Source organism: Lampetra fluviatilis, chromosome 36 (genome assembly GCF_964198595.1).
Source record: "Lampetra fluviatilis chromosome 36, kcLamFluv1.1, whole genome shotgun sequence".
Lineage (NCBI taxonomy): Eukaryota > Metazoa > Chordata > Hyperoartia > Petromyzontiformes > Petromyzontidae > Lampetra > Lampetra fluviatilis.
Genome location: NC_136310.1, coordinates 8099659 through 8170973, shown reverse-complemented (window position 1 = coordinate 8170973; position 71315 = coordinate 8099659). Strand labels below are relative to the sequence as shown.

The following is a 71315-nucleotide window of genomic DNA, read 5'->3' as shown; positions in this document are numbered from 1 at the left end:
TCCAAGAAGGAGCTATTGCCCGTAAAACGTCGCTAATATTTATTTTTAATCTTTTAAACAATAATGTTATTTTGATTTAAAGCTTTCGTGACTGCAGGGATTCATATTCTTAGTTATTTTGGTAAAGTCACGTAGAAGGGAAATAATAAAATAAAAAAATGCAACAATTAAATTCTCACGACGTTTTCACACCTGATGATGATTGCTTGTGTTGCAATCGAAACGTCGTCAGATTTAAAAATATATATATTTTTTCCTTCTACGTGACTTTACCGAAAGAACCAAGAATATAATAGGGTTATTATTGACAAATACTTTGAGGGGTTTTTTTCCATCTTGTTAATGATTGTGCACCACTGCCAATGAATTATACGTCGCTAGAAATGTCTGTTAATTAATTAGTTGGGGAGGTTCGATAATGAAGTAGTGACGTCACAACAGCCACGCACCCCCCCCTCCCCCAAACCTTTCCTCCCCCCAAACCCGCCCCTCGTAAGACGACAGAACCACGTGATCACGGCTCAGGGGAGGGGTAAGTGGGTTGGGACAACAGAGTGGTTATGTAATCGCCCCACCCAACCTCTCTCCCGACTCGAACAACAGCAAAAAAAACTCAACACGTCCGTCAGCATACAATGTCTTTATTCAACAAATACATAATAAGCGACGTTTCGGACAATGGCCCCATTTTTTTTCTTAGAATAATAATAAGTATTGCTGCCACGCCCATTTCCCCACCCCAATGGTTCACCCTCCACCTCCCCCAAACCCCCCCCCAAACCTCCCCCCTCCCCTCATCTACCCATAACCCCCCTCCCTCCCATCTGAGCACCCCCCCCCCTGAGCCCCCCCCCCCCCCATGAGCCCCCCCACCCGTTCGTATGAATGACCACACCCCCCCCGCACTGCGGCCCTCCACGACCGCATGTCCGAACAGCACACGTGGCCGCTTGCCGGATTGCTTCACTTGAAAACGTGGTCTTTGCCGTAGCCAATGCTACATTGATCCGTATTTGTTAAATATGAGAACAAATCTGAATCAATAACACTGGGTCGCGGCCTTGAAAGGAAAATAATCTAGGAGGCTGGCGACGTTTCCTAAGCACGTAGATGAATGGAACATTGAATGGAAGGCCATGCAAACCAAACTATTTGACCATATACTGTACTACGAAACCCACAGAGTTGCGTAGAGACTCATAGACACACCCGTAGAGATACATGAAGACAACTAAACATTCATTTAGCAAACCATTGCAGTGTGCGCTCTTTCACTCACTCAACGAACGCTCCTGAAGCCCACTCAGACCTCAACATGTATTGGTTTAGCCATGTTTGTTTGTTGTAGTAGAGAGTTAGACTGATGGCCTTAATCTAAGTTGTCTCATGGTTGTTGTTGTTTGACTTGCATCCCACTGGGATTTTTGCACACAGCGTTGGTGTACGGTGTTTTTTTCTGCAATATTTTGCTGTCTTTTCTTGGATTTTATGTTTGCACTTAGTCACATATTCACTTTAAGATGTTTTTTGTTCATGTTTTTGTTTTTTGTTTGTTGCGGTTGCACCCGATTCAAGAGCCGAATGGCTCACAGGGCTATACCTAATAAATGAACTTGAACAACATTTGCATTTAACTACTGAACTAATTGCCATCAGACACGAGGATAGAAGATAAACCAGATAGATTATATATCGACTGCACTTTACGCCATGGGGGCTGATGAGAATTAAATTTCACACCTCCAATTAGCACGGTTGGCTACGTACGGTGCAAAAGAAGTTCAGCATATAATACATGCTTATAATGTGTCCTCATAAGCATGGAGTAGAAAAAAATAACACATTCGTCAATAACAATTTGGCCTTAATAGGTAAAGTAATAGGTGACGTTTCGGAAACAAGTACAGAGAGACTCGATAGGTAGAGTGGATGAGAGTTGGAGAGTGATACTTTAAACCAAATGATGCTTCATGATATTTCATTTAAAATAAATAAATAGTTTTATGTTGAAACTGGCATATTAATTTTAAGCATTTATAAACATGATTTGGTGATGCTGCTGCTACTGCTGCTGCGTTGGCAGTAGTGCGCAAAAAGCAAACAACAACAAAAATTCAACACGCCCGTCAACAACACTGCCTTTATTGAAAACATTGCCGACGTTTTGGGCAATGTCCCTTCTGCGCAGCATAGGCCAGAGGTATATTGGCACGCAGACCATACATAGTGCTAGGGTGGCCAATGTGCTGCGGAGGGCATCACAATCAGAATCTGTATTTATCCTGGATAAATACGATGAGCTACTAAGCTATTTCTCACAATATTATCCGCAATAGAGGGTTTTTTGGGTTAAATCGCATAAATATAAATGTGTCGTTAAACCCACTACCACCCAACAGCCAATCAGTAAAGTTTGTCATGTAAACAAAACGTGCCAATTAAGTTACGAGGACAGCACACCGGTCGTGTGTTGGAGAGTAAACCCATAACATTCTACAATTCGGGTACGACGTTTCGCCAGTAATTACAATAACCAGCATCACCAGGCGACAGCCAGATATATGGAGACCACGCCCCCTTTCTCTCAAGCCACACCCACCCCTAGATTTGAAGCTTTCGTGACTGCAAGGATTCATACACTTAGTTCTTTCGGTAAAGTCACGTAGGTAAAAAATGAAATTAAAATTAATAAAAATAAAAAATCACGACGTTTCGGAGGCAACACAGTTTCACCTGAAACGTCGTGATTTTATTGTTTTTATTTTTTATTAATTTTAATTTCATTTTTTACCTTCGTGACTTTACCGAAAGAACTAAGAGTACACACCCCACCCCCTCAAGACGCGGGGCGTCGAGGCGTGTTTGCGCATGCGCACTGCCTTGGCCTCCCTCCCCTCCCTCCCCTCCCTCCCATCCCTCTGAATTCGACCCCGCAGTACACGTGGGTAGGGGGTGGTGCCCGTATCAAGTACCGGCCTCTCCAACAGTGGAGCCCACCTCCCCCACTGCCTTATATAGTAGCAAGCACACACCCATCCGCTCCTTATATGGCGTGAACCACACCCACTTAAATCGTAACCGCCCCCTCTCTGTTGTTGAGAGCACGCCTACTACACTCGTAGCCACGCCTCCGACCGTTGACGAACGGTCATCGCATGTTGCTTCCGAAACGTCGTGATTTTTATTTTATTTTTATTTTACTTTTATTAATAAAAAAAATTTACCTACGTGACTTCACCAAAAAAAACCTAAGAATATGAATCCTTGCAGTCACGAAAACTTCAAATCTAGATTCTGTATCACTTGATACAGATTTTTTGCTGTGACAGTTTCACCTGAACACGGAAGCTTGTGTTGCCTCCGAAACGTCGTGATTTTATTGTTTTTATTTTTTATTAATTTTAATTACATTTTTTTACCTACGTGACTTTACCGAAAGAACTAAGAGTATTCAAATCTAGAGTTCATCGCATGACCACGCCCACACTAATTTTAAGCCACGCCTACCAAACCCTGAAGCCACTCCCCCCATCCGAAGACGCAGGCCGCAAGGCCCCCCGCGCATGCGCACTGCGGCCTCCTCGTCGTCGCCCGGAGTCGGAGTGGCACATGTGAGTGGCGGTGCGTCCCAGGCCCCGAGCTTTTGGGGTGACTCGAGCGGTCTCCCCTCGCCCGCTCGCGGGGTCCCGGGCCGGGCGAGGGGACCCCGATCGGTGTGCCCGACGAGGCGAGCGAAGCCGCGCGGATGAGAGATACGCGAGAGTTTTAGCGTCGGGATAGGCTTCCACCCCACCCACCGTACACGTCCATTGCGGCCTAGCGCAGGCTCTGTGCTTGGTGTGAATTGCGGCTTAAATGTTTAATTGAATCTAAGTAAAAAAAATTGACGCAGGTAATTTACAAAGAGAGCGTTAGGTTGTCGTGGCGGTTAAAGTTCCTGGAAAGGAGGTCTCGCCGCTATGGGCGATGCCGCTAAACGGCGCTTATTGTGTATAAATTGTGGGTTTTTGTTGAAGTGCTTAACGCGTGCGTTGCGGGCCTGTGTTTGAATTTGTTAAGGTAACGTGCACTTGACGTGATGTTTAATTTGTTATCTGATTAATCGTGCGCAGGTCTTGTTTTAACGAGAGGAGAGACCGTGATGTGGGCGCTTGAGCGCCTGGGCTCGGACTAGGCCTCAAAGTTTAAACAATTAAAAAAATAAAATTAGCGGCCCACGCGGTAATTCTAACTTTACAATTGGCCTCCTGTCGATTCAACTAACCATAAATACACGTGTTCGACTTGATAAAGTACGTACATTAATTAACAGCATTGGTGAAGTAAGACGATTTGTGACCGCATGCCCTGACCATGCTTCGTGGGAGAGGCCTGAGCGAACTTTAATATCCAGTTTTTTTAAAAAAATGTATATGTACAGCTTATAAAGATGTAACCACGGAAATTGTAAAGATATATATGTGTGCATAGGGTTAAAATTTTTGCGAGTTTTGGTGTGTGTGCCACTTAGCTTTATTAAATAATGATTGTCCGAAAAAATGCTGACTTGCCCGCCTATTGGCTCGTCTCGACGATGCGTTTGAAGAGCGTTTGAATCGTAATGGTTATAGTCTATAAACCACAATTGTGATTATAATTGTACACGAGTAATATGTAAGCTAGCTGGAGTTCTGTTGTATGGTGGTACTATGATTCAATGCGTATAATATTAACATTCATTTTTGGCGAATTTGGCCTGCATGCTTAACCGTGCCACTTACAAGGCTTACATTGGATTGAAAACGATAATTGATGATTTCAACATGGCAATTGATACTATTTGTAGATTCCAATCGTTTAACACAGTGCGTGTGTGCATCTTGCTGCTAATTCTATTAGCATCAACATGCACACCAGTGAGTATTCTCTGAACCGGTCCCGGGCCTCACCTCGGTCGACTCGGCCTCAAATGAGCATGGAGTGCGGTGTGTAAACATCGCCACTAGGGGGACAAAGCCGGCCGGGCGTGGGCTGGCAACCCACTCCCTCGTGTGTCGTGCCGGCCTTCATAGGTGCTCGCGAACAGCACTTGCCACAACAGTCTGTTAAGGCTGTACGGGGGGTTTTTGCCTTTGGTAAGTCCATTAAACAATGCGTGTTTATATTTAACATCAAATATGGATTTTCCGGCCACGCCATTTGATGTCGTAACCACCAGATCCTTGATGTACTCTTATAATAGTGGCTTAAAGATTACATCGGGATAATTGCAGCAGTCTGCTTAATAATATCGTTGGTGGCTAGTATTTGTAATTGGCGAATTTCTCGCAGTCTTGAGCAAGTCTTGGTATAGGGGTTAAGTGGGGGTGGTGAACATTCTTGAATGCATCGTCTTAGCTTAACAGCCACCTAAGACTGTTTAAAACTCTCAAAACGCTGGGGTTAAGGGCCATGTACCGGAATTCACGTTGTTCCTACATCTACGCTAGTCCAATGTCTTAGTGAATCTTCATTTACCGGCACGAAGTTCGGTCAGATAACCCCTGCAGTCTGTAAATGCGATGGACTTGTACCCTAATAGTCGCCCATTGCCAGCATATAACCAATGTCCTTTGTATTCGTTTAAATAATTGCAGCATTTGACACGCTCAATAATTATAGTGCTAGCAGATTTCGGCAGTCATTAACAACACTGCCTCTTTCAATTATCATCAGTTTGCCGAGTAATTTTGTAAATTGAGAGAGAGAAAAAAATCTCGCCACCATTTCACGAGAAAAAAATCAATCGCTCGAGGATAATGTTTTACTAATTATCCTGCTTCCTTCTAAAAGTCAATTTGAACACGTGCGTGCAATATCTGAAAAATGTAATGTTTTTATCAGCGCCCTTTTTTAATAGTTAAAAAGTTTCTGGTGGTGGGGCATCGTGGAATATTTGGGTGGTGTCAGGCGAGGCGGGGACATCTGCTGCCTCTCTTGTTTAAAATAACACATTTAAAAAAATATATATTTTATTTTCATGCGGTGAATCACCCCTGCTCAGGTCAGAAGCAGGATTGCAGAGAGGCTGGTGATGCATTTCCCATTTGAATTAAATTGCCCTTCTCCCCCGCCCCCCTCTTCACCCAAATCCAATTCCAGCTCTAAAACCCAGAGTTAACTTGGAGTTTTACGCAAGGGGTGGAGAGAGCGCTGCAGTGGTTAGTGTGCCTCGCTATAAACGTGGCCAGCTCTGCACTTGCGTTTGATTCCCTGCCATGGCTGCTAACATGAGCAATAATAATGACATTTATATCGCGGCTTTTCATATCGGATCTCAAAGCGCTGTGCAGGTCACAGCAGCAGCGTACACTCGGCATGAGCATTGTTATATAATCCATTCACTAAATTTACTGAAAATGTAATAAGTGATAATGTCACCTGCTAGGGGGACGAAGAAAAACAACAACTTAAACTTGGTATGTGCCAAACATCCCAATCTAGATTTGATTCAATTGACATTGTGAATTGCAACATCATCCCCAACTCTTAAAACTTGTCCTGACCTTCCTGAATGAGTCGTGAGACGCGGTGAGATTTTCTTAGGTCGACAAGCATAATAAACCAAAACTAAACATGTTTTGTATTTTACCAGCTAAGGCCCACTAAGCTATGTTCTCTTTCTCATAAGCAACCTGGCCACGAATGAGAGCTCAATGACGTGGCTTATGTGGGAATTTATAGCAACCAAATTTTTCTCAACGCATGTTCATTCGAAATGTGAAAGGAACCAGATGAGACTGAGAAAAATCTACGTGACCATGCAAACCCCAAAGATACAGGCGTCAGGGTCGGAATTGAACCCCCCGGACCTCCTGTATACCCGGCGAGAGAGTTAACATCTTGCCACTGGGGCACCCCTATAATAACAAGATCCAGTCCTGCGTTTACCACTCTCCGCTTTACAAACCTGCAATGGCCATGGTGGTGAGGTGCTGTAAAAAGCCGTAAACGACATAGTGTGGGGATGCCTTCATCCAGCTGTGGGCTTAGAATGGCCCAGTGGTGTGCCACACTGCGTTCTGAATCGACGTACCGATGTGGGGGTCGGCGAAGGGTGGGCAGCATTGACGCGGGGAGCATAGAAGTGCAGTAAAACAACAGACATTTCATTGCCTTCTGCTGACCACAAGGTAGCACAGTCTGCCTATGACAACTTTGGCGTGTGCATGGTGGTAAAATCGGCAAAGTCATAGGCGTGGCCTTTATCGCTTAGCCACTAATCCCTTCCCTGTCATCGAATTTCCAATCAATCACAAGCAGGGGATAAATGACTCCGCGTTTAAGCGAGTAAATAGGATTCATCCTCAACGCATCCTAGCTGCATTGAAACAATAATTCAGTCATTTGTCAATTCACCAGCTCAACTGAGGCTCCCGTCCCCTACGCCCGTATTGGGACATGGCAGTGGTTCGACCACGTTTTTGCCATTTTGGTCAGTATTGGCATGCGTTTATTAAGAATTTTAAAAAAAACATCAGGATTAAGGACTTCTAAATTTGGTGATGGTGAATTATGACTGATTTTGGGTGGTTGTGTGGGGTAATTCGTTCTTTGTTAAATTAGTTTTGTATTTAGAAATTGCCATAGCTGTGCCTCCCCGCACCTACTTTTACCATCCCGCACCTTCCAGCGTGGTGAAGTATGGTCAAATCAACCCCCTACAAGCCGCATGGCTTATGGAAGTCCCTCTTCCGATATGTTATTGATACAACTGACTCGATGGTAACATGTTGGGTCAGCTCTTGACAGAAACAAGTTGACAGATTGTTAACGGCAATCAAACTACACGATCACCGGTTTTTATTTTATGAAATGGTAATGTACTTGATTTGGCCATAACTGACCCAATGCCCATGCGCACGTGTTTAATACATATATGTACACGTGTGTATGTATGGGTAACATATATGTTTTCAAACATACAATACGACAAATTAACACTCTGGGGTTAGGTAAAATTAGCACCACTTTGTGAGGACGCAGTAGTGGAGGGAGTTGGAGGTTGTATGTGTGCTGTATGAACTAGGGATAGGTAGTGTGTGTGCTGTATGAACTAGGGGTAGGTAGTGTGTGTGTGCTGTATGAACTAGGGGTAGGTGGTGTGTGTGTGTGCTGTATGAACTAGCGGTAGGTAGTGTGTGTGTGTGTGCTGTATGAACTAGGGATAGGTAGTGTGTGTGTGCTGCATGAACTAGGGGTAGGTGGTGTGTGTGTGCTGCATGAACTAGGGGTAGGTAGTGTGTGTGTGCTGCATGAACTAGGGGTAGGTAGTGTGTGTGTGTGCTGTATGAACTAGGGATAGGTAGTGTGTGTGTGCTGCATGAACTAGGGGTAGGTGGTGTGTGTGTGCTGTATGAACTAGGGTAGGTAGTGTGTGTGTGTGTGCTGTATGAACTAGGGTAGGTAGTGTGTGTGCTGTGTGAACTAGGGGTAGGTAGTTGTATGTGTGCTGTATGAACTAATGGTAGGTAGTGTGTGTGTGTGCTGTATGAACTAGGGGTAGGTAGTGTGTGTGTGCTGTATGAACTAGGGATAGGTAGTGTGTGTGTGCTGTATGAACTAGGGGTAGGTAGTGTGTGTGTGTGCTGTATGAACTAGGGGTAGGTAGTGTGTGTGTGTGCTGTATGAACTAGGGGTAGGTAGTGTGTGTGTGTGTGCTGTATGAACTAGGGGTAGGTAGTGTGTGTGTGTGCTGTATGAACTAGGGGTAGGTAGTGTGTGTGTGTGCTGTATGAACTAGGGGTAGGTAGTGTGTGTGCTGTGTGAACTAGGGGTAGGTTGTGTGTGTGTGTGCTGTATGAACTAGGGGTAGGTAGTGTGTGTGTGTGCTGTATGAACTAGGGATAGGTAGTGTGTGTGTGTGCTGTATGAACTAGGGGTAGGTAGTGTGGGTGTGTGCTGTATGAACTAGGGGTAGGTAGTGTGTGTGTGTGCTGTATGAACTAGGGGTAGGTAGTGTGTGTGCTGTATGAACTAGGGGTAGGTTGTGTGTGTGTGTGCTGTATGAACTAGGGGTAGGGAATGTGTGTGTGTGCTGTATGAACTAGGGGTAGGTAGTGTGTGTGTGTGCTGTATGAACTAGGGGTAGGTAATGTGTGTGTGTGCTGTATGAACTAGGGGTAGGTAGTGTGTGTGCTGTGTGAACTAGGGATAGGTAGTCTGTGTGTGCTCTTATGAACTAGGGATAGGTAGTGTGCTGTGTGTGCTGTATGAACTAAGGATAGGTAGTGTGTGTTTGCTGTATGAACTAGGGGTAGGTAGTGTGTGTGCTGTATGAACTAGGGGTAGGTTGTGTGTGTGTGTGCTGTATGAACTAGGGGTAGGTAATGTGTGTTTGCTGTATGGATGATGGAGCGGCTGTACATATACATGTAGGTTCTAGCAACAAGAAAGCCTCATTGGAAGCACATCGCGTGTCTCTCCTGACACGAACCCCAGCCAGAATAGAAGAGGGCAACGCCTTTGCCCAACCACACCCATCCCGGCATCTCCGCCTACCCTGCCGCCACCACCACCACGGAGGGTTTTAGATGAATCCCAAAGTCAATGCGTAGCTCAGTCTCTCGTCGAACGCGACGGTGCACTCGGGTTTCTGAGCGGGCGAGAGTGGTCGTGGAAGATTCCTGCACGCTTCCGTGGCGGTGGGGGACCCACGCTCCATCCGGACATTGTGCATGCTGCATTGTACAATTGGCCAAATTTGAAAACGTGGATGAAATTTGCTAAACTTGAATAATATACTTTAAATTGCGATCATCGCCTCCCGCTGCGGAAAAACCTAGGCCGCAGTGCCCTCCGTGGAAAGAGAGTCCTTAGACTCGGTGAGGCTTTCCCGGGCAAACGAGAGTAATATAAAAATAAGTATAACCCGTAAAAACAAAGTTTTTCACTCTAAATCCTTTATATGCGTGGCGGCTAGAGTCCTCTCGTCCTCTGGCTTGAGATGGCTGCCACCTATGGGTCAGATGATTGTCTGCAGTATTAAACAATTGGTAATTAAATATTTAATTTGTTTTCCCTAAACAGTGTAAAATTTAGGAAAAAAATTTTCACGAACATTAATTGTCTCGCACAACGAGTCTGTGTGCAAAATGTCAGCTCGATTGGATCACGGGAAGTGGGTTAAAAAACGACCGAAAGGTTTGCACGGTCGTAAGCAAGCAAGCACGCAAGCAAGCGAACTTAATATAAAGGATTTAAGAATAACAGCATGTGCAGCGCTTTGTCATCCACTGCCGGGTTGAGAGCCTTCCCGTACGCCGCGCGGGTGGCCGGGGGGCGCAGGTCGAGAGAGTTTACCTTCACGCCGGTCCGTCCCTTGGGTAACAGCAAATTGTGTCAATTAGCCCTGGGCCCCACGCCTTGTGGGGGCGGGGGAGGAGATGGCCCCAGCCCAGCGCTTCGAAAGTCACTTGCCGGTCAGTGCGGCTTGATGGTGGGGAGCATAGACGCGGCAGCGTATAAATACAGTACGACGCTGGCCGTTGCCGCACTTACCCCTCTGGTGACTTGCAGCAGCCTCTGCAGGGTGGTCACCCCCCCCACCACCCAAGCATTGTCCAGGCTCAAATACCTGCTTGGCTTGCGAGCTTAGGCGAGATCAGGGTGCATTGCGGGCGATTTGCTCATGAGCTTCCAGGTAACAAAAAACAAATATTGGAATTTGTTTGCCAGGCAAGGGGATGCTCATGCAGACACGCCAGCATGCCCACGTCACTCTTGCAAATGAGACTCATCACCTGGTCTCTTGAGCTCTTGCTTGGTTTAAACAAAACAAGCTTGAAACGATGACGGTGCCCATCCGATGCACGTTGGGTGGTAATTGTAACTGGCGGTAATAACTAACTTGTTTGCATGGAAAAACCTCGTCGGTAGGGTTTTTTGTGTTTTGGCTGTCGGACCAAGTTAGTTCGTTTGAGTCGTTTTTATTTTTGCCGGGAGGAGCTTCGTCTCTCTCGGACATTTTCTGCGCTGCCTTGCCGGCGTGTGTGGGGGGGGGGTGTCAAGAGAGACCTGGAGATGTATGGGAGGTGAGACCCCGCTTGATAAAGAGCAGAGAAGCTTTGGAAGGAGCGATGATCGTGGCCGGACGTGAGACGTGATGAGGAAACGGAGAAACGGGAGTTGTCGGAAGCTTGACCGCGCAGGCTTTTTGCGGTCAATAATACGATTCTAAATTTATGCACAGCGTTGGGTTGGGTCACGCAATCATGCGGAGTTGTTAAGGGGTTGAAAGGCACGCTGGAGCGAGGTTTGAACGAGTTACGATTAAAGAACATGTGGGCAGTGAATGAAGATGAGAGTGGGCGCTACGGGAGGAACCACTGAAAGTGAATGTAGAGCGGTGATATAGAAACGTTAATGCCGGAACTGCGGTTAGCTCAAGAGGGAGGGGGGCTGACGTTGTAGAATTGACAAACTGAGGGAGACTGCATGGGGTTTGGGAATTAATAAAATTGTCAGAATTCATGAAATTGTCAGATTGATCGGAGACGCATTTGGAAAGCCGCCGCGATCATGGAAGCTGGGAAGAAGGGCACCATGGTGGTGAGACGTTAACTACCTCGCCTGGTATCCAGAAGGTCGTGGGTTCTATCCCGACTTTGACGCCTGCTGTATATTTGGAGTTTGCGTGTCTCTCTCTCATCCTCATCATCACGGTGGCTAGGAGATGTTAACTACCTCGCCTGGTATCCAGGAAGTTGTGGGTTCTATCCCGACCCTGACGCCTGCTGCTGTATATTTGGAGTTTGCGTGTCTCCCCCATGGTCGCGTGGATTTTTCTCCGGGTCCTCCGGTTTTCCCCTCCACATTTCGAATCAACGTGCTTTTAGAGTATTTTGATGCTACAAATTTCCACGCGATAAGCCACTTTGTTGAGCTATCGTTTGTGGCCAAGTCAGTGAGGCCCTTACCTGGTAAAATAAAAAACACAGCTCTGTAGTTAAAGAGCGAGTCGGGCGGAGCTTTGGCAGTAAGAGAGGCGACGTGAAGGTCAGACGGTGACGTAGAAAAAAGTCAGCTCTGGCGTTTAGACCCTTGGATTAGAAGGGAGAGGGGGGAGACAGGAAAGTGACCGTAGTACACCTGGGTTCAAGACGTTTTTTGTTGTTGGTCCGATCCAGGAGTAAGATAGACGTTGGGCATCGGAGAACGAAGACCTGGAGAAGATAGAGGGTGTGCGTTAGGCCAACAACAAAAGACATACACAAGGTACTTGGCAATAAAGGTACAAGACAAGGCTTTGTTAAAGACGAGGTGGCTAGGTGGGGCGTGGTGGCAGAGGCAGAGGTCGCAAACGGGTTTCGATTCCTTACCCGTACCCGGCCGAAATGAGTGACAAACAGTTACTCACCAGTGACTCACGGGTATCGGGTAGGGTACGGGTATCGGGTACCCGGTTGCGACCTCTGGGTGGAGGTGCTGGGAGATGTGGTGGGTGGTGCGGGGGGGGGTGCGAGACGAGGGGGGATGATAAAACCTCTGATAATTAATGAGAGCGCCAGACAAACACGGCAACCTGAGGACGGACGACGACGCAGCGTTAAATTGTGGTGCAGTCCCAGTGCCCAGCCCGCGTGCCTCGCCCCGCAGACCACGACGATGATGATGATGCAGTAAAAATCCTGGCGAGGGTCTCTCGCTCTCGACTGCCGCTCGCTGCCGGTCACCACCAAGCACCGCCGCCGCTGCTATTAATATTATCGTGACTTTCACCCCCCCCCCCCTTCTTGAAAACCATGGGTGATGGGTCGCACTGGTGTGGTGGTTGTGGGGGGGGGGGCTAGTGTCGTGTTTTGGGGAGCGGTGGTGTAACAGCGCGCTGCGATACGAACCCGGCGACCCCAGTTCGATTCCAGCTCGCGGCGGCCAACTTCGGTGACCATTATCTGAACCGGTCCTGGGCCTTCCCTAGGTCGACTCGGCTTCAAATGAGTTGCTGGCACTGGGGGAGAGGCGGCTGGGCGTGGCGCTGGCCACCCACCCCGGCGTGTCTCGTTTGCGGCCTTCATAGGTGCTCGCAAACAGCACTTGCCCCAACAGACTGCTAAGGCTACACGGGGGGACCTTTGTCTTTGGTGGGGGTAGGGAGGGAGTAAGGGGGGGGGCTGACGGAGATGCAGGGCACACCACGTGGCTTGGCCGCTGGGCGTGGTAGCGGTGTGTTCGTGGAGGTGGTGTTTGCTGTCTGCGCTTGGTGCTGCTGCTGCTGCTGGTAGTGGTTGCTGTTTGTGCTGATGATGGTAATGCTGCTACTGCTGCTTATTACGGGAGTGAGGCTTATTGTGCCGCTGGTGGTGGTGATGCTCGTGCTGCTGACGGGCGCTGTTAATCGTGATGGTGCTTTTGCTTGATGATGGAACTGCTGCCGCTACTGCTGATGATTCTACTGCTGATGATAGTTGTGCTGCCGCTTATGGAACTGCTATTTATCGTACTGCTGGTGGTTGATAGTCTTGCTGATGATGATGTTAACTCTGCTGCTTATTCTATTGCTACTTATTGTGCTGCTGCAGATGGCAATACTGGCTGTTTATAATGAAAGTGCAGCTCGTTGGACCGCTGGTGATGTTAGTGTTGTTGATGTAAGCGATGCTAACGCTGCTGCTTTGACTATCTTGGTGATGCTACTGATAGGCTTGGCGGTGATGAAAGTGTGCGGCTGTTGGCACTACTGCTTGTGGTGGCGGAGGTGGCTGTGAATGTTGCTGCTGCTGGCGGTGTGTTGCTGATGCAGGCGCTAATACTTGTCGCTTGTGCTGCGAGCGTTGTTGCTGCTGGCGGTGAAGCTGTTGCTGGCGCCGCTAGTTAACTCTGCTGCTTATTGTCGCCGCTGCTACTTCTGTTGTTGCTGCTAGTGCCGACGCGCTGCCACTGCTAGTGGCGGTGCTGTTGCTCGCACTGCCGCAAGCAACATCGCCAATGCTCTGAATTCGTAGTGGCAGTATTGCTGTTGGCTATTGCTGGTGGCATTGTTGCTGCTGATGTCCGCTCGTGCTACGGCAGAGTGATGCGAGTGTGTCGTGGTGGTGGTGGTGGTGGTGCCGGCCTTCGTTGGTGGTGCTGCTGCTCGCTAACAGCACTTGCCCCAACAGTCTGTTAAGGCTATCCGGGGGGTGGGGGGGTCTTAGTCTTTGTCTTTGCTTGGTGGTGGTGCTAGGTCGACTCAGCCAGCCTCAAATGAGTACCTGGTGTAGCGGTGCGTAGTAAACATCGCCACTCGGGAGACAAAGGCGGCCGGGCGTGGTGCTGGCCACCCACCCGCTCGTGTGCCGTGCCGGCCTTCGTAGGCGCCACTCGCAAGCAGCACTTGCCACAAAAGTGTGTTAAGGCTACATGGGGGGGATATTTGTCCATTTGGTGGTGGTGGTGCTGCTGCTGCTGCGGTTTTAGCGAATGATAATGACGATGATAGCGATGACGACACCTATGGCGGGTGGGTGTTCGGCGGGAGGAGGGCGGCGAGGATGGCGGCCCTCCCGGACTCCGCAAGAGTCCCGCAGGCTTGGCCCGGCGCCATCCACGTGGCCCCAAGCCGGTGCCAGCGACGCAGACTCCTGCCTCGTACTCCCCCCGGCACCCCCACCACCCCCCACCACCCCCCACCACCCCCCACCGCTTCTTCGTGGAGTCAATCGGCTGAGCAAACACAAATGCTCGAGAGGGGTTAACGAAGTGGCGAGCGTGAGCGGGGCGAAACGACCCCCACCCACACGCCATGCCAGACCCCAGGCGTGGCCACATGGCACTTTTGACCCCCCCCCCCCTGTCTTTGAGTCGCCGTGGGGTTGGGGCCCGGGGGTAGATTTAGTCTTGGAGGGTTCATCTTGGGGGGTCACAGAGAGTTTGGTGGTGGGGGGGGGAGTTGCGGTATTTGCTGTGCTGGGTACAAGAGTAGGTTTCGCTGTGGGTGGGGGTCATGGGGTAGATTTAGTCTGGGGAGGGGCGGAGGAGGTCTGTGAAGGGGGGTAACGACGAGGATTTGTTGCTGATGTTGTAGCGCCGCCCGCCGCCGGAGCGTCTCGGAGAGCGCCCCGCATCGCGCCTCCTTCGCCGCGGCACGTTTTGAAATGGCGCCACCCCTCCCCTCCCCTCCTCCCCCCACAGTGGTAGCTGTCCCTGTGGGCACAAGGTGACTGCAAACTGGCATTCGTCTGTCTAGCCGTGGGGGGGCGGGGGGGCAACAATCACCGCCGTGTTTGTGTTACGAAGGGTCAGAGTCAATCTCGGGCTAATTTTTTCTTTGATTCTCAAGTTTGGCAAATTCGGCGACGTCGCGCCCGGCGCACGACGGCACGACCTTGCGGACGATGTCACGGGATCCCTCGTCTCGGCCGTCTGGAACGCTCTCTCTTTCTGATATTAGGAAGCCACTGGAGCTTTGTACTTTTAAATAATCTAGATTGAAAACTCATTTCTTTAGTTCTGCTCTTTGTGTTATATTGTTGTCCTTCCCCCCGTACCTCCGATTTAGCACGGTTGGCTATGTACGGTGCGAAAGAAGTTCACCAAACAAATGTACGTGTATGATATTAGAACGCCGCTGGAGCTATGCACTTTAAAATTACATAAATAAGCAGGCTTTGGATTTGAACCGCGAGCCTCTGCGGCCCCCGCCCCCCCCCCGCTGGGCCACGTGTCACCCTCCTGGGTACGTAAGACGCTGTGACCCTCATTACCAATCGGGAGCCCCGTTGAGACTTTAGGAGAGTCGGTCTCTCTCCCTTCCCAGTGATAGAGGCGGGCGAAATATTTTGGGAGGAGGGTAGCGTCTTGGTAAAGTTTCAAGACACCCGATACCGCACGAACGATGCGTGATCAAACATAAATACAGCCGCTTGTTGCCACAATTCCCTTGCGTTGCCCCCTCCCACCCAGGCCAGCCTCGCGGATGACACAATTAACTCATTGAGCCCTTTTTAACCAGGGCCCTGTCGTAGGCACGCGGAATTTCCACCCGCCGGCAAACTGAACCGGAGCGCGGTCGCGCGCGAGGTTGTCGCGTGAAGACGGTCCGTTGCACGGATTTCGTAAACCCGCGCTGAGAAGCCCTTTGAGATGAAAACTAAAAGAAATGTAGAAGGGATTTTGGCAATTTGCATTTTAATGAGTGAACAAGCTGGGAGGCCCGGACAATAAGGGGGGGGAGCCTTCATTTTAATATTCTTTGGGTCTTTCGGTAAAGTCACGTAGATTGGTTCAAAGAAAATAAACTACGACGTTTCGATCGTAGCACACAAGCGATGATGACGACCGCTTGTGTTGCGATAGGAACGTCGAAGGTTTTTGTTATTTTTTGTTATTTCCTTTGAACCCATCTACGTGACATTACCGAAAGACCCAAAGAATATGAATTCCTGCAGTCACGAAAGCTTTAAGTCAAGATGTAGCCTTCATTTTCTTTGGGCATTTGTCAGAAAGGTGGGGGGATGGGGGGGATTGGTGTGAACCAACGTGGCTTACTAGGAATGGGTAACCATATCACTAGCCTATCATTAGGTTAGTGATAGGATTATTAGAAACGGTAACCATATCACTAACCTATCATTAGGTTAGTGATAGGATTACCAGAAACGGTAACCATATCACTAGCCTATCATAAGGTTAGTGATGGAGTTAATTGCAATTGAAAGCTAATTTCTTCAGAACACTTTTTTGCGTGTTTTTTGTTTAGTTCTTCCCCGCACCTCCGATTATCCACACTTGGCTACGTAAGGGTGCTAAAGGAGTTGAACGCTTGCTTGGCAGTAGCCGCGATGATACGTCGCCGGTTCTGATTATTCTTACTGGCGATTGGCGGAGAGCGGTGGTGCGTGGCGGCGACGCTTGGTACTCCGCACGTGTTGGATGCGACGCGCACCGGTCCCGGCTAGTCGCGCCTTCGCCGGCCAGGATGGGGGGATCCGCCGCACGTGCGCGCGCCTCGTCTTTGAGCTAATGTCGCGCGTGTCACAGATAGTTGTCTTGGTTCTTTCGGTAAAGTCACGTAGAATGGAAATAATAAAATAAATAAAATAAGACATAATCAAATAATTCTCACGCCGTTTCGGCCACAACGCAGAAGACAGAGTCTGACGCTGTCTTCTCGACAGACCTGTTCTCCACCCGAGGACGGCTGCTTGCATTGTGGCCGAAACGTCGTGAGAATTATTTTATTATGTTTTATTTTTATTCTTTTATTATTTTCCTTCTACGTGACTTTACCGAAAGAACCAAGAAGATGAATCCCTGCAGTCACGAAAGCTTTAAATGGAAAGTTGTCTTGTTATTACTACTGTAGTACCTTTTTACCCCATGGCACACCGCGGGAGAAGGGGAGAACGGGAAAGGGGGCAGTACGCTGCCGGGACAGAAGCCCCCCCCCTAGAGAAAGAGGGTCGGGGGGGGGGGCACGGCTCGGGATGAGCAGCAGGAAGGAGCGGGAGTGGGGAGTGACCACGGGTCAAGATGTTGGGGCTGATGAGAGGGAGGTGAAAATGAGAGCGGAGGAAGGAGAGAAGGGGGGCACCATGATGGCTATGAGATATTAACTCCCTCGCCCGCTATGCAGGAGGTCGTGGGTTCGATCCCGACCTTGACGCCTACTCTATATTTGGATTTTGCCGTGTCTCAATCCCTCCCCCGGTTTTTAATTCCACATTTTTAGAATCGACGTGCGTTTCGAGTGTTTGGCTGCCGCTATAATTTTTGACATGATGATAATCCACTTGGTTATCATCTGTGACCAAGTCAGCTTCTGAAAAAGAGCTATGCAGCTCACTGGGGCCTTACCTCGTAAAATAAAAACAGTTTATAGCTTTAAAAAAGTGTTAGAGAAGGAGCTGCTTGCATGGAAGAGGAGCGGCGTCTGTTTTCGCGGTGGGCGGCGGCGGGGAGATGGAGGGTGGGGCAGAGGTCGCAAACGGGTTTTTATTTCCTTAGCCCCCGTACCCGTACCCGGCCGCACCAGGGTCGCAAATGGGTACCCGTACCCGGCCGTACCCATACCCTACCGGTACCCGGCCGGGTATCGGGTAGGGTACGGGTATCGGGTAGGGTACGGGTATCGGGTACCCGATTGCGACCTCTGGGATGAAGCCATGTTGCAGGCGCCGGTGGGTTGATTCTAGGAACTTGAATTGTGAGAAGAGTCAAGACGTTGGGGAATGAGTGACAAACGGTGACTCACCAGTGACTCACTGTTTACCCGTACCCGGCCGCACCAGGGTCGCAAACGGGTACCCGTACCCATACCCTACCCGCACGCGGCCGGGTACGGGTAGGGTACGGGTATCGGGTACCTGATTGCGACCTCTGGGATGAAGCCATGTTGCAGGCGCGGGTGGGTTGATTCTAGTAACTTGAATTGTGAGAAGAGTCAAGACGTTGGGAAATGAGTGACAAACGGTGACTCACCAGTGACTCGCGGTCTACCCGTACCCGTACCCGGCCGCACCAGGGTCGCAAACGGCTACCCGTACCCGGCCGGGTATCGGGTAGGGTACGGGTATCGGGTACCCGGTTGCGACCTCTGTGCCACGGTGGGCACAGGGAGGCGTTTGAGCCAATTATGTAAACGGGTAATAATAATAATAATAACAATGTTCTTTTGTTTTATCCGGCACAGTTGGGCAACGGCATGGCGGATCATGACATCGACTTCAACACCGGCGACGCCGGCGCCTCGGCCACCTTCCCCCAGCAGTGCTCGGCGCTGCGCAAGAACGGATACGTGGTCCTCAAGGGACGCCCCTGCAAGATCGTAGAGATGTCGACCTCCAAGACGGGCAAACACGGCCACGCCAAGGTGAGCGTGGGGCGGGGGGCGGCCGTGCCGTCGTCACCGGTCGCAACGGGGGGGGGGGGGGGCGGAGGAGGTCGTGAGTTCGATCGCGACCCTGACTCCTGCTGTTTGTGGTGTCTCTCTCTCCCCGTGGAGATGTTAACTCCTTCACCTGGTGCACAGGAGGTCATGGGTTTGATCGCGACCCTGACTCCTGCTGTTTGTGGTGTCTCTCTCTCCCCGTGGAGATGTTAACTCCTTCGCCTGGTGCACAGGAGGTCATGGGTTTGATCGCGACCCTGACTCCTGCTGTTTGTGGTGTCTCTCTCTCCCCGTGGAGATGTTAACTCCTTCGCCTGGTGCACAGGAGGTCATGGGTTTGATCGCGACCCTGACTCCTGCTGTTTGTGGTGTCTCTCTCTCCCCGTGGAGATGTTAACTCCTTCGCCTGGTGCACAGGAGGTCATGGGTTTGATCGCGACCCTGACTCCTGCTGTTTGTGGTGTCTCTCTCTCCCCGTGGAGATGTTAACTCCTTCGCCTGGTGCACAGGAGGTCATGGGTTTGATCGCGACCCTGACACCTACTGTATATTTGGAGTTTGCATGTCTCCCTCCCTCTCACCGTGGTCGCGTGAATTTTTCTCCGGGTCCTCCGGTTTTTCCCTCCACGTTGAGTATTTGGCCGATGTAAATTTCCCACGCGATAAGCCACTTTGTTGAGCTCTCATTTGTGGCCAGGTCGCTTTTGAAAAGAGCTATACAAAAAATATAGTTTTAATAGTTTAGTTTTTATACACTGGATCGGTGGATCGGTTGAGGGGGTCCGAGCGGGCGGTGGTCGTCCTCGTGTGAATCGCGTACAATTTCCCGTTCCGAGACGTTCTGCAAGTTGAAGGGGCGGCATCCCACACGCTCGCCGCTGAATCTCGGGATCTCGGGACGCGGCTCGGCCGTTCATTTTATTTAGAGAGGCGTAGTAGCGCCGTTGTTTTTAAAGCCCAAGGTACAAATGCCGATTTTAAACCTCCACCACCCCACGACCCGCACGGCATGGCCGGGCGGTCCGGCGCGTGCGCGGGGGTAGGACATCGACCGTCTAACCGCCTCTCGATTCTGCTCTCCCCCCCCCCCCCCCGAACGCAGGTCCACATGATCGGCATCGACATCTTCAACGGCAAGAAGTACGAGGACATCTGCCCCTCCACCCACAACATGGACGTGCCCAACATCAAGCGCAACGACTACCAGGCACGCTGCCATCCCTCCTTTCCCCCCCCTCTTCTACTCTCGTGGAATCTCAACTACGCACGGCCTCTCCACTGCTGCTCTGCCATCGCCTCCCGCTCGCACTCTCCTCACCTCCCTCTCTCCTACGCTCCGCTCTTACTCTCTCCTACTCACCCCGTCACTTCTCACCTCATCTCCGCCATCCTCCCATTCTCCCCTCTTATACTCTCCCACCTCTCTCTCCTCCCTCTCCTCTCACCCTCTTGTCCCACTCGGTGATGGCCACTCCTGCCACCGGGGCTCTCTAAATCACCGCCGGCTCCTGTCGTGACTCTACACGTGTTTGCCCGGTGTAGCGCGGTAAAAACCGGGGAGAGATGCTGGGTGGCCAGGCGTGGCTCCGGCAATATAATCACCGCCCTCGTTTACGCGAACCGGTCCTCGGCCCTCCCCTAGGTCGACTCGACCTCAAATGAGTAACTGACGCGATGTGTAAACATCGCCACTGGAGAGACAAAGGCGGCCGGGCACGGTGCTGGCCACCCCCCACCCCCTCGTGTGCGGTTCGGCCTTCGTGGGTGCTACTTGCCCCAGAGTCTGCCGAGGTTACATTGGGGGGGGGTGGATCTCTTGTTGTTGTGTTTGCGTGCACAGCTGATTGGCATCCAGGACGGATACCTCACCCTTCTCATGGACAATGGCGAGCTGCGCGAGGACCTGAAGCTGCCCGAGGGCGAGCTGGGCAAGGAAATCGAGCAGAAGCACGAGGCCGGGGAGGAGATGCTGGTGAGTGGAGGGCTCCTTGGTCGGCAGCCGAGATGGTGCCAGGCTAGGTGCCCTTTTGAGGCTCGTCGCGTGAAGCTGTTGCAAGGCTCTCGATGCCGCCGGTGGAGCTGACGGGGCAAGAACCCCCCCCCTCCCCCACCCCCACCAGGCGCTGTGGGTGGACTCACCGAGGCGACCTGGCAGATGCCACCGTGCACCACGTGCGCTCTTGCCAACCTTCTTGGTTCTTTCGGTAAAGTCACGTAGAATGGAAATAATAAAATAATAAAATAAAACAATAATTCTCACGACGTTTCGGCCACAACGCAAGCAGCCGTCATCAGGTGGAGAACAGGTCTGTCGAGAAGACAGAGTCTTTTCGACAGACTTAAAACATTCAGACTCTGTCTTCTCGACAGACCTGTTCTCCACCTGAGGACGGCTGCTTGCGTTGTGGCCGAAACGTCGTGAGAATTATTTTATTATGTTTTATTTTATTATTTCCATTCTATGTGACTTTACCGAAAGAACCAAGAAGATGAATCCCTGCAGTCACGAAAGCTTTAAATCGGAATAAATCTTGCACCTTGCTGCGTTTTAGCCGCACCGGCACGACCTCCGCTCGCTTGTTGCTCGCGAGAGCACCGGACGCGCGCGCTAGGACTTGACCCGCCTAGTGACTTCTTTCTTTCGTGTGTGGCTCGTACAAATGGCCTGTTGCGGTGGTGGTGTTGTTGTTGTTGCTGCTCTGAAGACGACCGGGAGGTCGATGATCGATCGATGTTCGGTCGCCACGTTGGTTGTTACTCTGAAGACGACCGGGAGGTCGATGATCGATCGATGTTCGGTCCCCGCGTTGATGGCGTTCGTCGTGACTTCTCACTTGAGGCCTCGTGAGGGCTGTTGCCATCTTCCGCTCCAACTGTGCCACCCCACGCCCTGCCGCGTGGCCGATAGTTATTTTACTTATAAGTTTTTCTTCCGGTTTCGGAACGGAATGGGAAGAAAAAACCGAGAGACGGACACGCGGGAGGAGACACAAAGTACGCACACCACACGGACGGGAGACCTACCCCGGAGACGGACACATCGGATGCCGACGGGACGCACGGACAGACAGACGCCCTGATTTGCAGAGTTGCGGGCAAAGAAATACGCCAACGGACGTCACCCATAGCCTGTCGGGGCCAGATAATTTTTAGACGGATCGCAGCACAATTGACAAAAATCGAGTTACGGAAACGTTAAAACTGGACGCGCAAACAGAGCGAGGGTAGCGGGGAGTCGTAATGCGATTGGCAATGTGTGTGGGTAGAGACTCCCTCATCTCCCCCGCCCCCCATCCCAGGCCCTCGCCACGTTCCCCCCCCGCCCCTAATTTGTACAGCACCCTTGAGATGCGTTCGCGTCGGAGACGTTTCACGCATTTACACCATTGGAACCTCATTTGGCAGTAAAAAAAACAATTATAATAGTTTTTTTACCCTTCTATCTGGCAACAAAACTGACACCTTTTTTACAAGGAGTCATGTTTGCATAGACCACAATGCCTGCAGCCATAATGCAAACAAAAAACATAACTCTGATAATATCAACTTCAAGGACAGTGCATATATTATCAGAGTTATGTTTTTTGTTTGCATTATGGCTGCAGGTATTGTGGTCTATGCAAACATGACTCCTTGTAAAAAAGGTGTCAGTTTTGTTGCCAGATAGAAGGGTAAAAACCAATTATAATGTGTCACGCGGCCCCAGAGGAGGGAGGGGGGGTCCCCCTTTAAACTCTTTGCTGCCACATTGGCTGTTTTTTGCCTGCTCGGTAATTGTTGTTGGTTCCCCCTCCCCCCGACTTGAGATTTTCGTGGGTCGAGGCTCGTTCCCTGGGGGTGACGGGACTTTATGCAGTGCAGCTACCGAGCTCTTCGGAACGCTTTTGGCCCCTTGCTAATGAGACGGTGGGAGCCTTTCAAAGTCCCATCTTGACAACTCGCCTCCTTAAAATTGGCCTTTATATCCCCTAGCTTGGGCCGTTTACCCTGCTGCAGCTTCTGTTGATTTCCTGTCCGAGTCAAAGTGCTATGTCATAAATAAGGGCCATTGCCTAAAACGTCGCCTGTTAAATGTATATTTTTTACCTTTCAAGGGCCTCTGTGTTGTTGACGAACGTGTATCGTGTGGGCCTAAGAGGGGCCACTTGGAATTAATCTCAGATCTAGTTCTGTGGCGTCTCATTCCGCGGGTTGGCCTCGTGGTGCACCGCATTCTGCCGAGCGTGTGGCACGTCACGGGGTGATGTGATGTTAACTCCCTCGCCTGGTATGCAGGAGGTTGTGGGTTCGATGCCCCAACCCTTTGACGCCGGTTGTATATTTGGCGTTTGCGTATCTCTCTCTGCGTGGTCGCGAGTTTTGTCCCGGGTCCTCCCGATCTTTCCCTCCACATTTAGAATCAACATCGTGGCTTTCGTGTATTTGGCCGCTATCGGATACTTCGGGGCAGTGAGTGCAGCCCTTTGTATTTTGGAAATCTCCACCGAAGCGGATCTCACAGAGCTACCTCCGAGATCCCTTCAAGTGACCTTGAGGGTATTTTTGGCTGCTATAAATGTTCACACGACAAGGCACTTTCCTTGGGCTATCATTTGCGATAGCCAGGCGGCAGTTTGGGTGGACCTTACCCTGGTGAAAAAAAAATAGTTTGGGTTTATTTTGCTTGTCGACCCATCAAAACCTCGCCAAGTCTCGTGACTCATTCAGGAGGGTCGGGATACGTCTCAACAGTCGGGGGACCCATTTTGCAATTCAGAATCCCAATTGAATCAAATCTACAGGTCATTTCTCAGCATTGGGATGTTTGGCTCGTACCCAGTTTAAATTCCACGTTTTTTTTCTCTTCCCCTCTAACGGGCGACATTATCGCTTAATTATACTTTCAGTTAATTTAGTAAATGGTTTCGAATATAATTGTTTTCACGTCGAGTTGTGTGTTGCTGCTGTTACATGTACAGCGCTTTGAGATCCGATATGAAAAGCCGCTCTATATAAATTTAATTGTTATTGCTCATGTTAGCAGCCACGACAGGATGTTTAGCTGGCCAGGTTTATCGCGAGGCACACGAACTCCGAGCGCCAACTCTCTCCGCCCCTTGCGTCAAACTCAAAGTTAACTCTGGGTTCAGAGCTGTCGTTGGATTTGGGTGAAGAGGGGGGGGCGGGAGAGAGAAGGGCAATTTAATTCAAATGGGAAACGCGTCACCAGCCTCTCCGACACCCGCGCCAGCGTACAGACGCGCTCTCTAGCGACGGATCTCCGACTGTGGACGTGCGTGTGACCCCCTCTCTTTGTGTCGTCTTCGTGTCTCCAGGTCACAGTGCTGTCCGCCATGAATGAGGAGAGCGCTGTGGGCATCAAGGCGATGGCTAAATAAGGCGGGTTGTGGGTGAGTCATGCACACGCCGGGCCCAAGCGCCACTCTCACCACCGACGATTCGCACGATTTGAACGATTCGAAATCGCAACCTGTGGGCGCCCGGCGGTGCCAGTAGTCGTGCGTCGGGCCGCTGACTAAATCGACGCGTCGCGATGCAAGCGTTGTGAACAAGCCGCCTCCGCTCTCCTAGCCGCTACCGAGGCGTGTTCAGTCCCTAGCTGTCTAGGAAGTGAGACGACGCGGGTGCGGGAAGCGGATGGTTAACTGACTGGCGTGTGTGCGTGCGTGTGTGTGTGCGCGTGTGTGTGCGCGTGTGTGTGCGCGTGTGTGTGCGCGTGTGTGTGTGTGCGCGTGTGTGTGTGTGCGTGTGTGTGTGCGCGCGTGTGTGTGCGCGTGTGTGTGCGCGTGTGTGTGCGCGTGCGCGTGTGTGTGTGTGCGTGCGTGTGTGCGTGCGTGTGTGTGTGCGCGTGTGTGCGTGTGTGCGTGTGTGTGTGTGCGTGTGTGTGTGTGCGTGCGTGTGTGCGTGCGTGTGTGTGTGCGCGTGTGTGCGTGCGTGCGTGTGTGTGCGTACGCTCGTCTTTCTCTCTTCCTTGCCCCCGACCCTGCAGCCTTGCTTATTGGAGGTGTGAATGCTAACAAGAGAAGACAACACAAGTTTATTAAAATAACAGAAACCACTGCGATCGACCGACATTATCCAGGCCCAACCCAAACATTTAGTTTTATTTTCCATAAAAAAAGCAACCCCCCACACACACACACACACAACCTGCCGCCCCCCCCCCCCCTCCTCCACACAACTCCTGAAAACGAGAAGACAAATTAGCAAAGAGGTTTTTTTTTTAGCGAGCGCTCTTGATGCCAAGGGACACCCCCCCTCCGTTAGAAGGCGTTCGGCCCATTCCAGTCTCGCCCTGTTCCTTCGAACCAAACCACCCACGGCGGTCGGCGTCGCCGCCGGTCAAGCGCTGCTGTGACCGCGCGCCGCTGGCAAGGGGTCAAGGGGAACGAGGCGGCGCTACCCATCCGTGCGTCCCTTCAAGTCCTGCTCACCCCCCCCCCCCTCCACCTCGTATCTACACGCAGGCTCACCGATCCGCTCACCCCACCCACCCCAACCCGTCCCTCGTCACCAAGCCCCACACGAACCGCAGACGTCCGTGACTCGATCACCCGTGGGTTTCTGATCTCGAGATGGAATGCGAAGCGATGCGTGCGCACAGAAGCAAAATGTAACCGTCGACAACAGCATTTTTTTGGCCACAACGCCTTAGCACAGCTTTGCCTTTTTACTTTTTTTTTCCTCCCCGTACCCGCCGCACCCACCGGCCCCCCCCCCCCCCTCCCCCCTCCTTAAAAAAAAAAGCCGACAAGAAACAAAAAATAAAAATTCTACACAACAACAAACGTTTGCTCGGGTCCGTTGCGTGGTCTAAACCTTCCACACCCTCCCCCAATACCACCTCCTCGCAATCCCAGAATCAAGAGGGTTGGTGGGGGTCGCGAGAGCTGACGACGGTTTAGCGGTGGCGCTCGACTGGAATGCGGTGGCCGCACCTCGACCAAGACTTGGCGCTCCTCTGGGCTGCTTGCGCTGTCCGTCACTCCCCCCTCCCTCCCCACGTCCACCCCCCCCCTCCACCCCGCCGTCCCAACACTGCCGATCACCCGCCCCGCCACGACGGCCGACGGATAGGAATAAACTTCGACTAAAAAAAAAGCCGAATGGATGTTCCTGTTCGGAGGAAGAAGAAGACGACGACGATGGTGGAAGGGTGTGTGGGGGGGGGCGGGGTTGGTGGCCGTCACGTTTCTTGCGTCGTCGAGAACCGAGAGAGGACGGGACAGAGAGTCGGGAGAGGTGCGTCCGCGCTCGTGACAAAAGTGAGATCAAGGAAAAAAAAATTAAAACCACGACAAGCGGGAGGAGGAGAGAGGAGGAGCGCCGTTTGTAATCGATACCCCCCCCCCTACCCCCCCACCCCCTACCCCCCCCCTCCCTGTGTTGTGGGCGAAGCGAGCGGACCGTGCCGGCGAGGGCGACGATCCCCGCTGGCTGCCCGTGACCGCAGCAAGGCGGTCGCACGGCGTGTGTCTGGCCCGCGTCATACTCCAATGTTGCTGCGCAGTGCTATGAATAATAAACATTACGAGGCCAGCTGGCGTCTCCGCGTCTTCTAACTTCGCCTGCGCGTCACCGTCGCCGCCTTTCCCGGGGTGGTGATGGGGGTTGAGGGTGGGGGGGGGGGGTCGTGCCACGTGGCCGCTCGTCGGGGTCGATCCGCGCGGCTCTGGCGCAACAAGCTGCTGCCCCCTATCCGCCCCCCTCACCCGGTTGGGGGCGTTCTCTCCTTTGGCTGCCATTCCATCGTTGGGCTTGACCGCGGGCAGCCGCTGCCCCCAGGCCCAGGTGGTCTTTAGCTTCCCGACTTTGCCGGATGTTGGGCGATCCAAGGTCGGGGCGATTTTTGGAAGAATGTAACTTGAAAAAAAAAGCAGCTTTACATATTCTTAGGTTTTTTCGGTAAAGTCACGTAGGTAAAATATTAAAATTTATAAAAGTAAAACAAAATAAAAATCACGCCGTTTCGGAGGCAACACAAGCTTCCGTCTTCAGGTGGAACCGTCACAGCCACGACAGCTGTATCAAGAAAATGAGAGATTACAAGAGCTACCACTCCGTATATATAATGGTTGGAGAGGGGAAGGGTCAAGTACGGCACACTTTTTATTAATATGGTAAGGTGAGGCTTAAGACGGTGAGACTTTGTTATGGAGAGGTACGGTTTGTGACTAAACCTGGCCTACATAATAGTGTGAAAAAAGAAACAACTAAATATGGTAAAACAAGCCTGGCTGTCTATCAATAACCTGTAATAGTTGTCTCAAATACGATGGTCCAAATAAGTGTAGTTAAATCTTTTTTGCATGGTTAATCACATCTTTCCAATGATTACTCAGTTTGTAACCATCATCACGGTTGAAATTATGAATATGAATCCTTGCAGTCACGAAAGCTTCAAAGCTTCAAATCTAGAAGCAGCTTTACACTTCGGGGCGAAGATTTTATTCGGCGTACATTGCCCGCTGTGACTTGAGTTGCAGTCTCTGTGGGTTGCATCTTAGCCCGTGGGTTCTGTGAGTTGTGTGTGAGTAGATACAGCCCCCAGTGTAAGCCGAGCAGACCTGTTCCAAGTCGATGGAATAGGGGTCTTCTGGTAGTGGCTGCGTCATATGCAAGTGTGTGGGTCTCGAAGACAAAGTTAGTTCTCTGCACGTACTGGGGGTCCCGTGTTGATAGGCCTTGTGTAAATCAATGAGTCTTATTACTGGTGGGAACCACCTGGTTCCATCAGCCCACGGGATTATTGTGTCCGTCCATCGTTTATCCAAAAATGGGAGTGGCTGGGTGGGGAGGGGCTGGGTGGTGAGGGTGGGGCTGGTTGGGGGGTAGGAGGGGTGGGGAGGGTGGGGCTGGTTGGGGGGTGGGAGGGGTGGGGCTGGGTGGGGAGGGGCTGGTCACCCCGTGGTGCCCTTATAAAACTCAACGTTTAACCTACTCACGCCAGCTTGTGCCCGCCCTCACAGTCGGGCATATTTGCGGAATACACCACGACGCCGTTGACCCTGGCCATTGACCAAGCAACCCAACGTTCCTACCAGCTCCCTCCGCAGGAGGAATGTGTTAATATATGGGTCTTGTGTAAGGGTCCTGTGTTGGTCTATGGGTCCAGATGTGAATGGGTTCTATGCAAGTCTATGGGTCCTATACAAGTCTGTGCCTCTAAGAATTGCTGTGTGGCAATGTCTGAGGTCCTACGGTCGTCTTGAGTCCACGAGCCCTTTTCATATTTCTGGCAGGGGTCCTGCAAATAATGAGCCATTTTTTATTCCGTAAAAATGTTGAGCCGCCAATGAAACGTGAGTGTGAGAGAGGGTCATTTTAAAGATCCCGCAGGTTTTTGCCGACCCCGTGGTCTTTCGTTAATGTTTGGTCTCTGGGTCTTCCGTGGCGAGCCACAACTAAAACCCCCCACGGGGCGGACCTGTCTCGAAAGTTTGAATGGGGCGACAGCTCCTGAACACTGGGGAGTCGATCGCACGCAGGGCTCCAGTGCCAGCCACACAGGCAAACTATATATATTTTTAAATCCTTTATATTAAGTTCACTTGCTTGCTTGCTTATGACCGTGCAAATCTTTCGGTCGTTTTTTAACCCACTTCCCGTGATCCAATCGAGCTGATATTTTCCACACAGACTCGTTGTGCGTGACAATTAATGTTCGTGACATTTTTTTTTTCCAAAATGTTACACTTTTTAGGACAAAAATATATTTAATTACCAATTGCTTAATGGTGCAATGCAATCATCTGACCCATAGGTGGCAGCCATCTCAAGCCAGAGGTCGAGAGGACTCTAGCCGCCACGCATATAAAGGATTTATAGTGAAAAACGTTGTTTTTACGGGTTAATTTTTTAGATGCCTTTATTCTGCTCACGAGTTGTGCGTGGCGATATTTTCACCGGCACACGTCCGATTTCACAACCACGTTTTGCAGGGAAACTCCCAACACAACAATTGCCACGCGGTGCGCGAAACGCTCACGTGCGGAACAGGGAACACTTTGTCAAACTGGAATGATGGAGCGGTGAGAGATGGCACTGGTTTAGTTTTGGAATTTAGCCTTTCAAAATGAGCCACGTAGTTTATCCCGCAAAGCCTCTGAAGAGTCTTGTGGGCTCATTTTGTTCAGTCTCCCACGAGGTTGAAAGCGTGCATGCATTGCCGCTCTCCCGTCTGCGCGTAACCGTGGGGTCGCGATGATTCTCGAAGCTGATCACAGTGACATTTTTGGTATAAATTTGTGTCGCTATATATAAACAAGAGCCTTTTCGGCCAAGGCAAATAACATCGTGTGTGACGACATTAAAATAGGATGCGATGTAACGGGGCCGGGAGTAACGTCACTACTAAATTAAACGCGAGAACAAACGCGGGTTGGAAAGACGGTGCACAACCTCCGTTTAGGAAATGTTTTCCACGTGGAAGCAAACCGCGTACGAGCACGCGTTCACGACTCCACTTGCTGCTGCTGCTACCTCTTGGTCGCAGCCCCTGCACGTTTGCGGACCTCCGAAAATCTTCCTGCGAGCCGCCAACCCCTTGCTTCCACGGCGATGGGTCGCAGGCGTGCGGCCACGCACCTCGGAGGTTCACACCGAGGGGGACAAGGTTTTTTCGCTGCCTCTCAACTTTTTGTGAACGAGTCTTAGCGCCGTTGCTGCTGCTTGCTGCTGCTGCTGGGACCGTTCGCGTTACATTCCGATGCTCGGAGGCAGCCCCTTCTTCAGAAGAGTCATGAGATAGCTTCCCAAGTCTTCATCCTGCACACACGGACAGCAACGAAGACAAAGACCCCCCCCCCGCAGAGCCTTAGACTGTTGGAGCTCTTGCTGTTAGCGAGCACCTATGTTGGCGAGCCGGCAGGGCACACAAGGGGGTGTGTGGGTGGGCAGCACCACGTCTGGCCGTCTTTGTCTCCCCAGCGGCGATGTTCACACACCGCACCAGCTTGACCTAGGGGAGGCCCAGGCTCAGGCCCAGTTCAGATAATCGTCACTGGTGTCTGTGGCCGTGAGCAAGAATCAAACTTGGGCCGCCGGGTTTGTAGCGCAGAGCGCTAACCGCTACACTACGAACACACACGGAACGCAGCGCGTGCAGGCACACGCACAGAACAGCCGCGATGATGCCCAAAAACCGAGTTGTCTGCTGCTGCTGCGATGGGGCAGTGGTTGTTGTGGTCGAGTTGTTGTCGTTGTGGTGCACAACCACAACAACTCGACAACATCCACCATTTGACAAAAGGAAATACGATCGACTTAAGTTTCAGGCAACGATCCTTCATCGTGGCCTACAATATCATGACCCACACGCCCTCGCTCGGACGCACCGATGCATGCGCGTGACTCTGGCGGGCGGGCGGGTGCGTGGGTGCGTGCGTGGGTGCGTGGGTGGGTGCGTGGGTGAGTGTGTGGGTGGGTGCGTGGGTGGGTGCGTGGGTGGGTGCGTGGGTGCGTGGGTGGGTGCGTGGGTGAGTGTGTGGGTGGGTGCGTGGGTGGGTGCGTGGGTGGGTGCGTGGGTGCGTGGGTGGGTGCGTGGGTGGGTGCGTGGGTGGGTGCGTGGGTGGGTGCGTGGGTGGGTGCGTGGGTGGGTCGGTGCGTGGGTGGGTGCGTGGGTGCGTGGGTGGGTGCGTGGGTGGGTGGGTGCGTGGGTGCGTGCGTGGGTGCGTGGGTGGGTGCGTGGGTGGGTGTGTGGGTGCGTGGGTAGGTAGGTAGGTGGGTGGGTGGGTGCGTGGGTAGGTAGGTAGGTGGGTGCGTGGGTGGGTGGGTGCGTGGGTGGGTGGGTGCGTGGGTGGGTGCGTGCAGCGCACCTGATAGGACCAGGACACGAGCGTGCTGCGAGCCCCCGCCTCGTCCTGCACGCCGCTGCTCTTGATGAGGACCGACTCGACCATGACGGAGCCGTCCGCCAGCTGCTGCACCGCGTGCTCCTTCAGGACGCTGCGTCGGCACGGCAACGAGGGGCGGGGGAGGCAGAGTGGAGGTTTGTAGCCTTAACATACTGTAGGGGCAAGTGCTGTTAGCGAGCACCTATGAAGGCCGGCACGGCACACGAGGGGGTGGGTGGCAAGCACCACGCCCGGCCGCCTTTGTCTCCCCAGTGGCGATGTTTACACACCGAGTCGACGGAGGCGTGGCCCAAGACCAGTTCAGATAATCGCGAGCGGGAATCGAACTCGGATTGGCACGTTCGTAGCGAGGCACGCTAACCACTGCGCCACGCACGAGGCGCACCCACAATGCACAGGGTCACGGGATGCAGCCCAACCCCCCCGAATGCTGATACAAAAAACACTTGGCAGGACCCTCCTGAAAGCGAGTCTTGAGACTCTCTGAAAATCTTTCCTGGCCGTGGTGGTGGTGGGGGTTGTTGGACGGCCGGTGGCTCGCTGGTCTCACCCCTTGAGGTGTCCGTAGAGACGCTGCATGGTGTCCGCCTCGCTGGCGCCGCCCGCGTCGTGCAGCAGCGGCGGCAGCGTGGAGGTGAAACGCAGCACGTGCTCGCTCAGCCCCAGCTCCCGCATCGCCTGCTCGGGCGCCAGCAGACGCAGCGTCTGCGGAGACCACCACCAACACCGCGACCACGACAAACACAAAGATTTCCCTTCCCGCCCCCCACCACCACCACCACCACCTCCATCTCTGTGTAGCCCACACAGACTGCTGGGGCAAGGGTGTCGCCGTGGCAAGATGTTGACTCGCTCGCCTGGTGCACAGGAGGTCGTGGATCGAACCCGACCCTGACGCCTGCTGTTGTATATTTGGAGTTTGCGTGTCTCTCTCTCTCTCATCATCATCACGGTTGCTAGGAGATGTTAACTACCTCGCCTGGTGTACAGGAGGTCGTGGGTTCGATCCCGACCCCGACGCCTGTTGCTGTATGTTTGGAGTTTGCGTGTCTCTCTCTCCCCGTGGTCGCGTGGATTTTTTCCCGGGTTCAATCCGGTTCTTCCATCCACATTCAGAATCAACATCGCGTGGTTTAGAGTATTCGGCTGCTGTAAATTTCCACGTCATGAGCTACTTTGTTGAGTTATCATTTGTGGCCAGGTCGCTTCTTAAAAACAGCTATAAAGCCGAGTGGGCGCCTTCCCTGGTAGCATACAAAATAGTAGTTCAGTTCATATGTCCGTGTGTTGAACTTCTTTCGCACCGTACGTAGTCAACTGTTCTAATCGGATGTGCGGGAGGAGGAACAGCAAACTAGGCGCAAAAAACTGTTCTAAAGAAATGAGTTGTCAATCTCGTCGATTTAAAAAGTGCTCAGCTCCCAGTAGCTTCCTAATAATCATAAGCGCCTTCCAGACGGGCCGCAAAACCGCGTCTGAAAGCGCGCGATGCGGTGACCGTCTCTTTGGTTTCGATGGTTAGCCAAAAGCCGCTGCTGCCAGCATGACCCGAGGTAAGTGGGTGTGGTAGCTCACACAAACTGCTGGGGCAAGTGCTGTTAGCGAGCACCTATTAAGGTTTCAAGATCCCCCGTGTAGCCTTAACAAACTGCTGGGGCAAGTGCTGTTAGCGAGCACCTATTAAGGTTTCAAGATCCCCCGTGTAGCCTTAACAGACTGCTGGGGCAAGTGCTGTTAGCGAGCACCTATTAAGGTTTCAAGATCCCCCGTGTAGCCTTAACAGACTGCTGGGGCAAGTGCTGTTAGCGAGCACCTATTAAGGTTTCAAGATCCCCCGTGTAGCCTTAACAGACTGCTGGGGCAAGTGCTGTTAGCGAGTAGCAGCACCTGTGAAGGCCGGCACAGCACACGCGGGGGTGGGTGACCAGCACCACGCGCGGCCGCCTTTGTCTCCCCGAGTGGCGATGTTTACACACCGCACCAGGTACTCATTTGATGCCGAGTAGACCTAGGGGAGACCCAGGAACGGTTCAGATAATCGTCACTCGTGTTGGCCGTGAGCGGGAATCGGACATGGGTTGCGGGGTTTGTAGCGCAGCATAGCGCTAACCGCTACACCAACGCTCCCCACGGCGGTGCGTGTGTGGTGGCCGTGTGTGTGTGTGGTAGCCGTGTGTGTGTGTGTGGCCGTGTGTGTGCGTGTGGCCGTGTGTGTGCGTGTGTGTGCGTGTGTGTGTGGTGGCCGTGCGTGTGTGTGTGTGTGGTGGCTGTGTGTGTGTGTGTGTGGTGGCTGTGTGTGTGTGTGGCTGTGTGTGTGCGTGCGGCTGTGTGTGTGTGTGTGGTGGCCGTGCGTGTGTGTGTGTGTGTGGTGGCTGTGTGTGTGTGTGTGGCTGTGTGTGTGTGTGTGGTGGCCGTGCGTGTGTGTGTGTGTGGTGGTTGTGCGTGTGTGTGTGTGGTGGTTGTGTGTGTGTGGTGTGTGTGTGGTTGTGTGTGTGTGTGCGTGTGTGACGCTGGGTGTGGGGCTCACGCCGTCCTTCATGACGAGGGCACCGTGCATCGTGCGCGGCCTCTTGGGGTCCGGCGGTGTCCCTGATGCACCCATGCACACAAAGACAAAGATCCCCCGTATAGCCTTAACAGACTGATGGGGCAAGTGTTGTCTCCCCAGTGACGATGTGTACGCACAGCACCAGGTACTCATTTGAGTCTGAGTCGACCTAGGGGAGGCCCAGGACCGGTTCAGATAATCGTCACCGGTGTTGGCCGTGAGCGGAAATCGAACTTGGGCCGCCGGGTTCGTAGCGCACACACACACGCACCCACACACACACGCACACACACACGCACCCACACACACACACGCACGCACACACACACGCACCCACACACACACGCACACACACACACGCACACACACACACGCACACACACACACGCACACACACACGCACCCACACACGCACCCACACACGCACACACACACACGCACACACACACATGCACCCACACACACACGCACACACACACGCACACACACACACACACGCACACACACACACGCACCCACACACACACGCACACACACACGCACGCACCCACACACACACACGCACACACACACGCACACACACACGCACACACACACACGCAACCACACACGCACCCACACACACACGCACCCACACACACACGCACCCACACACAGACACACACACACACGCACCCACACACACACGCACCCACACACACACACGCACACACACACACACACGCACACACACACACACACGCACACACACACACACGGCACCCACACACACACACGGCACGCACCCACACACACACGCACCCACACACACACGGCACACGCACACACACACACGCACACACACTGACACAACCACACACGCACACGCACACACACACACACTGACACAACCACACTCGCACACACGCAACCACACACAGACACGCACACACACACGCACACACACACACGCACACACACACACACTGACACAACCACACACACACGCACACACACACGCACACACACGGCACCCACACACACACATGCACACACACACACACATGCACACACACACGCACACACACGCACACACACTGACACAACCACACACACACGCACACACACACGCACCCACACACGCACACGCACCCACACACACACACACGCACCCACACACACGCACGCACACACTGACACAACCACACGCATTCACACACGCACCCACACACACACGCACCCACACACAGACACACACACACACGCACCCACACACACACACGCACACACACACACACACGCACACACACGCACCCACATACACACACGCACCCACACACACACACACGCACCCACACACACACGGCACACGCACACACGCACACACACTGACACAACCACACACGCACACGCACACACACACACACACTGACACAACCACACACGCACACACGCAACCACACACAGACACGCACACACACACACACGCACACACACACACGCACACACACACTGACACAACCACACACACACGCACACACACACGCACACACACGCACATGCACCCACACACACACGGCACCCACACACACACATGCACACACACACGCACACACACACGCACACACACTGACACAACCACACACACACGCACACACACACGCACCCACACACGCACACGCACCCACACACACACGCACCCACACACACGCACGCACACACTGACACAACCACACGCATTCACACACGCACCCACACACACACGCACACACACACGCACCCGCACACACACACGCACCCGCACACACGTACACACGCACACACACACTGACACAACCACACACACGTCACAAGGCGATGGACCCACACATAGAACCCACAGACTCACACGGGGGGTAATGTTCACGAGAGGGACAGAGCCGGAGTTGAAGTTATGGGAAGGTTGTCAGGGTTAAAGGGTCGCGAGTTAGGGGCTACGGATTACGGTTACGGGTTAGCACGCGAGTTTGGGTTTGGTGTCGCGTCAGGGGCTACACAAGTGATGAAGGATTAGGCGACTGGGGCCAGGGTTGGGGTTAGTGTTGTAATCACTGCTAAGGTTAAGTCTTGTGCTAGGGATGGGTTGCAGTTAGGGCCACAGAACCAGCAATGGATTAGGTATTTACGCTCGTGCGAGCGATGGGTTGGGGTTAGTGCTAGTGCTATGGGTAGCGACAGGGTTAAGCTTAGTGCTCGGAGTCGTTGAAGGATAGCGATGGGGCACGGGGCAGTGGCTAGTGCCGGGGTTCTGAATCGGTGAAGGTCACCGATGGGGTGGTTCGTGCGAGGGTTCCGAGAGAGTGAAGGGGCTCCCCCTCTGTGGTTACCGAGCGAGGCGTCGCGCTTGAGCAGGCCGAGCGAGATGTCGACGGGGATGCTGGGCGACGTGGGCAGGGAGCAAGTCTCCCCGTTAGCCGGCATGAAGCATGAGATCCCTACGCACGCACGCACGCACATACAGGTGCCAGCATCATGAACAACTCAGGCATTGAAGTCACCCAACAAGATGACTCTATCCCGAGGGGCTACTTTCGCCAGCACCTGTAACAGAAGATCATAAAAGGCATCGGACTCATCTGCTTTGCCTGCATCTCTCCACGGATGTTCGTCTTTGGTGGGGGCATAAGTAACCACGACCACCACTCCTCGCCTTTGGTTGATGGGAAGGCGAGCCCACAGTAGCCTGGGGCTTACAGCTTCCCACACCTCACCGCCACGCTCCCACGCCCCCTTCATTCTTTTGTTCAGAAGAGCCACACCCTGTTGTTTGGCAGTCTTCTGCCCCGAGTGGTGAACTGTCCACCCCTCAAGGTGGCAGGAGCCAGAGCCGGTCCACCGGAACTCCTGAATACCAGAGATCCAGGCAGTACCGGTCCAGCTCCCGACAGAGGAGTGGCAGCCTCTCCTCCGCAGTGAGCGTTCGAACATTCCACGTGGCCATGTGTAGTGGCTTTTTGTTGTTTCTAGAGGAATCCCGAGGGTAAGGATTCAGTCTCCTGGGGCTTGGCCAGGAGACGTCATAGACGCCTGTCCCCCCGGGGCCTCCGGCACAAGCTTAATACATTTTTTAGTGGTAATTAATTGAAGGTGGAGGGGTTACCAGCCGCTTGCACCCGTCCAGAGCCCCCATTTGGCCACTGTGGTGGTTACAAACGCCATGAAGGCAAAGGCCCTCCTCCCACGCCACTGTCCACAACGTTGCCGTCCGGCACCACGAGGTAGGGGGTTGTTTTTGCATACACACACGTGTACACACACAACAACAACCGCCATTCGCCACTAAGTGGCGGTGACGTCACCACAACGCTTGTGCCAGGCCATGTGCAAAAAAAAAAAATGTACACACACACACACGCATACACACACACGCGCACGCGTTAACACACGTGTACACATGCGTACACACGCATACACATACACACGTACACGGACGTGTACGCAAACACTCGTATGTACACATGCGCCTATGAAGGCGGACACAGCACACGAGGGGGTGGGTGGTCAGCACCACGCCCGGCCGCCTTTGTCTCCCTAGTGGGGATGTTCAACGCACCGCACCAGGTACTGATTTTAGGCTAAGTCGACCTAGGGGAGGCCCATGACCCATTCAGATAATATAATCGGTCACTGGTGTTGACCGCGAGCGGGAATGGAACTCGGGGTCGCTGGGTTTATAGTGCTGCGCCCTAACCGCTGCACCACCGCTCCCCACTATTCCAAAGACGAAGCCACACACACACACACGTGCGTGCGTGCGTGCGCGCACCAAACTCCATCTCGATCTTCTGCTTGAGGAACTCCATCTTCTTGGCCTCCCCGTGCACCAGCAGAACGTTGCGTGGCTCCGCCATGCGCACCAGCTGCATGATGCCCTTGGCGTCGGCGTGCGCGCTGAACGACATGTACTCCACCTGCAGCTTGATCTCCAGCTGCTCACGCACACACGCACGGAGACACGCGCACGCACACACAACACACTCACGCGGGCACACAACACACTCACGCGGGCACACGCACATGCACGCACAGCACACGGAAGCGTACACACACGGACACACAGACACACTCACGCACACACAATACATGCAAGCGGACACAAGCACGCATGAATGCACATACAGCACACACACGCGCAGACACACAGCACAAGCACACGAACGCACGCACACAAAGCACACGCACGCGGACACAGACACAGCACACATGCAAATAGCACACACACACACAGGACACACAGACGCAAAGCACACAGACAAACACAAGTACACACAGCACATACGCATAGTCACATTTACACATTGTAGCTTTTGACAAACTGCCTTTCAACAGACTGCCATTAGCGAGTAGCACCGATGAAGGCCGGCACGGCACACGAGGGGGTGGGTGGCCAGCACCACGGCCGGCCACCTTTGTCTCCAGGTACTCATTTGAGGCCGAGTCGACCTAGGGGAGGCCCAGGACCGGTTCTGATAATCGTCACTGGTGTTGGCCATTGGCGGGAATCAAACTCAGGCCGCCGTGTGTTTCTGTAGCGGTGGCGCGCGCTAACCGCTGCGCCACCGCTCCCCTTGACGCAGTCACGTGCCTTCACCCTCGGGCAGAGCGGTGGCAAAGTGGTTAGCTCACTGCACCGCAAACCCAACGGCCCGGCTCCCATTCCCAGCCACGGCTAACATCGGCGGCGAGCGGCAACAGAACCGGTCCTGGTGTCCCCTGGCCCCGTGAACAACACGCACCGACCAGCGTGGGGAAGTACGGTCAGGGCAAAGATCTCAGACCTTCATACGGGGAGATCTTTGTCTCGTTCATACTTTGGTCGAACGACCCCCGTGAGAGTCGCGGTATGGGGGAGGCCTTCATCCGGCAGTGGAGTGAGAGAGGGCACAGCGAGGTTCCACTTGTACGGCTTACGGTGAAATTTCGATTTAAACTTTTGTGACTGCAGGGATTCATCTTCTTGGTTCTTTCGGTAAAGTCACGTAGAAGGGAAGTAATAAAATAATAAAAATAAAACATAATAAAATAATTCTCACGACGTTTTGGCCACAACGCAAGTAGCCGTCCTCAGGTGGAGAACAGGTCTGTCGAGAAGACAGAGTCTGAATGGCACGCCCCAGGCTTGGAGCGACTATTTAAGCTGGGATGGAGGGGCGAAGAGCACCTTGACAAAATAATTTGCATATCAAGAGGAATTTAGCATATTTATGGGAAATGCAGCAATGCAATTAGTACAACTTGTGGAATGCGTAGGAGGTTTGGCGAGGGGTTTAAAGTCATTATGCCCGTGCATTATACAGGATTAGCAGCATTCTCCGTGACTTTACCGAAAGAACCAAGAAGGTTTACGGTGACTCGGCACGGCCGTCGGCGCTCACCGTCTGCCGGCCCTCGATCTCCAGCTTGCGCTGCCCGCTCAGGATCTTGTGGCCGATGGTTCCTTGCACGCAGTAGCCCGGCATGATCACCTGGGCGAGACGGGGGCGGCGACGGCACGGGGTCACGGGGTCACGAGCACACGCGAAGCGTACGCCATAGTGTCGGTGGTGGTAACGGTGGTGGTAACGGTGGTGGTAACGGTGGTGGTAACGGTGGTGGTGGTGACGACGATGACGGAGCTAAGTGGGTGGTGGTGATAACGATGGCGATGAGGATGGTGTGGCGGTGACAATGATGATGACTTTCGATTTAAAGCTTTCGTGACTGCAGGAATTCATCTTCTTGGTTTTTTCGGTAAAGTCACGTAGAAGGGAAGTAATAAAATAATAAAAATAAAACATAAAACAATTCTCACGACGTTTCGGCCAAAACGCAAGCAGCCGTCTTCAGGTGAAGCAGCCAGGTGAAGACGGCTGCTTGCGTTGTGGCCGAAACGTCGTGAGAATTGTTTTATGTTTTATTTTTATTATTTTATTACTTCCCTTCTACGTGACTTTACCGAAAAAACCAAAAGAAAATGATGATGACGGTGGTGATAGTGCTGTTGGTGATGACGATGATGGTGGCTGGTGGTAGTGTAGCGGTTACAAACCTGGCGACCCGAATTCGATTCCCGCTCACGACCAACACCAGTGACAATTATTTGAACCGGCCCTGGGTTTCCCCTAGGTCGACTCAGCCTCAAATGAGTACCTGGTGCGATGTGTAAACATCACCACTGGGAAGACAAAGGCGGCCGGGCGTGGTGCTGGCCACCCACCCCCCTCGTGTGCCGTGCCGGCCTTCATAGGTGCTCGCTAACAGCCACTTGCCCCAGTTCAGGCTATATGGGGGATCTTTTTTTTGGTGGTGGTGGTGAATGAGATAATGGTAGTGGCGACAATGATGGTGACGAGGATGGTGGTAGTTGATGAATGTGGCGGTGGTCATGGTGTTGATGACTGTGGTGGTGACGATTAAGGTTGGTAGCAATGAAAATTATCCTTGCCCTCCTTGTATTGAAAGTTACATTTTTACTGTGTTGTTGTTGTTGTCGTCTTGGTGTGGTGTGAGACTGTTGTTGTTGTTGTTGTCTTAGTGTGGTGTGAGACTGTTGTTGTTTTGCTGCCTTACCCAAGCTTGCATTTAGTGTTGAAAAATCGGCAGGAATCGATGTACTTATATAGATACTTTATGTATTTTTATTTACTTTTTTAGCGTCCCTATACTTTCCACTCCTGTCGTGTCTTTGTACTGTTTGTTCTTGTGACTTTCTGAGCCGCCCCTACTGGACACCTGTGAAAAATATCTGTGTAGCTCATCGCATTCCTCCAGGATCAATCAAGATTCTGGTTCTGCTGGGTGACGATGACGGTGGCTGGTGGTGCCGATGAAGAAGACGGTGGTGGTGATGGTGGTGATGGTGGTGATGGTGGTGGTGGTGATGGTGATGGTGGTGGTGATGGTGATGGTGGTGGTGATGGTGGTGGTGATGGTGGTGGTGACAACGACGACGAAGCCAACGATGACAGTGACACGGACGATTATGGCGACGATGGTGACGATGATGACGATGATGACCGTATCGTAAGTGACGACAGCCGTGATGCCGACACTAAGTACGGCGACGACGATGATGACAGCGATGATGACGACGATGATGATGACGATGTAGATGACGACGATTATGACGATGACGACGATGTAGATGACAACGATGATGACGATGACGATGATGACAATGATGACGACGATGATGACAACGATGATGACGACGATGTAGATGACGACGATGACGAAGATGATGATGACGATGATGACGACGATGTAGATGACGACGCTGATGACGATGACGACGATGAAGACGATGACGATGAAGACGATGACGATGATGACGATGACGACAATGATGACGACGATGTAGATGACGACGATGATGACGATGACGACGATGACGACGATGACGATGATGACGATGACGACAATGATGACGACGATGTAGATGACGACGATGACGACGATGATGACGATGACGACGATGACGATGACGACAATGATGACGACGATGATGACAACGATGATGACGACGATGATGACGATGACGACGATGATGACGACGATGATGACGACGATGTAGATGACGACGATGATGACGATGACGACGATGACGACGATGACGACTATGATGACGATGACGACTATGATGACGACGATGATGACGATGACGACGATGACGACGATGACCATAATGACGACAATGACGACGGCGGCGGTCTGCCCCTCCTCCTGCTCCAGCACCTCTCCGCCACCCCCTCACCATGTTCTTCTCGCTGCCCGCCCACTTCTTGAAGATGTGCAGCGACTGGCCCGCGTGCAGCATGCCGGGTGTCGCGAACACGACCTGCGACACGGGGTGAGGGGGGGTGAGGGGGGGGAGGTGGTCGTAGGGGGTCGTGGGGGGTGGTGGGGGGAGGTGGAGGGTGGACATCGGTGGATAGGCACGGCGACCAATAGCCGATCACCACAGACAGCCGTGATCGATCACTGAACCGCTGGCATCTCTCCCGAGCGCGGATTCAAACTGCGTACCTGTCACAACCAATACGGTTTACCCCGTATTCTTGTACAGGGAAGTTTAGTTTCCAGGTCCATACGGCGAACAGCCGTTTCAATACGGGCAACAACAACAACAATTATTGTCTATTTGTTAGTGTTTCTCTCCTTGTGATGGGACTCTGTAGGATGAACGTTGAGCTTTATAAGGGCGCGGGGCGACCAATAAGGTCTGAATTGGTCTGTGAGAAAGTAGGGCACTGGTAAGGGGTTGACAGGAACTGAGCCGGAGAGATCCCACATGGGAAGAACCCGCAGCGCGCCGAGGAACCGCTAAACCAAAAGCGACCTGGCAATCACAAATGTTAGCTCAACGAAGTGGCTTCTCATCATCACGTGGACATTTATAGCAGCAGCCAAATACTCTAAAAACGCGTGATGCTAAACGTGGAGGGAAAAAACCAGAGGACCCAGAGAGAAATCCACGTGACCACGGGGAGAGACACGCAAACTCCAAATGTACAGCAGCAGGCATCAGGGTCGGGATCGAACCCACGACTGCCTGCATACCAGGCGAGGTAGTCAACATTTCCGCGGAGAGAGAGAGAGATACGCAAACTCCAAATGTACAGCAGCAGGCGTCAGGGTCGGGATCGAACCCACGTCCGCCAGCATACCAGGCGAGGTAGTTAACATCTCCTAGCCACCGCAGCACCCTCAACCCCTTCCTGGCGGTCCCCCACCTCCACCCTTCGCCCCTCACCATGGGGCCTGGGTTGTCGGCGTAGGAGCGGTCGAAGGCCTTGATGTGCTTGAACTCGAACATGTTGCGCTGCACAAAGGTCTTGCGGATCTTCTGGTTGGTCCAGGTGATGAAGAGCTTGTAGTAGTGGTTGGCCTTCTCGGTGAGGCCCGTCGAGAAGTAAATGGGCGCCTTGAGGTTCATGCGCTCCCTGCGCCCGTGCGGTTGGGGGATGGGGGAGGTCAGAGAATTTCACGGATGACTCACGCAGAGACCCAAAGAGTCACACGGAGAGACCCACAGATTCACATAGAGACCCACAGATTCACACAGAGACCCATAGATTCACATAGAGACCCATAGATTCACATAGAGACCCACAGATTCACATAGAGACCCATAGATTCACATAGAGACCCACAGATTCACACAGAGACCCACAGATTCACACAGAGACCCATAGATTCATATAGAGACCCAAAGAGTCACACGGAGAGACCCATAGATTCACATAGAGACCCACAGATTCACATAGAGACCCATAGATTCACACAGAGACCCACAGATTCACATAGAGACCCTACTCACACAGAGACCCACAGATTCACACAGAGACCCACAGAATCACATAGAGACCCTACTCACACAGAGATCCACAGATTCACACAGAGACCCACAGATTCACATAGAAACCACAGATTTACAGAGACCCATTGATTCACAGACACCCACAGACTCCATGTAGAGACCCAGAGACTCACACATAGACCTTACATAGCCAACCGTGCTAGAAACACCAATTGTTATTATCAGCAATAATAATTCTGATTATAACTACTACGCTTTTTTACCCAGCAAACCCTCAAGACTCGCTTTCAGGAGGGTCTTGTCAATTGTTTGCGCTAGATGGCGACGCTGCCGCTGTGTGCGTGTGTGTGCGATCCCAATTGAGTAATTTTCAGCTAATCCTATTAAACATTGGGATGCTTAACCAAAAGCAGCTACGTCGCACATTTGTTTAAGATGATGACGATAAGATGTTAATTATGAATTGCATTGACGTTGCGCCGTTCCACGGTGCGTGACACTAATCCGATACGCCGTCCCACAGCCCAAATATGAACATCACTCGCGCATTGAATATTAATAACTCGTCACCCTACAGGCAGTCCCCCGGGTTTACGGAAGGGTTAGGTTCCCGAGAAATATCCGTAACCCGAGTTTTTCGCGTGTCGCAAACTGAACGATTTCCCCCCAAAATCAACGACAAAATCCCGTATCGGGGAATAGCTTGTGCCTCCCCTGCCGTTTTCTCTCGGTGCCGCATCGCGCCGTCGTCCGCTTTCCATCGCTACGCGCATCGTATCGCCGTGCGCACGCTCCCCATTTATACCGCAACACTACCCATAATTCAACTAAGGGAACATAGACTGTACCGTGTCCAATCGTTAATGAATACCACGAAGCAATGACGTAACGCTACGAAAGGGAACGAGACGGTGTGGCGGGTAGAGTCGACTCAGGGTAACAATGTAACTGGGCCACTCATTGGGGAACGCGCGGAGGCAACCGCCTTACGCCTCGCTCCGCTGTATTCATCCGCAGCCTCACCGCGCTGCACTACTTGCGCTCACGGCACCAACGCTAACATTGTTCTTTTACACGATCTATGGGAACATTTCCGTAAAGTCGGATTTCCGTTAGCCGTGTCTTCCTAAACCCGGGGACTGCTTGTATTCTATTATATAGCGCCTTTAACCGATGCGCTCACTCAACCATTTGACGTACGTACCTCCTCTTCATAAGCCCTACAACATTAAGCCCGCAGAGTTTCACAGTGCGCTCAAATATTCATCCAAAAGCAATGCGTTTTCGTTTTACCACACTACCTCCAATCATAAGCCTTGAAGCGTGTGGAGCATCCCGTGTATTGGTGCAATGTGCTGTGTGTTGGTGTGATGGTGCGATGCGCTGTGTGCTAGGATGATGTTACCGTGTATTGGTGCAATGGTGATTGTGTGATGGTGTGATTGTGTCATGTTGTGATTGCGTGATGATGGTGTGATTGTGTCATGTTGTGATTGCGTGATGTTGTCATTGCATGATGTTGCGATGGTGTGATTGTGCGATGGTGTGATTGTGTCATGTTGTCATTGCATGATGTTGCGATGGTGTGATTGTGTGATGTTGTGATTGCGTGATGTTGCGATGGTGTGATTGTGTCATGTTGTGATTGTGTCATGTTGTCATTGCATGATGTTGCGATGGTGTGATTGTGTGATGGTGTGATTGTGTCATGTTGTGATTGCGTGATGTTGCGATGGTGTGATTGTGTCATGTTGTAATTGTGTCATGTTGTCATTGCATGATGTTGCGATGGTGTGATTGTGTGATGGTGTGATTGTGTGATGGTGTGATTGTGTCATGTTGTCATTGCATGATGTTGCGATGGTGTGATTGTGTGATGGTGTGATTGTGTCATGTTGTGATTGCATGATGTTGCGATGGTGTGATTGTGTGATGGTGTGATTGTGTGATGGTGTGATTGTGTCATGTTGTGATTGCATGATGTTGCGATGGTGTGATTGTGTGATGTTGTGATTGTGTCATGTTGTGATTGCATTATGTTGCGATGGTGTGACGCGGTTCGAACAGAGCCTCTCACCAGAACGTCTCCAGCAGGATGCACAGCTCCTGAGCTCTGCCGAGAGCAAACACCGGAATCAGCACCTACCCCGCCACACGGAGGACACACACGGAGGTCATACACGGAGGGCACACACGGAGGGCACACACAGTAAACTGCTACGGAGCACCGCCCGAGCCAATCACCGAGTGGTCACAACTACGCCGAACAAGCGTGGCAGAGTGTGTGTGTGTCTGTGCGTGTCTGTGCGTGTCTGTGCGTGTCTGTGCGTGTCTGTGCGTGTCTGTGCGTGTCTGTGCGTGGGGAGCGGTGGTTTAGCGCTGCGCTACGAACCCGGCGGCCCCCGAGTTCGATTCCCGCTTACGGCCAACACCGGTGACGATTATCTGAACCGGTCCTGAGCCTCCCTTAGGTTGACTCAGCCTCAAATGAGTACCTGGTGCGGTGTGTAAACATCGCGACTTGGGAGACAAAGGCAGCTGGGCACGGTGCTGGCCACCCACCCCCTCGTGCACCATGCCGGCCTTCATGGGTGCTCACTAACAGCACTTGCCCCAACAGTCTGTTAAGGCTACACGGGGGATATGTCTTTGTGCATCTGTGTGTGTGTGCACGTGTGTGTGTGTGCAATAAATGTCCCCCATCTCTACCCCCTGCCCCCTATCTCTACCCCCTGCCCCCATCTCTACCCCCTGCCCCCATCTCTACCCCCTGCCCCCATCTCTACCCCCTGCCCCCTATCTCTACCCCCTGCCCCTCACTCCCTCCCCCGTTGCCCCTGCCTGTGGCGCAGACCTTGCCGCCCTTCTCCACGGTGTCGTGCACTTTCTTGAGGAAGTCTCTCTCGCGGCAGCGCTTGGAGTCGCGGATGGTGGTGGCGTACGTCGACTCACTGATGAGCAGGTCCGGGCGGCAGCGGTCGATCCACGCCGCGCTGCACACGCACGCACGCACAGACACGCACGCAGACACGCATGCACAGACACGCACGCACAGACACGCACGCACAGACACGCACGCACACGCACGCACGCACGCACAGACACGCACGCACAGACACGCACGCACAGACACGCACGCACAGACACGCACGCACAGACACGCACGCACAGACACGCACGCACAGACACGCACGCACAGACACGCACGCACAGACACGCACGCACAGACACGCACGCACAGACACGCACGCACACGCACAGACGCGGAAGCCTACGTGTTAAACCGACGCACAGACGCACGCACACTCGGGTGTACAAGACAAAGATCCCCGTATAACCTTAACCAGCCCGTTGGGGCAACCGCTTTCAGCGAGCACCACACCCATGAAGCGTGGAAACGGTACGCGAAGCGGCGGGCGGCCAACACCACGCCAAACTCCCTTTGTCTCCCCAGTCGCGATGTTTTCTCACCGCACCAGGTAACACCCTCAAGGCCGAGTCGACGTAGGGGAGGCCCAGAACCGGTTCGGTTACTTGACCGCGGTGCTGCGTAGCTCCCCAGTGGCTTTGTAATATCAGAAAGGAAGAGCGTTCCAGACGGCCACGGAAGCAGCGCATCTGAACGCGCGTGACGCAGTCTTTGTTCGCACAGTGGGAGTCACAGGCGGTGCATCGGCGACTCGTCTCGGCCAGTCAACTGCATGGCACCTGCTGGGTCGACGCTTCACGTGGCTTTAACGTGCACTTGGCCTGGCACGAACGCCGTGGTGACGTCACCGCCACTTAGTGGCGAATAGCGGTTGTTGTTGTCGTCGCCGGTGTTGGTGGCCGTGAGCGGGAATCGAACTCGGGTCGCCGGGTTCGTAGCGCAGCCGCGCCAACCGCTACACTGCACAACCCCTCCCTCTCCATTCCATAGCTTACGATTCCACGCCGCTACACATGGACTTCTATCGACTTAAGTTAATTTAACAAGAGTGTGCGCCGTCGTACCCGAGATGCCGGTCTGGAGTCATGTTATAGTCTCCCTGCAAAAACACACGGAACAAAAAGAAAGACAACGAACCCCCATATAGGCTTAACAATTTTTGGGTCAAGTGCTGTTAGCGAACACCTATGAAGGCCGGCACGGCACACGCGGGGGCGGGTGGCCAGCACCACGCCCGGCTGCCTTTGTCTCCCCAGTGACGATGTTTACACAACGCACCAGGTACTCGTTTGAGGCTGAGTCGACCTAGGAGAGGCCCAGGACCGGTTCAGATAATCGTCACTGGTGTTGGTAGCCGTGAGCAGGAATCGAACTCGGGTTTCCGGGTTCGTAGCGCAGCGTAGCGCTAACCACTACACCCACCACTCCCCCCAAACACACACTCTCTTTGCAGGGGGTGTAGAAGGCTGCTTTAATAATGATATCACTGCCTTTTATTCAGCGAGGAAATCTGAGACACAGCCAGCTCCAGGACTCAAACCCAGGAGCTTGGAACTGCTAAAGTAAACTAAACTTTTTAAAAAATTTACCAGGTAAGGCCAACTGAGATGTAGAGCCTTTTTCAGAAGTGACTTGGTCACAAACGATAGCTCAACAAAGTGGCTTATCATCGTGTGGAAATGTATAGCAGCCAGATACTCTAAACGCATCTTGAATCTAGATGTGGAGGGAAAAACGGGAGGACCCGGAGAAAAATCCACGTGACCACGGGGAGAACACGCAAACCCCAAATACACAGGTGTCAGGGTATGGATCAAATCCAAGATCTCCTGCATACCAGGCGAGGTATTAAACAGTGTCCCTGACATTGCCATTAGTAAATCGTGTCTGAGACTTTGAAACTAGATTTTCAATGATGTTGTGTCAGCGTCAATGGCATGGCCATTAGGAATCTTCCTCAAGAAAAAAGACACCAGTTCTTGAACCAAGGTTTGCAAGCGTTTACAGTATTTTTCTGCTATAAATTTCCACACGATGATACGCCCACTTCGTTGAGCTATCATTTGTGGCCAGGTCGCTTCTGAAAAGAGCTATAAAAAATCTCAGTGGGGCCTTACCTGGTCAAATAATTTTTGTAAAAGTGAGTTTTCAATCTCCGACACGGCCATTACGACGTCACGCACCGTGTAGACGACCGACTCGGGTCCCACGCGCATCTCAAACATGGCGGCTCCTAGGACGTGTCCAGCGTAGTACGCCTTGATCTCCAGCTCGTCATCCACCTAGCGAGGATATACACAGCATGATTCACTCACCACACACTCACTCACCACACACTCACCACACACTTATCACACACTCACCACACACTCACCATACACTCAATCACCGCTCACTCACTCACCACTCACTCGCCACACACTTATCACACACTCACCACACACTCACTCACCACTCACTCACCACACACTCACCACACACACAGCGTAGTACGCCTTGATCTCCAGCTCGTCATCCACCTAGCGAGGATATACACAGCACGATTCACTCACCACACACTCACTCACCACACACTCACCACACACTCACCACACACTTATCACACACTCACCACACACTCACCATACACTCAATCACCGCTCACTCACTCACCACTCACTCGCCACACACTTATCACACACTCACCACACACTCACTCACCACTCACTCACCACACACTCACCACACACACAGCGTAGTACGCCTTGATCTCCAGCTCGTCATCCACCTAGCGAGGATATACACAGCACGATTCACTCACCACACACTCACCACACACTCACCGCTCACTCACCACACACTCACCACACACTCACCGCTCACTCACCACACACACAGCATAGTACGCCTTGATCTCCAGCTCGTCACCCACCTGGCGAGAACACACAGCGTGATTCACTCACCATACACTCACTACACACTCACCACACACACACTCACCGCTCACTCACCATACACTCACACCCCAACACACACCACGTAGCATGCCTTGATCTCCAGCTTGTCATTCACCTGGTGAGGCTATACAGCATGATTCACTCACCACAAACTCACCACACACTCACCACACACACTGCGTAGCATGCCTTGATCTCCAGCTCACCGACGAACAGAAGGAAGGACTGATGGACAAACGAACGGACGAACGAATGGACACGAATGGGCAGACAGACAAATAGACTAATTAATTAACGGGTTGATAGATAAAAGGACAGATAAATGGATGGACAGATGGATGGACAGATGAATGGATGGATGGAAGGACAGATGAATGGATGGACAGATGGATGGACAGATGAATGGATGGATGGACAGATGGATGGATGGATGGACAGATGAATAGATGGACAGATGGATGGAAGGACAGATGAATGGATGGACAGATGGATGGAAGGACAGATGAATGGCTGGACAGATGGATGGAAGGACAGATGGATAGACAGATGAATGGATGGATGGACAGATGAATGGACAGATGAATGGATGGACAGATGAATGGATGGATGGACAGATGGATGGAAGGACAGATGGATGGATGGACAGATGAATAGATGGACAGATGGATGGAAGGACAGATGAATAGATGGACAGATGGATGGAAGGACAGATGAATGGATGGACAGATGGATGGAAGGACAGATGAATAGATGGAGAGATGGATGGATGAACAGACAGCGGCGTGCGTGTGTGCCTGCTCACCTGCACGCTCTGGTGAAGGTTGACGGCTACCACCTTCTTCATGCAGTCCTTGATCATCTGCGAGGTGAAGAAGTTGGTCTCGCCCTTCTTGTCCACCGTGATCTTGCGATAGTCCTCCAGCAGGATGGGGCAGATGGCCTTGGTCGGGTGGGTCATGTAGATGGGCCCGTCGTAGCCTACCATCTCCGACATGTACGGCAGGGCACCGCAGTGGTCCAGGTGGAAGTGGCTGGGTGCAGACAGTGGGGGCGCAAACTTGTCAGTACCGGCAGCATCCGCGACACGTAGCAGCAGTATGAACAACAGCGGCAGTGTAAAAGCAGCAGTAGCAGCAGAACAACAAGCGAATGAATGAGCAACATCAAAGTAAACAGCAGACGGCAGCAACATAAAGAGCAGCGGTAGCAGCGGCAGCAACATCATCGAAATCATCAAATACGTCAGTGGCAGCGGCGTCACGGACAGCAGCAATAGAAGCAACAACGAAAACGGCGGCGGCAGAAGCAGCAGCGCGAGCAATCGCAGCGGCAGCAACAACTCAAAAGCAGCGTAATCAACGTTTTTGGGCTTAGATCGCGTTATTTATAAATGTGTCGTAACCCTCCACCACCCGACACGGCCAATCAGTAAAAAAGTGTCACGTTGACAAAAGACAAGTAGTTCGCTGCTTTAGCCCACCGGTGTGTTGAAGCGTGAAACCACAACATTTACAATTTGAGTACGACGTAATTGCATCCAGCATCATCGGGCAATTCGCCAGAATGGTGAGGCTCTGCTGTGTCTCCCGTTCTTATATAGAGCAGCAGCAGGGTGACGTCATCATTAACTCATTAACTCAAGCAGCAGCCGCAATAGCAGTGATACAACCATAACCAGGGCTACAACCATCGGAATCACCACCATCACAGGTACCGTTAGCATCAACCCACCTCCGATCTAGCCCGTGCCGCACCAATTAAAGCCCCTCATATCAGGCCAAACAGAAACTGCTTGGGCATGTGGTCGCTGGCCATGCGGGTAACATAATGTAATGAATGCAACTTTGCCACCACCACAACCGTGATCATTACCATCATAACCAATGCGATCATCACCACCACAACCGTCATCACCACCGCAACCACCGAACACCACTACCACCAGTAGCAGCAGCAGCAGAACCTCCGGTTCGCCACGCTTTTACCGCAAACAGTGACGGCGAAAGTGTGGTGGCCCAGGTCACCGGCACTACCTGATGATGACGCAGTCGAGGAAATCCGTAAGCCGCCCGTTCTGCGTGATGTACGAGAAGTCGGGGAACCTTCGCTGCACGCGATCGACACGGAGGCACGGCAGACACGGGCAGGGGGAAGTTACTCACCACGTCGAGCCGTTCACTCACGCCGTGCCGTGTCAGTGACAAAGGTCCAGGGGGCATACGACGACTCCTCCATTTGTCACATGTGATTCGTGTGTCTTAAGACAATATTTATGATTTGTGGAAAATGAAAATCTGCATTTACGTGAACGTTTTTGTCAAGAGATGAGGATTTTTCATTCGCAACTTTGCAGTTCGTACATCACACTGTGTCAGAACGGCTCCTTGGAAGATGACATGACAGGAGTACATCTGAGGTTACTTCAGTAAGCCCCTTCATCCACACAGATTCCAAGAACACAGGATGAGATGTTACTATCCTTTGTGCAAGCACTTCCAAGAGTTCATGAACAGTGAGCCTGGTGAAATTTGGGGAGCGCATCGTCAGTAGTGAACCTTTGGTTCCTAGGGTGTTTCGGCCTTTCACACTATACACCCTCCCCAAAGGCGGCCAGCGACAGGGTGATCAATCCTACGCTTGCGTCCCATTCCCAATTAGTCATAGGAGTTGCCTTGTTGTTGATAGCCAACAGCTTTCGTATACCCAGCAACAAGTGTTTGTTGCCATGTCAATCAAAACAAAATGTTTAAATGATGGCATTTTGATTCATATTTTGTCTTGAGATGTGGTCACATTTAGATGCAATACAAATTTTACTAGATAAAATGTTCACTGTATTCAAATTAGGTATAAAAAAAAAGTCAAATTAATATTTTATTTTTGTGGAACTATTCATTGGTAGCCAGCGCTGAGACCTAAAAAACTTGCTACACTTTAGAACCGGTATTAATTACGGTTTGGGAGGCTGAGACCCAGATTCAAACATAGACTCTGAGTGGTGCTGATGCTGGCTCGGCTGTCTGCAACCTGGGCTAATGAAACAATTTTTCTATTTTAACAGGTAAGGGTCCCACTGAGCGATGTAGCTTATTTTTAAAAGCGACCTGGCCACAAATGATAGCTCAACAAATTGGCTCATCGCGTGGAAATGTAAACAAGCCAAACACTCTGAAACGGGTGTTTTCTGAATGTGGAGGGAAAAACCTGAGGTCCCTGGAGAAAAATACACGCGACCGTGGGGAGAGAGATATGCGTATACAGGCTTTGAAGGTCTGGATCGAACCCACGACCTCCTGCATCCCAGGCGAGGTAGTTAACATCTCCTAGCCACCGTGGTCAGAGCAATCTGACCACCTCAATAAACAATATTCCAGGAGAGTCGGTGGCAAAGTGCTGACCGCTACTGTATGCGGATCCCAGGACACTTGTACGTAGGGATCTCAGAGGTATGTCTGTGCTATCCGCTTCGGTCGAAAAGTTCCCGAATACAAAGGGCTGCACTGCCCTGCAAGCTATCTGTAGGCAGATGCGTTCCAAAAAAGGCCACACGATGTTTCCCCACGTCCGACCGCCATAGCCGCGTGCGAGTGAAGTCAAACCGCACACAGTGAATTGTGTAGAAAAAGGGGTTAGCTGCGTATACGGCGTGAAATAGCACACCGAACACGTATACAGCGAGGGGAAACCTCTTCATCTTCTTGGTTCTTTCGGTAAAGTCACGTAGAAGGGAAATAATAAAATAATAAAAAATTAAACGTAATAAAATAATTCTTACGACGTTTCCGCCACAACAAGACCAGGTCTGTCGGGGAGACAGCGTCTGAATGACGGGCTTACTGAAGTCACCTGAGGATGGCTGCTTGCGTTGTGGCCGAAACGTCGTGAGAATTATTTTATGATGTTTTATTTTTATTATTTTATTATTTCCCTTCTACGTGACTTTACCGAAAGAACCAAGAAGATGAATCCCTGCAGTCACGAAAGCTTTAAATCGAGGGGAAACCTGTACTTTGTCTCGTGCCGTGACGCCAATAGCACCATCTTGATAGAAAAATCCGGGGAGAGGGTGTAAATAACAAACAAATGTAAAAACAAGCCTATGTAACTGTGAATAACCCCACCAAAAATAGATAATTACCATTTATATGGATACATTAACTCCCCCCTCCCCTCCACCTCTGGTCTTGGCACCTGATTGGATCACAGGATGTCGACGTCACATCTATCCGCCGTCCATTTAAAACACAGGAGGAGGATACCTCCACAACTCTGGCTGTCGCCTGATGATGCTGGTTGTTGTAATTACCGGCGAAACGTAAATGTTGTAGTGGGTTTACTCTCCAACACTCATCCGGGTGGTGTGCTGAAACAGTACCTGACTTGGAACGTTTGTGTTGACAAACCTCACTAATTGGCTGTGTCAAGTGGTGGCGGGCGTGCGTTATCGACACATTCATATATTTGTGTGGTGTCGTTACGTCGTCGTTGAAGCCCATGTGCATCCCGCAGTCGAGCATGATGTTCTTGCCCCTGATGGAGACGAGAATGCAGCTCCTTCCCACATCTTGCCCGGCTCCTGCCGGGGGGGGATGATATAACAACGAGGGCACAGTCACACAGGGCCAGCGGAGACGCACCCCGTGATGGAGTGTCCGTCAATTGGCCCAGAAGCCCCCGACTGGGCATCTGTGGAAAAAAGAAAGAGCTTTATAGCCCATCGGATTCCTCCAGTATAAACACATTCCTGCGGAGGGAGCTGGTAGGAACACGTTGGGTTGCTCGGTCAATGGCCAGGGTCAACGGCGGCGTGGTGTATTCCGCAAATATGCCCGACTGTGAGGGCGGGCACAAGCCGGCGTGAGTAGGTTAAACGTTGAGTTTTATAAGGGCACCACGGGGTGACCAGCCCCTCCCTACCCAGCCCCACCCCCCACCCCCCCCCCACCCAGCCCCTCCCCACCCCACCCAGCCCTTCCCTCCCCACCCAGCCCCCCCCCCCCCTGCACGACGGACGGACACAATAATCCCCTGTGGACTGGTGTAACCAGGAGGTTCCTACCAGTAATACACATCTTCACACGGCTTCATTTCTCCAGGAATATTTCCAAGACCCCCTTCCCCCAAACACCTTCCCAACCTCCAGACCAAGCGGGAAAGACGCATTTTCCGGAGCTCAGCCCCGGGCATCTCTGGCTGAAATGAACCCGAGTCTTGGGACCAGAATCTCCCGGGGTGCGACCGAAAATGGTCAGGCACGCGACAACTCAGGAGGCAGAGTTGAGCTTTTTGCGTTTAGATTGTTGTCGTGTTCCTCCCCCCCACACCTCAGATCAGAGGTCGCAAACGGGTTTTGATTCCTTACCCGTACCCGGCGGCCCCAGGGTCGCAAACGGGTACCCGTATCCGGCCGTACCCGTACCCTACCCGTACCCAGCGGGGTACGGGTAGGGTACGGGTATCGGGTACCTGATTGCGACCTCTGGGATGAAGCCATGTTTGCAGGCGCGGGTGGGTTGATTCTAGGAACTTGAATTGTGAGAAGAGACAAGACGTTGGGAAATGAGTGACAAACGGTGACTCACCACTGACTCACGGCCTACCCGTACCCGTACCCGGCCGGGTACGGGTAGCCGGGTATCGGGTAGGGTACGGGTATCGGGTACCCGGTTGCGACCTCTGCCTCAGATTAACACGGTTGGCTACGTACGGTGCGAAAGAAGTTCAACCAACGTGCATGCAGCATGAACAGAGATAGGATGGTGACCATTCACTGCACGAGGGCCATTCAGCAATATTCATAGTTGTACAGTACTCTCAGTATGTATAGATGCGTCCCACGCCGATTGCCCTCATCCAGCAGTGGATTAACAGCCGCACTCATCTCTCCCATTGCTTCACTCACCAAGCGGAGTCACTTTTATCTCGGGCATCTTCCACGGATCTCACCGGCCGGCGGCCTCGTCTAGGCTTCCCGCGGCGAAATCCAGGCGACGGCGTCCTCTCACGGCGACCCCCGAGAAAAAATAAAAACTCAATCGTAACCACGCGTAAAGAGTGGCCTCACTCACTTAGCGAACGCCCCCAGATTGTGACATAATTTATGCACCCACAGCGAGGATTACATTCGACAAAATGTGTTGTTTTGTTATCAATTTAAATGCACGTGCGGCATTACTTTAGCATAACTTGTGTTCATAGACGTAAGCAGGCCGCACGAAATGTGACGTCATGTCACCCCCCCCCCCCAACAATGAAATGACGTTGCCGCCACATTCACCAACAAAATGGCGTTACAGTCTCCCGTGACGCCATCGTTAAAAACATTGAGGTGACGTCACGCGAGCAACGACGTCACGTCCGTGTATAATTACAGGTAGTCCCCGACTTACGATGGAGATGCGTTACGACGACCTCATCGTAAGTCGAAAATATCGTAAGTCGAAAATATCGTAAGTCGAAAATATCGTAAGTTGAAGATGGCCTAGCCTACCCAGGAGTCTTAAAGAATGGTGATAATTTAGCAAAACAGAGCAATTTACAGTACCGTACTGTATAAACTATATACTGTATGTATTTATTAATCACAATAAATGCTTAATTTCCACTAAAATTGGGTTTTGAAAAACAAAAAACACAGAAAAAAATACACGCGCTAATACCGTGACAACTTAACTCCGTCGACCGCTGGTGAGAGTGGGAGGCAAAGTTCAAAGTTAATTTATTAGGTGTAGCCCTGTGAGCCATTCGGCTCTTGAATCGGGTGCAACCGCAACAAACAAAAAACTAAAACTTGAACAAGAAAACATCTTAAAGTGACTATGCGCAAACAGAAAATCCAAGGCATCACCACACAAGGCGGGAGATGCGTTCAGTACATGCTGCTGCGTTTTTTGCCTGCCGCACGAAATGTAAAATATTTTAGAATCTTGTCAAATCGCCATCGTAAGATCGAAATATCGTAAGTCGGGGACTAGCTGTATATGAGAGCACGTTTGACCACGATTCGCGTCTGTGTGTGTGGCTTTTGCAGACTTGATGCCTCGCTTTCTACTTGGGTCGCTGGTTCAGCAATTCCACTGGTGGATTATATTTTTTGATTTCTATTATTTTTTACCTACCTGACTTTATCGAAAAAACCTAAGCGTATGAAAGTTTTTTGGGTTAGATCGCGTAAGTATAAATGTTGTGTCGTAACCCTCCACCACCCGACGCAGCCAATTGGTGAGTGATGTGTCACTGTGGTGTGTAATGTAGTGTATAGTGTAGTGTACTATACTACTTGAGCCCACCGGTGTGTTGGGAGAGTAAATCCACAATGTTTACAATTTGAGTAGTCAAACGTTTCGCCGGTAATTACATCCAGCATCATCGGACGTTAAAGTTGCTTTTAAAATTATTTTAGATCATTTGGCTGCTATAAATGCCCACGTGACAAGCCACTTTCTTGAGTGATTTCTTTACCTTTCCCACACTTTGCACTCATATCGTGTTTGTGTATTGTTTGTTATATCCATTTTCAGACCCGCACCTTACTGGACATGTGAAAACAATTGCTGTGTAGCTCATCGGATTCCTCCAGTCTAAATAAAGATTCTGCAGTCTAAATAAAGATTATTCCAGTCTAAGTAAATTTCTGCAGTCTAAATAAATATTCTGAAATCTAAATAGAGATTCTGAAGTCTAAATAGAGATTATTCCAGTCTAAATACATTTCTGCAGTCTAAATGAAGATTCTGAAGTCTAAATAGAGATTCTGAATGAGACCAAAACTGAGCATCAGCTGGCAGGACTCAACAAATGGCAAACCACTTAGAACACAGTTTAATGATCGGCTGCTGCACAAACAGCATCCCTTTGTAGGTGAATATATGATCTGAAAAAATAAGAATCGGTTTGACCCTTTCTGGCAATAAAACAGGTGTTAAGGTTTCGATTTAAAGCTTTCGTGACTGCAGGGATTCATATTCTTGGTTCTTTCGGTAAAGTCACGTAGAAGGAAAATAATAAAATAATAAAAATATAAAACAATAAAAATTATCACGTTTCGACTGCAACACAAGCAATCATCATCAGGTGTGAAATCCACAGCAAGAAAATTTGAAAAAAAATTCTTGCTGTGGATTTAACACCTGATGATGATTGCTTGTGTTGCAGTCGAAACGTCGTGAGAATTGTATTGTTTTATATTTGTATTATTTTATTATTTCCCTTCTACGTGACTTTACCGAAAGAACCAAGAATAGGTGTTAAGGTGTTCCAACGCCAAATAGAAACCTGTTGCCAGGAATCAAGTCTGCATTAACCACACAGTACTTGTGAACATGCAAACACAACACGCTCTATATATAGTCTCGTGTCTCTCAGAACTCTCTTCACTTGATACAGTAATTTTGCTGTGACGGTTCCACCTGAAGACGGAAGCTTGCGTTGCCTCCAAAACGTCGTGATTTAATTTATGTTCATTTATTTTCTAGCTACGTGACTTTACCGAAAAAAACAAAGAGTATAAAACGTGCTCTGATAATCATACGGCATTGTCTTTGAAACTGATTGGTCTACAACAGAAACAGCAGCCTTTTTAAATCCTTTATATTAAGTTCGCGTGCTTGCTTGCTTGCTTAGGACCGTGCAAATCTTTCGGTCGTTTTTTAACCCACTTCCCGTGATCCAATCGAGCTGACATTTTCCACACAGACTCGTTGTGCCAGACAATTATTGGTCGTGAAAAAAAAATTCCCAAAATTTTACACTTTTTAGGCAAAATTTTTTTATTTTACATATATTCAAATAGAACGCATTCATGGCTTTGGCTGAACGTCAGAGTGTAAGAGCCCAGAGCGTAACCCCTCCACAGGCCGTGGCGGAGTAGCGCAGTTGGTAGCGCCCTCGCTTCCCATGCCAAAGGTCGCGGGATAGATCCCCGCGTCCTCCACAGGCGAATATATTTTTAAATCCTTTATATTAAGTTCGCTTGCTTGCTTGCGTGCTTGCTTGCTTACGACCGTGCAAATCTTTCGGTCGTTTTTTAACCCACTTCCCGTGATGCAATCGAGCTGACATTTTCCACACAGACTCGTTGTGCGTGACAATGAATTTTCGTGAAAAAAATGTTCAAAAATTTTACACTGTTTAGGGAAAAAAAACATTTAATTACCAATTGCTTAATGCTGGCAGACAATCATCTGACCCGTAGGTGGCAGCCATCTCAAGCCAGAGGACGAGAGGACTCTAGCCGCCCCGATGCCACGCATATAAAGGATTTATAGTGAAAAACTTTGTTTTTACGGGTTAATTTTTTTAGGGCCTAGTCTCAACCAGTGGTAGACCAGAGAACGCCAAAGGAGAAACAATATGGTGGAACTTCCTGTTGAAAGACACATTTGTCTAGATAGCAATTGATTTCTCAATTGGACAGCAATTACTAAACACCAAAATAAAACATCGTTTTTAAATTATCTCCTGCATGTTCATCGACGCTGCTTGCAAAAGGCTCGGGAAAATCAAACATTTACGCGCAACGCAATCACATGACACACGGTTTAAAAAATAAAAATTTTATTCATCATCTTTCAAAAAGAGGTTACAATTTCCTTGGCATATTCCAACATTAGCGAAAGCATGAACATCTATTTATGAAATCCCTTTCAACCGGACCGGGAACATTCACTGCAAACGCTTGTACGTGTGCCGCATTCATCTTATAGTGGGTTTACTGGCCTGACACATATCCAGTGTGCTGTACGAGTAACGAATTGACACGCTTAGGGCGGGTTTAACGACACATTTATATTTACGCGACCTAACCAAAATAAAACCTCTCATGGATATTGGTCGCGAAAGCCTGTGTGTTAAACCAAAAAAAAAACACTCTCCGAATTGCAGTTTGAGTTATACTTATATGTGTGTGTAGAGATGGAAGCTCATGAAGGACACTATTGGTCAGTTGGAGGCAATCGCCCTCCAACAGCAACGGAGGGCGGAGGAGCAACGCTCACAACAACGAGCGGAGCGTCAGGCGGATAAAATTCAGTGAGTTGGCACAGTAGGGGACACACAGTTGCCGGTCAACCCATGGCACCTGCCGGGTCTGTCCCGTGACCTCCTGTCAGCCAGCCTTCGACACTTCACGTGGCCTCAAAGTGCACCTGGCCTGGCACAGGCACCGTGGTGACATCGTCACAGTCACTTCGTGGCGAATGGCGGCTGTTGGTACATTGTTGGGAGATATTCTCTATTTTCAGAGAAAACATGGAAAAAACGAAATTAGGCCTCGTCGCTAAATTTGTGACGATGCAAAACTAACATCGCACCCAATGAAGGCACCCACGGCAATGTGAGCGAGCGGCTTTCGCCGAAGCCGCGTTAGCCAACGTTGGACACGACTCCGCACCCACCGCCACAAGCAGATTCGTGCAGCGTTGGAGCGACCGTCGCTTTTCTCGCGTGAGGGCGCCTCATGAGTTCGTCCGCAATGGAAACAATCGCCAAAAATCCGAACACCGCAACTCCGAATTTTACGCGAAAAATACTAAATGTTTAAATCCGAAACCCGTTCCTAAGATGGTATATGTATGTGTGGCTCCAATTATTAACACAGACTCTGTATAAATACGTGATTATTTAATATCTTGGACCGTTTATATAAAAAAAAAAACGAACAGCAAAATACACAACAGAATTCTGTTAATTTAAGTCTTATAGACATCGATGGGCCCCTTAAGCCTTTGAACTGGCTCTGCAAGACACTTTACTCAGGAAGCACAAAAACCCACAGGATGGCATCTACGTTCGAGGCAACTCAGTGACGATGCAGTTAAGTGTGCACACTGGCGATGGTTTTCATAAACGAAGTGTCTTTTCACCCCAGCTTTGTCCAGATTGTGCTCACGGTCACAAGACAAAGGCATCCATTCAGAACTCCTGTGAAGCAGCGTAGCCCTTCCTGTTAATAAAATGGTCCACGTAAGTTGATATTACAGAACTACCTCCGCGATCCAAACAAAGTAGCCTCTGGTCCAAACAGCAGCGGAGCGACCCTTTCCCGGCCGCCCTGCCAGAGAGAAAACCTTCATCGCATAACCATTCAAACTGATTCTTGTTTTTATTGTCAAAGACAATAATTTCGGCATATTTTACTGCAGAACCAAATTCGATGCAACGGAGTTTCTGCTTTTTTCGATTTAAAGCTTTCGTGACTACAGGGATTCATCTTCTTGGTTCTTTCGGTAAAGTCACGTAGAAGGGAAATAATACAAATAAAACATAATAAAATAATTCTCACGACGTTTCGGCCACAACGCAAGCAGCCGTCCTCAGGTGAAGAACAGGTCTGTCGGAAAGACAGTGTCTGAATGAACACCACCACGCTTGGCAGCGTATATTTAAGCTGGGTTGGAGGGGGAAGAGCGCCTTGACAAAGGAATTTGCATATCAAGAGGAATTTAGCATATTTATGGGAAATGCAGATATGGGATTAGTCACTACTTGTGAAATGCCTACCTCCTACGCAGACCTGTTCTTCACCTGAGGACGGCTGCTTGCGTTGTGCCCAAAACGTCGTGAGAATTATTTTATTATGTTTTTTTATTATTTTATTACTTCCCTTCTACGTGACTTTACCGAAAGAACCAAGAAGATTTCTGCTTTTTGTTTGTTGCTTTTTGTGCAGTCGTTGGTGACCCCGGCTGCTCAAGAACCCGGTTTAATCGCAGGCGGCTGTCACCCTGGATTCGAACCCAGACCTTCGAGCCACCCGGCCACCACCTTGGCGGTTGTTAACACGCCGCTTTCAGAGTCTCGTGAATCCCATTTAAATCCACGCAACGGTGATTAAAACAACTTAACTGGTGAGGCCTAAGCGAGTTCCGCTGTGTGAACCAGCGGCGGGCAGCACATGTAAGTGCAGCAAAGTCCACTTGGACCGTGCTATGCTCCCAAAGCTGCACCGACCGGCGTGGTGAAGTATGGTCAAATAACCCGCCACGACCTGCACGGCGTGGGGAGGGATCCGCGTCCAACAGTGGCTTCATAAAGGGGCAGTACAAAAAAATACATATCATACACAAAGCAATATAAATACAAATCATTTAAATAAATACGACAACAATATCATCACCTGTATATGGAAGACGCAGCCCCAATCGTAAATTTAGCTCGCGACACGCGCACCCTCGTACGGGTGCTGTAGTGATGGTAAACTGTCGCAGAACCGACTTGAAACCATTATTTGGTTCTTTCGGTTAAGTCACGTCTAAAGATAAAATAATAAATTAAATTAAATAATAGAATACGACGTTTCGATTGCAACACAAGCAATCATTATACCTGATGATTGCTTGTGTTGCAATCGAAACGTCGTATTCTATTATTTAATTTAATTTATTATTTTATCTTTAGACGTGACTTAACCGAAAGAACCAAATAATAATTCCTGCAGTCACGAAAGTTCTAAAATTAAGATTGACTTGAAACCACTTCAAACAACACTCAAGGCCCCCCATAAAACGCCAACACAGTCGATCGTGGTGGGGTCTTATTCAATGACGTACTGGCTCGTTAGACTGACTCGTCAGACAAGTCCACGGTGCGCTCACTGCAGCGACGCAGGGTGATGATGTCGACGATGCTGATGGTGGCGATGACGGTGGCTGATGCAGCGACGCTGATGATTGGTGTTCACTTCGGGATTTTTAGCGTCGTCGATAATCGCACGCAGGAAACGATCACCAATTGATTATCGGTTCTCAGTCCATATCCACATTTCTGTGTGTGTCGGTGTGTGTGTGTCGGTGTGTTTGTCGGTGTGTCTGTCGGTGTGTGTGTCGGTCGGTGTGTGTGTATTTGTGGGGAGTGGTGGCGCAACGGTTAGTACGTTGGTGCGTTGTGCTACAAATCCAGTGACCCAAGTTCGATTCCTGCTTAAGGCCAACACCAGTGACGATTATTTGCACTGGTCCTGGGCCTCCCCTAGGTCGACTCAGCCTCAAATAATTGCCTGGTGCGATGTGTAAACATCGCCACTGGGGAGACAAAGGCGGCCGGGCATGGTGCTGGCCACCCACCCCGTCGTGTGCCGTGCTGGCCTTCAAAGGCGCTCGCGAACAATACTTGCCCCTACAGTCTGTTCAGGCTACATGGGGGATCTTTGTCTTTGTTGGAGTTCGTTTCTAAGAGAGAGATACCCATCCGACCGGGGAAAGCCACGCTCAGTCAGCCCCCGGGCAGAGTAGGGTGCAGAGGTCGCAAACGGGTTTTGATTCCTTACCCGTACCCGGCCGCACCAGGGTCGCAAACGGGTACCCGTACCCGGCCGTACCCATACCCGTACCCTACCCGTACGGGTAGGGTACGGGTATCGGGTACCTGATTGCGACCTCTGGGATGAAGCCATGTTGCAGGCGCGGGTGGGTTGATTCTAGGAACTTGAATTGTGAGAAGAGACAAGACGTTGGGAAATGAGTGAAAAACGGTGACTCACCAGTGACTCACGGCCTACCCGTACCCGTACCCGGCCGCACCAGGATCGCAAACGGGTACCCGGCCGGGTATGGGTAGCCGGGTATCGGGTAGGGTACGGGCATCGGGTACCCGGTTGCGACCTCTGGTAGGGTGACAAGAGTCTGCGTTGCCTCGGTGGTTTTATTAAGGTCGCTTCTCCAGGAAAGGCTTTCAACCGAGTCTCAAGACTCCTGTTTTTCTGACAGGAGGCTCCTGCTGAGAAGGATTGTTTGGCCAAGGAGGTGTGGGTCCCCGCGCTTACGAACGAGGACTCGGGAGAAAACCCACCGCTCGCACGTCGGGGGATAACGCTTTAAAATAAAAAAAATGTAAAAATCTTACGGGCGCCGACTGCAAACCTACTTGCTGCACTGCTGTTGGTGACGCCCCTACCTTAGAGGTCATCATCGGGTTCTGCTTCTAGGCGCAAGTGGTGCTGTTGCTGCTGCTGCTGCTGCTGTTACTCCTGTTGTTATCGTTGCTGCTGCTGCTGCTACTCCTGGTGTTAATTTCCACGACTACCCCTTGATGCCGCTGTTGCCGCAACTGCTGCAGCTACTGCCACTGCTGCTCGTGCTGAAGCTGCTGGTGCTGCTAATACTGCTGCTACTACCGGTTTTGGTTGTTGTTGCTAGCTCGTGCTGCTGCTGCTGCTTCTACTGTTACTGCTGCTGTATCTACTGCAGCCACCACCACCACTTACACTGCTGCTTCTAATTTCCACCACTAGCCTTGATGCTGCTGCTGCTGTTGCTGCTGCTGTTGTTGCTGCAGCTTCTACTGTTACTGCTGCTGTATCTACTGCAGCCACCACCACCGCATATGCTGCTGCTTCTAATTGCCACCACTAGCCTTGATGCTGCTGCTGATGCTGCTGCTGCTGTTGCTGCTGCGTCGCTTTTCTGTCGCCGCCGCCTCGGCCGGTGCCACCGCAGCCTCTTGCTGGCGCTGTTAAGAGTCGCGCGGCCGGCCCCACGGGGCGAGGTGGGAGGGGCGAGGTGGGAGGGGCGACGGCCTATCCGCCGAGCAGGTAGACGACGACCTCGTACGTGGCCATCATGATGGCCGTGTTGGGCACCTGGCGCAGGAGATGAGCGGGGAGGCCGCGGTACAGCGCCCGGCCGCCCTCCTCGCGCGCCACGACGCGCAGCGTCTGCACCAGCGAGCGGTACTTGGTGCCCTCCTCGCGCAGACGCGTGCGTGCCACCTCTGCTTCCGCAAGCCAGGGACGGAGGGGGGGAGGGGACGGAGGTGGGGGGAGGTGGAGAGAGTGAAAGACGGAGGGAGGGAGGGAGGGAGATCAAGAATGGCACGCAAATAAAACAATAACAACAATTCCGGAGCGACTTTCACGGACATTCACCCATGGTCCTTCGATAAACGATCCACTCCTGACTTACATAGGGCTCAGACTTGTTTGTAAAGGATCCCAAAATCAGCATAGGACCCATAGATGAAGGTGGGACTCTATATATTGCACAACATGTGTGCAGCGGCAACATCACCATCAGCAACAACAATTCCCACCACCATTACCATCGCCGGAACAACTACCATCAGCAACAATACTGAAGACAAAGATCCCCCGTGTAGCCTGAACAGACTGTAGGGGCAAGTGCTGTTAGCGAGCACCTATGAAGGCCGGCACGGCACACGAGGGGGTGGGTGGCCAGCACCACGCCCGGCCGCCTTTGTCTCCCCAATGGCGATGTTTTTACACACCGCAACAGGTACTCATTTGAGGCCCAGGACCGGTTCAGATAATCGTCACTGGTGTTGGCCGTCAGCGGGAATCGAACTCGGGTCGCCGGGTTCGTAGCGCGGCGTGGTAACCTCTACACTACCGCTCCCCAGAAACCACCAACACCAATACCCACCATTCGCCACTGACGGTGACGTCACCACGGCGCCTGTGCCAGGCCAGGTGCACCTTAAGGCCATGTGAAGCGTCGAAGGCTCGCTGCTGACAGGAGGTCACGGGACAGAGCCCAGGCTGTCGTGGGTTGACCGGCGGAGATGGCTGGCAGATGCACACCAGCTGTGGCCCCTACTGCATTGTGAGCGGTTGCACCCGATTCAAGAGCCGAATGGCTCACAGGGCCATACCTAATAAATGAACTTTGAACTTGAGCGTCGCCCCTCTGCCCTACCCATTGTTGTTGGAGGGCGACTGCCTCCAATTGACCACCACCACTTCTAGCACCAACACCCCCCCCACCCCCGCCAATGAGCGGGTTGTGAGCGCGCGCCCGCACCCCACGCGGGCCTCACCGTGCGGGTAGGCCAGGCAGGACGCGCAGGCCTTGGAGCAGGCCGCGGCGCACATCAGCACCAGGAAGTCGCTGGCCAGCCGCCCGTCCTCCACCGTCGCCACGGCGACAGCAGCGGGGGCGGCCGCGGCCACGACGACCGAGGTGGCGGTGCCGCCAAGACGCCGGGATGCCCCCTCCGCCCTGGGCCCACCGCCGGTGGTGGCGGGGGTGGCGCCGTCGCGGCCGGAGTTGCGGCCGGAGTTGTGTCCCCGCGCCTCCAGCAGCCGCCTCTTGAGGCTCTCGTAGAGCACAAAGTGAACGATGGTCTCGGAGATGCCGGCGTAGGAGGCCGTCATTCCGCGGTAGAATCCGCGGACGCCCTCCGTGCGGTACACCTTGCGCACGCACTGCAGCGCCGTCATGCCCCGCTCGCCGCGGCTCCTGCGGAGGAGGGGAGGGGGGCGGGGCGGGGGGGCAGCGTGCGAGAAAGCGTCGTCATAAAACGACGCCGTATAACCGCCACGTCAATCGCTCGTCAGTGATTACACAGCAATTTTAGTTTTGTACTTGCACAGATCCCAAAGGCCCCGCAGAGCCTTCTGGGAGTGCGTCATGTGAGCGGTGCCGATTCAAGACGAAGAAAAGCAACATCTCTGGGGTTGTCAAATAATTTTGACCGATCACCCAATCGCAGGGCTGCGCTTTTACCGTTTTTAACAGAGAAACGACGGCAAATGTAATCAATCGTCCCACTGCGGTCGGTTACCCGGTTCCCGACCTTTCAGAGTGTGAAAGCGGTGACGTGGTTTCACCGGTCATCAATTAACCCTTTCCCATTCCGATGACGTGGGTGCCCGTCATCAGTTTTACTTCCGATTCCGTTTTCTCTGCATTCTGTTCTGATGACGCCGGTGTACGTCATCGGAATGGAAATGGATAAAAAAATTAAATAACTTTATCGGTACCGAGGCTACCACGAGGCCATGCGGGAGGGCGCGTGGCACGGTTTGGCGCCAGCTATCGAAGAGTGCGGTCGTGTCGTGAGTGTGATGTCTTTAAAAGCAACGGCGCTACGCCTCTCTGAATGAAATTAACGACGAACCGCTCGCCGTTCCGAGATTCAGCGGTGAACAGGAACAAACGCACCCGCTGTAACTTGCAGACATCTCGGAACGGGAATAAGGGTTAAACAACCCTCGCCGTTACGGACAAGACGCCGATTTTACCAATCGGCAAAACGATCGCGGCCGCCGTTCACGGTGGAGGGGTGCGGGGGGTGGGGAGGGTCGCGCGGCGGTGCAGTGTGTGTGCGTGCGTGCGTGTGTGTGTGCGTGTGTGCGTGTGTGTGTGCAGTGCGTGTGTGTGCGTGTGTGTGTGCAGTGCGTGTGTGTGTGTGTGCGTGTGTGTGTGTGTGCGTGTGTGTGTGTGTGCACGTGTGTGTGTGTGTGTGCGTGTGTGTGTGCAGTGCGTGTGTGTGTGTGTGCGTGTGTGTGTGTGTGGCCTGCGGGGCGACGCACCTTGCGTCGAGCTGCATGCGAGTTTTCACCAGCCACACGGGGTTCATGGAGGTGTTAGTGATAAAGCCTGCGCGCAGATTTCACGGTGCCACGGACACACGCGGAGAGAGACACCCCAGAGAGACCACAGAGACACGGAGACCCACGGACGGACAGGGAGAGAGAGAGAGGGCGAGCGTGGCGAGTGAGCGAACCGTCGACCACCACGACACCCACGGGGGAGACAAAATCAAAAGACGAGGAAATGAGGACCGGGCCTGCAAGGTGGCGGCAGCGGTTGATGTTCGTCCCACGGCAGCAAGAAGGGCCCCCGGTTGGAACCCAATTTGCCTGCGAATTTAAAATGGTTTACACCACAGTTCAGTCGATCGGCAGGTCGTATGCGGTGGAGGTAAAGTGTGGGCACTGCCACCCCCACCTCCTTCTAACACTTATGGCTAGCGTGGAAGAGTAGGCCAAAACACCCGCTAGAGAGGGGGCATTTAATGAGCTCCCGCCTGTAGTAGAGGCGGTCCTGGCAGCAGTGACGTAATCAAGAAATTGCAGGGCTCCACCTTGACCTTTCTACGCTGCTCGTAACGTATTTGGCATTTGCGCGTCCGAATATTTCAAATACCGTAAGAACACGTCTAGTTGCACGGTTTGCTTACAACTTGGAACGTTGAACACCGGCATATCGCGTTAAATGTTTTATAAAAGTCATATTTAACGCGATACGAATTTGAATTTTACTGTCGCTTGCATGTGTTCCTCGTTAGAGAGAGACAGACGCAGTCCTCCCTCCCTCACCTCCCTCCCTCACCTCCCTCCCTCCCTCCCTCACCTCCCTCCCTGACCTCCCTCACTCCCTAACCTCCATCCCTCCCTCACCTCCCTCCTTGCCTGACCTCCCTCCCTCACCTCCCTCCCTCCTTAACTTCCCTCCCTCACCTCCCTCCCTAACCTCCCTCCCTCCCTCACCTCCCTCCCTAACCTCCCTGCCTTACCTCCCTCCCTCCCTCACCTCCCTCCCTAACCTCCCTCCCTAACCTCCCTCCCTCCCTAACCTCCCTCCCTTACCTCCCTCCCTCCCTCACCTCCCTCCCTGACCTCCCTCCCTCCCTTGCTCTCAGTGTACTCTTGCCCGCTCGTAAAGGTCACACCTCCTGCTGCTGCTGTATAATCGCTGTCACAGCCTCGACACTCATTAACCCGGCGGCGGCACCGACGGAACAGATGTCATCTCAGGAGAGAGAGAACGCTTCGGAGGTGTGGCAAACCACAGAGAAATACCAAAGCTCTGTGGCCCAAGATTTAACCGATAACATGTCACTTTTCTTGTTTACCAGTTAAGGCCTTCTTGAGCTATGTAACTCTTTTCAGAAGCGACCTGGCAGTCCCAAACAATATCCCAACGAAATAGCTTATCATCGATTTAAAGCTTTCGTGACTGCAGGGATTCATCTTCTTGGTTCTTTCGGTAAAGTCACGTAGCCGAAACGTCGTGAGAATTATTTTATTATGTTTAATTTTTATTATTTTATTACTTCCCTTCTACGTGACTTTACCGAAAGAACCAAGAAGATAGCTTATCATCATCACGTGTAAACTGACAGCAGCCAAATACTCTAAACGCCTGTTTCTAAATGTGGAAGGAAAAACGGGAGGGCCCGGAGAAAAATCCACGCGACCACGGGGAGAGAGACACCGCACACGCCAAATGTACAGGCGTCAGGGTTGGGATCGAACCCAAGACCTTCTGTACACCAGGCGAGGTGGTTACCATCTCGCGAGTATTTGGCTGCTGCTATAAATGTCCACACGATGATAAGCCACTTCGTTGAGCTAACATTTGTGACCAGGTCGCTTCTAAAAAAGAGCCATATAGCCCAGTGGGGCCTTAGCTGGTAAAATAAAAAGTTTCAGTTTATTTTTGTGAACATCGTTTTTAAACGCTGCCCGCGATCGTCTCCGTCCTTGTGCTCCACAACGCACTCGCTACAACGCCGGCTCGCGACGGCAAGAAGCCACAGCGTCGCTCGGGCGATAGATCGACTCAAGCGCAAGCTGGCCATCGTTTTTGTGTTGTTTGCCCCCCCCCCCACCCCGCACCTCCGATTAGCACGGTAGGCTATGCACGTACGTTGCAGAAGTTCAGCATACACACGTACATACGAGGCTTGACGTTCGCCAAGTGTCAAGGTGTTTTTTTCAATGTGAAAAATAAGCCGATGCTGTTTGGGTAAATTGAGCAATTTCTACTCGTCTACTTTTTTGCTCCTAAAAAAATTAGTTTTTCTCATTCGCGTGAAAGTTGTTATTTTGTTTGTGATTATTACAGCCGTCATCATCGGCCCTGATCTATCCACTGCTGGATGAGGTCTCCCCCCCCCCCCCCCACCCCCCACCCCCTCTCACAATCCTGCAACGTAACAATCCGGCCTCCCACTTTCCTTGACGCCTCGCGTTTTATAAAAAAATATTTTTCTAGCCTACCTACCTAACAAAGCTAAGCACATTTTGAAAGTTAATTTGTGATTATATTGTGAACCTCTCCTTAACAACAACAACAACAAACGGGGAGGTGGGAAGAGGCACAAAGGACGCTCATCGCAACCTCCGTGGCCTCTGCGAGGAACAACAGAAAGCAACGTTCATTGGGGTCACCGCAACCGCAGGTCAAGTCCACCGCCCAAAGCCGCCAATTTAGCACCCGGGAAGATCAAGCAGCAACGCACGTGCAGAGCCAGCCACACGGCGGAACAAAACACGATTCGGAGACAAACGCTGAGAAACCTCAACACAGACGCCCAGATTCGCAAACGAGCGCCCCCATTTTTTTCCGACGAGGCAAATCCGTTTTGGTGGCGGGGACGTGAGGGTGGGAGGCGAGGTGAGGTGAGGGTGGGAGCAAAGCGAGGGAGGGAGGGAGGTGAGGGGAGGGAGGTGAGGGGAGGTGAGGTGAGGTGAGGGAGGGGAGGCGAGGGGAGGGAGGTGAGGGGAGGGGAGGGAGCGAAGCGAGGGAGGGAGGCGAGGGGAGGGAGGTGAGGTGAGGGAGGGGAGGGAGGTGAGGGGCGGGAGGGAGGGAGGGGAGGGAGATGAGGTGAGGGGAGGGGAGGCGAGGGATGTCACATGTCGAGCGGCCGCGCTGCGTTACCTGCTCTCGAGCTGCATTCTAGTTTTTACGAGCCAGATTGGGTTCGTGGCGCTGATAGCGGTGAACCCTGCCGAGAGGGGGTGAGGGCGGCAACCACCGACGTGGGTGAAGCGAAGACGAGCGCTCGGCGAGTTGAACCGAAGCGACCGCGCGGCGGATCGCGTGTTCATTGCCCCCGGAGCAGTGGCCGAGAGATGTTGACTACCTCTCCTGGTGTACAGGAGGTCGTGGGTTCGATCCCGATCCTGACGCCTGCTGCTGTATATTTGGAGTTTGCGTGTCTCTCTCTCATCATCATCATCACGGTGGCTAGGAGATGTTAACTCTCTCGCCTGGTATACAGGAGGTCGTGGGTTCCATCCCGACCCTGACGCCTGCTGCTGCTGTATATTTGGAGTTTGCGTCTCTCTCTCTCCCCGTGGTCGCGTGGATTTTTCTCCGGGTCCTCCGGTTTTCCCCCTCCACATTTGACTGCTATGCATTTCCACGTGACGATGACAAGCCCCTTCGTTGAGCTGCCAATTGCGGCCAGAATGCTTCTGAAAAATAGCTACACAGCTCAGTGGGGCCTTGCCTGGTAATAGACAAAAAGTTAATAAAGTTTATTGAATGCCTGAAAACTCGTCCTTGTGAACCGGTGACACTCTCAACCTCTCCGGTGTGACGGCGGCCCCCCAGCAAACACCACCGGTCCCCCCCCCCCCCTCCCCCATGCTGCCACCACCCACCCCTCGTGATGTCAAGGCCACAATACACGGTAGAGTACAGCATGGTGCTGCATGGTACAGCATGGTGCTGCATGGTACAGCAGGTGCAGCATGTAACGACACGGGGCGGCATCGTACGGTATGGTACAGCACGGCATGCTAGAGCAGATACAAACATGCTACGACACGGTCAAGCACAAAACAGCATGGCACAGCGTAGTACTACAAGGTACAGCAGGTACAACATGGAATGGTACATGGTTACAACATGGTTACAACATGGTTACAACATGGTTACAACATGGTTACAGCATGGTACTAGACAGCATGCTAAAGCATGATGCTGCACGGTAGAACTGGTAGAGCATGGCTTTGCAGGGTACGGTACAGCATGGTACTGTGGGGTACAGCATGGCACAGCAAATACAGCATGGTTCAATACAGCATGCTACATCAAGGCACTGCGCGGTACGGCAGGCATGGCATGGTACAGCATGGTACAGCACGGTTCAATACAGCATGCTACATCAAGGCACTGCGCGGTACAGCAGGCACGGAATGGTACAGCATGGCACAGCATGGTTCAATACAGCATGCTGCATCAAGGCACTGCGCGGTATGGCAGGCACGGCATGGTACGGCACGCACGGCATGCTGCGACAGAGAAAGGCCGAGAACCGGCGCGCGACTCGTACCGGCCGTGGCAGCGGAGCACATGTGCACCGGCGGAGACTCGGCCTGGAAGACGGAGTTGTAGTGCTCCTTGGCGGAGGAGTAGGCCGCAAAGTAGATGGCACTGGGGGGACAGGGAGAGAGCAGCAGCGAGCGGGGGAACTTTCAAGGGTTGTTTTTGCGCTTCGCAGCGAAGGTTTCGCGCGATACGAACGGCACGTCGGTGAAGGGTCGCGCTGCGTTTCGGGGAAAGCCCAACGCTCGGGGAGGAAACCACAACGCTCAAAGGAATTCACGAAACCGGCGGTGCGTAAAAGAGTCCTGGGACTCGGATGTGGCTTTCCTGGATAAATAATTAATCATAGGCATGGGTGTGCATGTGCGCGCGTGCGAGCGAGCGAAGACACTGTGTGTGGGGAGCGGTAGTGCAGTGGTTAGCGCACTGCGCTAAGAGTATTTGGCTGCTATCAATGTCCACGTGACGACAAGCGACATCGCTGAGCTGTCATTCGTGCTGGCCAGGTAGCTTCTGAAAAAGAGCTCGATTACTCAGTGGGCCTTACCTGGTAAGATAGAAACAGTTTAGTTTCGTTTTAACAGTTTCGTTTTAGACCCTAGCGAGTTCAAATTTCATTTCCGCTCACAGCAACATTGACACCAAATCTTGAATTTCGATTTAAAGCTTCTTTCGTGACTGCAGGGATTCATCTTCTTGGTTCTTTCGGTAAAGTCACGTAGAAGGAAAATAATGAAATAATAAAAATGAAACATAATAAAATACAAAAATAAAACATAATAAAATACAATTCTCAAACATAATAAAATACAATTGTGAGAATTGTATTTTATTTCGATTTAAAGCCTTCGTGACTGCAGGGATTCATCTTCTTGGTTCTTTCGGTAAAGTCACGTAGAAGGAAAATAATGAAATAATAAAAATAAAACATAATAAAATTTCGATTTAAAGCTTTCGTGACTGCAGGGATTCATCTTCTTGGTTCGTTCGGTAAAGTCACGTGGGTAGAAAAATAAATAATCCAGCAGTTCGACTGCTGGATTATTTTATTTTTTCCGCACAAGGACGACCGCTTGTGTTGCGATCGAAACGTCGCGATATATTATTT

The 71315-nt window shown here is 51.8% G+C and overlaps 3 protein-coding genes across 5 annotated transcripts in view; 1 reads left to right on the top strand and 2 right to left on the bottom strand.

Moving 5' to 3' along the window:
* The first annotated feature begins 3513 nt into the window (after positions 1 to 3513).
* EIF5A (eukaryotic translation initiation factor 5A) lies at positions 3514 to 25558 on the top strand. Of its 3 annotated transcripts, none has more exons than XM_078873318.1 (6): positions 3514 to 3611; positions 18629 to 18808; positions 19929 to 20033; positions 20667 to 20798; positions 24142 to 24216; positions 24816 to 25558. In XM_078873318.1, the coding sequence occupies exons 1-5, from the start codon at positions 3564 to 3566 to the stop codon at positions 24202 to 24204; spliced, it is 528 nt and encodes a 175-aa protein (XP_078729444.1). In that variant the 5' UTR covers positions 3514 to 3563; the 3' UTR covers positions 24205 to 24216; positions 24816 to 25558. The 3 variants fall into 3 exon arrangements, with proteins under 3 accessions (XP_078729444.1, XP_078729446.1, XP_078729445.1); XM_078873320.1 differs by having other exon boundaries at positions 3569 to 3621; XM_078873319.1 differs by lacking the exon at positions 3514 to 3611 and adding an exon at positions 12145 to 12234.
* Positions 25559 to 28578: 3020 nt separating this feature from the next.
* Positions 28579 to 54622, bottom strand: INTS11 (integrator complex subunit 11). Its single transcript, XM_078873316.1, has 17 exons — positions 54313 to 54622; positions 52889 to 52986; positions 50444 to 50517; positions 49213 to 49441; positions 47658 to 47756; positions 46539 to 46573; positions 45400 to 45538; positions 44623 to 44687; positions 41979 to 42168; positions 40980 to 41063; positions 38623 to 38712; positions 37014 to 37176; positions 35575 to 35682; positions 33209 to 33270; positions 31232 to 31386; positions 30643 to 30772; positions 28579 to 29593 (listed from the first exon to the last, which is right to left on the bottom strand). The coding sequence occupies exons 1-17, from the start codon at positions 54338 to 54340 to the stop codon at positions 29525 to 29527; spliced, it is 1818 nt and encodes a 605-aa protein (XP_078729442.1). The 5' UTR covers positions 54341 to 54622; the 3' UTR covers positions 28579 to 29524.
* Positions 54623 to 60756: 6134 nt separating this feature from the next.
* The window catches only part of LOC144945076 (solute carrier family 25 member 36-like), a 17459-nt gene continuing 6900 nt past the window's right edge, over positions 60757 to 71315 (bottom strand). The window contains exons 4-7 of the mRNA XM_078873317.1: positions 70215 to 70315; positions 65677 to 65743; positions 64179 to 64600; positions 60757 to 63116 (exon numbers count right to left, since the gene is read on the bottom strand). Of these exons, the coding sequence (XP_078729443.1) occupies positions 62923 to 63116; positions 64179 to 64600; positions 65677 to 65743; positions 70215 to 70315 (784 nt within the window). The 3' untranslated portion in view covers positions 60757 to 62922. The remainder of the gene's footprint in view (positions 63117 to 64178; positions 64601 to 65676; positions 65744 to 70214; positions 70316 to 71315) is intronic.

What these genes read in the sequence shown, in the direction of transcription:
- EIF5A (XM_078873318.1), top strand. Translation starts at nt 3,564, where the DNA reads ATGCGCACTGCGGCCTCCTCGTCGTCGCCCGGAGTCGGAGTGGCACAT. An exon ending in CCGGAGTCGGAGTGGCACAT is followed by an intron (nt 3,612 to 18,628) that starts GTGAGTGGCGGT and finishes TATCCGGCACAG; the next exon opens with TTGGGCAACGGCATGGCGGA. An exon ending in TCAAGCGCAACGACTACCAG is followed by an intron (nt 20,034 to 20,666) that starts GCACGCTGCCAT and finishes TTGCGTGCACAG; the next exon opens with CTGATTGGCATCCAGGACGG.
- INTS11 (XM_078873316.1), bottom strand. Translation starts at nt 54,340, where the DNA reads ATGCCCGAGATAAAAGTGACTCCGCTTG. An exon ending in CCGACAACCCAGGCCCCATG is followed by an intron (nt 41,064 to 41,978) that starts GTGAGGGGCGAA and finishes CCCGTGTCGCAG; the next exon opens with GTCGTGTTCGCGACACCCGG. An exon ending in TCGTGTCCTGGTCCTATCAG is followed by an intron (nt 29,594 to 30,642) that starts GTGCGCTGCACG and finishes CCGTGTGTGCAG; the next exon opens with GATGAAGACTTGGGAAGCTA.